The sequence below is a fragment of the Poromitra crassiceps genome (assembly GCF_964638095.1).
Source record: "Poromitra crassiceps genome assembly, chromosome: 19".
Lineage (NCBI taxonomy): Eukaryota > Metazoa > Chordata > Actinopteri > Beryciformes > Melamphaidae > Poromitra > Poromitra crassiceps.
Window position 1 is genome coordinate 26,362,667 of NC_139646.1, and position 72,089 is coordinate 26,434,755.

At 44.2% G+C, this 72,089-nt stretch overlaps 1 protein-coding gene across 1 annotated transcript; it reads left to right on the forward strand.

Annotated features, from left to right (window-relative positions):
* The first annotated feature begins 30,982 nt into the window (after positions 1–30,982).
* Positions 30,983–58,801, forward strand: LOC310793798 (kelch-like protein 9). Its single transcript, XM_083655686.1, has 11 exons — positions 30,983–31,050; positions 34,883–34,936; positions 36,358–36,500; positions 41,685–41,836; positions 43,561–43,693; positions 46,520–46,716; positions 47,925–48,000; positions 49,760–50,317; positions 50,964–51,143; positions 52,297–52,410; positions 57,357–58,801. Exons 2-11 carry the CDS (start codon positions 34,932–34,934, stop codon positions 57,842–57,844), a joined length of 2,046 nt encoding a protein of 681 aa, XP_083511812.1. The 5' UTR covers positions 30,983–31,050; positions 34,883–34,931; the 3' UTR covers positions 57,845–58,801.
* The last annotated feature ends 13,288 nt before the right edge of the window (positions 58,802–72,089 follow it).

Here is a 72,089-nt window from a genome sequence, read left to right on the forward strand (position 1 = left end):
GAGGAGGGTTCTTAAAAAGGCTCAGGGTGTCCTGCGTGACCCTCAGCACCCTCTTTACCCTGAGTTTTCCCTCCTTCCTTCTGGGCGCAGGTATAGGATGCCCCGCTGTTGCAGGAACAGATACAGATACAGCCATTCTTTTGTTCCTGAGGCTATTCGCTGTCTGAATTGTTGAATTCAATAGCAGCCTACTTCATGCCCCCTTTTCTGTTTTAATTTACATGGTTTCGTGTCCTTTTAAATGTACTATGTTTTAAGACATCCCTACTTTTTACTGTTTCATGTCTGTATGTTTTTAAATTACATTTTTTTATGCTGCATATGAATTGCCCCAAGGGGGATAAATAAAGATTCTCTACTACTCTACTCTACTCCTGCGGTGCCATGGCACTAGTCCGATACCTCATGATAGATTTCTCTCCTCAGATCTATGGTTTTTTGATTAAACATTTCCCCATAGGTCCAGTTTGGACTCAACAGAAGGCGGATACTCCAGAATGGCGGCCCAACATGCTGATATGAAGCATATGCATTTGTTAATTCAAATATATCTTTAATTATGTTTTAAATGTTCTGTTCTAGGTCTCGGAGGAGCTGCTGTGAGTTTGTGTTTAGATAAACTTTCTCCCTTTCTCACAGGGGGACAAAAGGCCATGGAGAGGGAGGTCTAAAGGACTCAAGCGTAATGATCCAACTGCACCAGGATGTCAGTTAATGAGTTCAACAGATGGTTAAATGGTTCTTGTTATCTAAGGATGGTCTGTTAACCTTTAATGGATATATGGTCTCTCTTCAGTCACTTTGGGATAGGACTGGGAAACAACATAGAGTTTATGGCGTTTCTCTAAGATAAATGGTTACAAGAGCATTAGGGGAACATTCCACAGGATGCCTCAGTAGGCAGAAGCTATCTGGAAAGGAAATCAACACTATGCATTTAACAATCTAAATGAATGATGGTTTTCTCTCATGCTTGACTGTTGTTGCTTATTATTCAATATATATCCTACTGATTGACTGAGTGGTTTTGATATCTGATATGAAATAAAGTTTAAGAGCATACATTAGATGCGCTGATTTTTCCACAGAGAAAAGAAGACATGCTCAAGTTCACAGCACCAATGAGAGGAACCATGATTCGAATCTCAGACGGCTCGGCGTTGGTCTTTGGGAATATTGGATGCTCAGCAGAATATATATTGGTTATCTTATGAGAATAGAGTGTGTTTAGATCAGTCTGATGTTGTATTTCTGTGTTTTGAATAACTTCAATTTGTCCCACTTGCTGCACGATAGGAGAGTGCTATCATATTTAGATAAATAATAGCCTATGGTTATTATTGTAAGCAAATGGAAAATAAAGGTATAGTCGAATTAGTGGATAAGTGGTAATTGATAAGAGTTTCTCATCCAGGTTAAACAGGGTGAGTTTTTCTCTGTTTTGTTGAATTTAACTTTTGAAACTATCTCTTCTCTTTTTACACTCATAGAGTGGTTTTAGACTAAAGAGATAGTAAGTCTGAACTGTAAGATGTTTAAATCCAGTTTAGACTGGGATTAGCCCAAATATAGCTGAATTTGATTCATATCCAGAATATAGTTTAAGTTTATTTAGTCTAACAATAACCTTACATAATGTTCTAAACCATAGGACTTTAATAGGTAAATAGCTAAATTAGCTGACCCAAATATAAGTTGAAAATAGGAATTTAAAGTAAATATATTAACAGATGCTTTGGTAGATAGGAACCAATAGATAACTATTTCAAGGAGAAGGTTAGTGTGTGACCTCCAGTGGAAGCCAGGTCACAGGATGTGGACAAGAGGGGGAGAAAAACACGCCGGCCAAATAGGAGTGACAGGAGGGAGAGATCATATGACCAACCAATACCAGCACAGCAGTGAAGGATGACACTAGATGGAGGAGGAACCATACCGGAAGACAGACGCCCCCAAAGGAAATGTAGTTTAAAAGGACAGGCAAAAGATAAGGGAGGGGTCGGTTTGCAGGGGTCTTCTTTTGACCTGCTACATATTTTGCTGTGAGGGAAAGACCACTGGAAAATCCACCTCAGAGATCTCTGATGGGGTAATATAAATACTTGACCTGTCTTTGTACTGAATATGCTAAATCCTCTATATAAAATAATGTTCTAAATATCAGAATTGCTTGTTGTATTGATTTTTCATATATCTGGAATGATTGGACACACTGGAAAGGTATTAACATATGTCACACCTTCTGATTGGAGTGAGCTGTTTTTAATTAGGTTGAACGAGGTACAGACAAACCTTTCCATCAAATGGCGACCGCGACGTGATTAGAATCCAGAGAAAAAAGCAAGCATTCTGATCAAGCATTTCAGGAAAACAGTGGCTTAACATCCCGGGAAAATATCAATAAAGGGTTTACGGATTACCTTTTTCATAAAAATATCTGCATTGGCTATTCTAAATTATTGTTACACTAACTGGATTCCACAAATGCTGTAATTTATCAATCAAATTTAGTAACCGTACAAAGCTGGTCAGACACGTGTTTTGATATTTTGGAAAGATTTGTAAAGTGACCGAGCGCGTGTGAGGGTCGTAATTAACCCCAAGACCATTGCCCATGACCGAGCACGTGTGAGAGAAGTGATTAATCTCAAGACCATTGTCAGACCGAATGCATGTGAGGCGAATAGTACATTATTATTATGATAATACTAATTTTCCAAGACCATAGCAAAATGTGTTATTTATACAGAACCGGCGTGTTCTGGGGGAGTCCGTTTTGTACAGAGAGCATTAATGCTCAGGTTTTTGCATTTTATTGTAATATATCTTGAAGGTTTTGGTATAATATGAATTGTGAAAAAATCAGCTAACTAAGATCATAAAAGATTATATAAAATGGGGAAGAAATAACACTGAATTGTCTAATAATAGTAATATTAATATCCATATTTTGAGTTGAATTTTAGATTCTTCCAATTTATGTTGCTATGTAAATTAGACACAAAGGTTTATGCTATAAATTCAAACAACAAGGTGAATTTAATGCAAGATTAGGTCACGTTGGGTTAGTATTCCTTTGTATTTTTGTGTTATACTGCTTTATGATCCATAACTTTGCTGTAAGTTTGAGAAGAAGAGAATGAATGTAAATGATTTTTAAATTCACTGTGCAGGGACGCCTGTCACAGTGGAACGGTAATATGTAAGAGTATAGTATATAAATAGAATCAACAGTATTTTGACGCTTATGAAAAAACTGTTTGTGGAAAATACACCACAAGTTGATGCGCGCAGCTTCTAACCAAGGGTCCGGGTGCAGGCAAATGGCCACGGCTGTGATGGTGCTGGCACTTTTACTGTCTGAGTGGGCTCTGGAATGTGGCAGGAGAAGTCTGTGAGGAAACGCCGCCCCGTCTGGCAGGCGGAGAATTGTAGATAGCCTAATATTGTTAATAAATGGCAAATTTGGTCATGGAATGTGACCTCCAAATTATTCAATTTATTGGAGAACAATTCGAGTATTAAGCGATGTTTGGCTATTTCACTGAGCATTAGGCTTGCCGTTACCAAATAGCCTATTAGATTATTGATTATATTTGGCTGCATGCGCGGGAACACTGAGGTAATGTTATTTTAAAATAAGAGCCTTTGGCAAGCAAATTCTGAGGAATCGATATTTGATCAAACTGCGTGAATAACATGTTTTTTGGCCAAAACGTGGGATCTTTTCCCTCGGTCTGGCCTACGCCCTGCACCCTAAATTTGCGGCTAGGCCGTCCTGCAACACGGGCGTCAGTAGGCCGTCGTGAAGTCAGCTCACACTTACAGTAAAACGACCATGGAGCCGGGATTAATATTGCATGAAATAAGTCACGCTATGCACAAAAGCGAGTCTGAAAATCAACACCGCAGTATTGTAGTAATTATAGTAAACGATTGACTGTTAAATCAAAACAGACATCGACAACCTTTATTTAGTTTTTGTCTGCCTGTTAGTCTGTCTGTCTGTCTGTTTGTTTGTCTTTTATCTGTTGGTCGCAAGCAAAGCAAACTTCGCATCTCGATGGGCAGTGTGTGCCCTCAGTCTGGATTTGAGTGTGTGTGTGTTTGCTCATGTGTGGCGCTTCCATGTAGACAGATGATCAGGATCGCATCACACTTTTCGCATTTTTCTGAGTTTTGCCTCTCCTCCGTCCGTCTATGTGTTAACTCTGTAAAGCAGTAGCAGGCAGAATCGATTCACTTGTAGATTGGCTGAGCAGCATCACGTGTGATGAGATACAGTGTATGCATTGGTCTGTGAGCTTCCTGACAGATAAATCTGTAGTACCGTAAAGGCTAGAAAAGCCTGTGCCGGTTAGAATGAAGACGCTCCGTGAAAATGTAACTAATGATTTGTTGGTTATAGGGCTCGGTCCGGATGGAACGGCGTCTAGGTCTGGATGTGGACCGCTTGGAAAAACGCTGTGTTTGTTGTTCTTGGGAGGGGGGTTTGAGGCGCTGTGTTGTTTGAGGTGAATGTGTGTGTCTGTATGCCTGTGCTGATAGGAGAATGGAGAGTGTGTGTGTGTGTGTGTGCGCGAAAAGGGGAGAGCATGTATGTACCGTATGTATGTTTGTGATTGAGTGTGTCTCGCGTTACTTTGGTAATGTACAGTTTGATCCAAGGGGGAACTTGTAACACCAAACTGTCTGTTTTGCTGCTTGTTTAGTCCAGGACCTTGTTTCCTGGATCTGTTGAGAGGTGGAGGGGGGCTGCTCCGTGCGAGCTCCGTTCTGTTCAAGGTCTATATGATAAGTGAAGTGACCATGCGCAAAGACTGGGCGTGTCTAAAAACACACCATGTCCAAGAATGTTGTCCCTTGAGAAGGTCAAAGAGGGCAGCCCTTTCCTAAGGGTGGGGCTGCACGAGTGGGGTAGGCTCTTGAGCAAGGCATTACATCAGGGCAGCGTTGCTGTAAGTGGCTGATTATGTAGGCTATAAGTTCCATGTTTGAGTTGATTTGAGTGTGATAATATGAGATAGATAGGATTTTATGTTACTGCATGAGTGATGGGTAGATGCCGGTAGTAAAATTTGATGTTGTGAATGCATTTAGTGGTGTAAGGAGACAGATAGGATTTAAGTGGGTTGGTATGAGTGATGAAGTTTGTGTAATGTGGGATTTTATGTGGATTGGGAATACAATGCTGATAGTATGGGGCGTGAACGTTCATTGTTTCTATGGAGAATGAAAGCACTGATTATAATATTTAGATTGGCGAAATGGTGCTGTGTTTTGTCGGTGTGGCTGTGATATGGGAAGTGATGTCTGTTACTCGTTTGAGGTGTCAATTGATCTAATGATTATTGATAGTTGTTTGATTAATTCAGACCAAAGGGGGGTCCCCATACATTGTGGAATGCATGGTGAATGAATGCATAGAATATAGAATGGACCCAGATGGAGGGTTAAATCTCAGCAAAACACACTGACGACGTGTCAGATATAATGAGTTATGAAAAATAGATTGGAATGGGAAAGTACAGCAGTGGGGAACACTGAATACTGCACATCATTATATAGTAATACTCACTGAATAGGAAGTTTGCAGTGACACATAAAAGAACAATAGTTATATGATGAGTTTGTTTAGTTGACAACTTTGCATAAATGAAGGGTTTGTTGATTAACTTGAAAATTCTCTTTGTCGTCCCTATAGAAGAACTAGCTCAAACCCAGGTAAGATACACTATCATTTTTCCGTTTGAGAAAAGCTACACATAGTTAAATTTATACTAAAAGTACGCTGGAGAGGTTTTTAAAAGTATTTATAAATAAGTCAATGCCCTCGGAGGACAGACAGTCTTGAGTTTGCGTTTGGAGTATTTATGAACAATGTTGGCCCTCACTGTTTTACCTAGTGGGGTTATGCCATCCCCAAAATTACTCAAGTGAACTGCCAGGGGTCTAGCCCGCCCCTCCCCCACTCACAGCACCTTCTGGGGTTACCCTCCGCCCCATTGTTTATTGCCACAAGTCTACAAGGTCGGTACATTGTCACTCTGTAAGCTATGAATGTTCACTCAGGAGTCATCTTGTTTATGAGGATGCATTGCAATCAAATTATAAAAGTAAACAATTGGATATATACTCACAGAGTATCTCAAACATTATCTGCCGTACGTGCGTACTTGTTGTACTAATAAAAATAGAAGAAATTATTTTGTCTAAAATACAGGCACATTGTGAAATCAAATGTTTGCAGCACAGGTCCAATCTTGAGTATGTGGGTTTCATTTTTGCATAGTGCGATCTAAGCAAATAGTCTTATGCACTTATATGGGTGCAAATTGGGACAAGGGGGCAACCAAATTATGACAAATTAGGAAAATGAATACATGCACTAATGGTTAAGTTGTGTTTGTGCTGAGGTTTAATATTGTCTATGTGTTTACCCAGGAAGTGGGTTCCAGGAGAGCTATGGGAACAGTTATGTTACTGAATGAACTGAATGTTGTCGTTAGGGGGGTTTCAATGGGGCTTATGTTAGATTCAGTACCAAGCCAAGTTGAAGAGCCAAGTTGAAGAATATGTTTAAAATAACTCAAATCATAGTGCTAATATAATATGCTATGTTTCAGGAAAATATGTAATTGGACCGTCCGATGCTGCCATGGGACGAGATCAATAAGTAGGTGGTTTTACACCTCTATTGGAGGTGTAAAAAGGGGGATTGATAGATTTCTCTCCTCAGATCTATGGTTTTTTGATTAAACATTTCCCCATAGGTCCAGTTTGGACTCAACAGAAGGCGGATACTCCAGAATGGCGGCCCAACATGCTGATATGAAGCATATGCATTTGTTAATTCAAATATATCTTTAATTATGTTTTAAATGTTCTGTTCTAGGTCTCGGAGGAGCTGCTGTGAGTTTGTGTTTAGATAAACTTTCTCCCTTTCTCACAGGGGGACAAAAGGCCATGGAGAGGGAGGTCTAAAGGACTCAAGCGTAATGATCCAACTGCACCAGGATGTCAGTTAATGAGTTCAACAGATGGTTAAATGGTTCTTGTTATCTAAGGATGGTCTGTTAACCTTTAATGGATATATGGTCTCTCTTCAGTCACTTTGGGATAGGACTGGGAAACAACATAGAGTTTATGGCGTTTCTCTAAGATAAATGGTTACAAGAGCATTAGGGGAACATTCCACAGGATGCCTCAGTAGGCAGAAGCTATCTGGAAAGGAAATCAACACTATGCATTTAACAATCTAAATGAATGATGGTTTTCTCTCATGCTTGACTGTTGTTGCTTATTATTCAATATATATCCTACTGATTGACTGAGTGGTTTTGATATCTGATATGAAATAAAGTTTAAGAGCATACATTAGATGCGCTGATTTTTCCACAGAGAAAAGAAGACATGCTCAAGTTCACAGCACCAATGAGAGGAACCATGATTCGAATCTCAGACGGCTCGGCGTTGGTCTTTGGGAATATTGGATGCTCAGCAGAATATATATTGGTTATCTTATGAGAATAGAGTGTGTTTAGATCAGTCTGATGTTGTATTTCTGTGTTTTGAATAACTTCAATTTGTCCCACTTGCTGCACGATAGGAGAGTGCTATCATATTTAGATAAATAATAGCCTATGGTTATTATTGTAAGCAAATGGAAAATAAAGGTATAGTCGAATTAGTGGATAAGTGGTAATTGATAAGAGTTTCTCATCCAGGTTAAACAGGGTGAGTTTTTCTCTGTTTTGTTGAATTTAACTTTTGAAACTATCTCTTCTCTTTTTACACTCATAGAGTGGTTTTAGACTAAAGAGATAGTAAGTCTGAACTGTAAGATGTTTAAATCCAGTTTAGACTGGGATTAGCCCAAATATAGCTGAATTTGATTCATATCCAGAATATAGTTTAAGTTTATTTAGTCTAACAATAACCTTACATAATGTTCTAAACCATAGGACTTTAATAGGTAAATAGCTAAATTAGCTGACCCAAATATAAGTTGAAAATAGGAATTTAAAGTAAATATATTAACAGATGCTTTGGTAGATAGGAACCAATAGATAACTATTTCAAGGAGAAGGTTAGTGTGTGACCTCCAGTGGAAGCCAGGTCACAGGATGTGGACAAGAGGGGGAGAAAAACACGCCGGCCAAATAGGAGTGACAGGAGGGAGAGATCATATGACCAACCAATACCAGCACAGCAGTGAAGGATGACACTAGATGGAGGAGGAACCATACCGGAAGACAGACGCCCCCAAAGGAAATGTAGTTTAAAAGGACAGGCAAAAGATAAGGGAGGGGTCGGTTTGCAGGGGTCTTCTTTTGACCTGCTACATATTTTGCTGTGAGGGAAAGACCACTGGAAAATCCACCTCAGAGATCTCTGATGGGGTAATATAAATACTTGACCTGTCTTTGTACTGAATATGCTAAATCCTCTATATAAAATAATGTTCTAAATATCAGAATTGCTTGTTGTATTGATTTTTCATATATCTGGAATGATTGGACACACTGGAAAGGTATTAACATATGTCACACCTTCTGATTGGAGTGAGCTGTTTTTAATTAGGTTGAACGAGGTACAGAGAAATCCTTTCCATCACTCACGAGTCCGACACCTCACGAGTCCGAAAAAAGAGGCATTGGACAGGGGATCATGTCTATGTTCCCCGGGTTCTATATTCCCCGTTTTTCACTAACCCTAAACCTAACCTCCCCCAGACCCTAACCCAAAACCTAACCTCTCCCACCCCCACGCCTAAACCTAACCTCCCCCAGACCCTAACCCAAAACCATGAGGTGTCGGTCTTGTGAGGTGTCGGACTAGGGGGCAGTCCCCACTCCGGCATGCTCAAATCCAACCAATGGTCAATGCAAATCACCACATGAAGTTACAACGCATATAAACGAGCCTGATTATCAATTTAAAAGAAAATGAGAGTGGCAACATGTTGCTGGCTGCGGTGAATGCAGTGAGCGCAACAGACAAGAGGAAAAAAGGTAATAAAACTGGTCAGATTTAGAGATGGAGGGGAAAAAAGGCTGATTTGGTGCAATAATCAGAATGCCGTGTATTATAATTATAACATTGCACCTGAAACATGTATTACTCACTGTATTCAGTCAGCAGCACCGGTGTGTGCCCTCATCTCGCCGCTGTGCAAATGCGCGCACACACACAGGCAGCCTGTCACCATGGACCGATTTCTGCCATTAAAAATTCTCTATCTCCCCCGGCTCCGCTTTTGCACAACACTCGTCTTTCTGCTAGGTAGCGTTGCTTCAAAGTTTTCCACTTGCTGCGGAGGTTTTGCCGCGGCTTATCGAACCCTTTCTCCTTCATTTTCCTTTTATTTTCCGCTCCTTTTCCAAAGGAGAAGATGGGTCACCTGACGTGCAAATGCGGAAAATGTGTTTCCATTACACTTTTGCGATAAACTGTTATATCGACACGTCTGAAAAACCACCTCATGAGAGCGCAAAAACTTTTTGCGATATTTGGGAAATTTACGTGTTTCCATTACCCGATTTTTATTGCGATATTTAGATTTTGCACATTTCTGAGGGTAATGGAAACACAGCTACCGTCAGCGAAAAATTAAACAGGCCAAGGACAAGAACAAGAAAAGTGGCAGGGGTAGGGCAACATGTCCTTTTGATAAAGAAATGGATGCAGTGCTGGGTGATCGGCCATCGTTTTGTCCAGGTGAAGGGGACGTTCACTGTGCATTTGAGCTTAACAATAACCTTTATTTCCCTGTGCATGTATGCAAACATGCATGCACACGTTCAGGGGGCACGCCCGTGATGACGTTCGAGCTGGAGAGCAATCGGATTGCAATCTGTTCACCCAAAACGCATGTTAGTAATAGTGCCAGGTGTAAATGAAATCAGGCTGAAGTGATAAAATACAATCTGATTGTAATCTGATGGCAGAAAACACATGTTACAGTTTTTCACAATTGTTTAAACACATTAATGGGCTATATGCACAACTCCACTACTTCCTGAAATTAGTACAGCTTCTTTATTTCCTGTCATCACTATTGGATGAACTGATTAATGTCAGGTGTGCTGGAGTCACAACAATGATCAGGCACACCTATAATAATAATAATAATAATGATTGGATTTATATAGCGCCTTTCCAAGTGCTCAAAGCGCTTCACAGAATCATTATTCGTTCACACCATTCGTACCGGTGGTTCGAAAGCGTGGCAGCCACACATCGGCGCTCAACGGCCCCTCCGACCACCATCATTCATGTCTACATTCATACCAATCATACGAGGCAAGGAGGGTTAAGTGTCTTGCCCAAGGACACAACGACAGCAGCTGGGAGGGAGCGGGGATCGAGCCGCCAACCCTTGCGTCATTGGCCGACCCGCTCTACCTCCTGAGCTAAAGCCGCACCTGATTAATCAGTTCATCCAATAGTGTAGGACAGGAAATAAAGAAGCTGTACTAATTTCAGGAAGTAAAAAAGTTGTGCATGTAGCCTATAGGAACATCAGACACAATGTGCACAACCTGAAAGTCATGTACCAACTGCCAAACCAATTCTGCTGAACTCAAGCACATTTTCTGCTTTAGAATCAGATTCCCATTCCAAACCACACATTTTTCACAACACTACACACAATTCTCTATATGTTGCACACTCTTCCTGAATTCCCTCTCTTGGTGTTCACACAGAACACACTGCCAATCACATTTCTTAACTCCAAAGGCTGTTGTGCAATTAGCAATCAGCAATTTGCTATAGAAGGGTCACAGATTAGCTCCTGCTTTGTTTTCATCCTGTTTGCTGTGATTTACAGTAGACTGCACATTTTGGGTACAAATAAAATATTACAGTTTTTCACAATTGTTTAAACACATTTCCTGATAGACTACCTCACTTTCTCAAAACCCTAAACACAAAATCTCAAAACTCACACACAAAATGCAAAATCCTACACTTGCCTTGCAAAAGCACACTTTGCCCTCAAAACAGTGTTAACTGTTCACTAAATGGTATTTTCTTTTCAAATGACAAACACATACATCATATGAGTAGACATTTCTAAGCACCCATTGAACACTGGTGTGCAGAATGGAAAACACTATAGTATGAATGGAAAACACTATATGAATGCTTTATCGTAGTAGAATTATGCCTTTGCATGTTCAGTGTTACACTTTCACCTGTTGGATGTAAAATATTACCATATAATGTTTTTACGTATACTCAAATAGAAAACACACAATAATTTAACAACAAATAATATTTTATTTGTACCCAAAATGTGCAGTCTACTGTAAATCACAGCAAACAGGATGAAAACAGGATCAAATTAAAGAGATAACAGAAAATAGGCAATACACAAAACAACTAGGCTGCATCCTGCCTTCGGTCCCTGGCTGGCCACATGACCTCATCCACGTCGCAGGCGATGTTCTCCCTGGCCAAGCAGCGGAGGAAGAATCGCCTACAATGGCGCATGAAGCCTTGACAGGCCTCAGCAGTGACATCGCCACATGCGTCCTCCATGGCTTGCAGCAGTGGGATCCGTGTCTGCGGATTCCTCTCGTACACCTTCCATCTCCAGGCAGAGAAAAACTCCTCAGTTGGATTGAGGAAGGGAGAGTATGGAGGGAGATGCAGGACGGACATTTCAGGATGGCCCCTGAACCAGTCACGGACCAGAGCAGCCCGGTGGAAACTGACGTTGTCCCAGACAACAACAAACCTGATCACCTCTGTGTCATCCATCTGGTCTGGTTGAACAACGATGTTGTAGAGTGTGTCCAGGAATGCTATGAGAAGGGCAGTGTTGTAGGAGCCCAGGTTGGCATGGTGATGGAGGACGCCGTGGTGGTTGATGGCAGCACACATTGGTATGTTCCCTCTGCGCTGGCCAGGGACTTCAGTGATAGCACGCTGGCCAGGGACTTCAGTGATAGCACGCTGGCCAGGGACTTCAGTGATAGCACGCTGGCCAGGGACTTCAGTGATAGCACGCTGGCCAGGGACTTCAGTGATAGCACGCTGACCAGGGACTTCAGTGATAGCACGTTGGCCAGGGACTTCAGTGATAGCACGCTGGCCAGGGACTTCAGTGATAGCACGCTGGCCAGGGACTTCAGTGATAGCACGCTGGCCAGGGACTTCAGTGATAGCACGCTGGCCAGGGACTTCAGTGATAGCACGCTGGCCAGGGACTTCAGTGATAGCACGCTGGCCAGGGACTTCAGTGATAGCACGCTGGCCAGGGACTTCAGTGATAGCACGCTGGCCAGGGACTTCAGTGATAGCACGCTGGCCAGGGACTTCAGTGATAGCACGCTGGCCAGGGACTTCAGTGATAGCACGCTGGCCAGGGGCTTCAGTGATAGCACGCTGGCCGGTTACATTTCTCCCCCGGCGCCTTTTTTTTAACAAGTTGAATCCCGCTTCATCAATGAATATAAATTCATGCAGGTCTTCTTCTGCATCTAGGTCAAGAAATCTCTGAAACAGGCAACATGACAATATTATACACCAGACAATTGGACTCGAGTCATAGGGACTCGGACTCGAGTCGACTCGAGTCGCAAATTTGACGACTTCCGACTCGACTCGGACTTGGAAGGTAAATACTTGAAACTCGACTCGGACTTGGAAGAAAATGACTCGAAACTCGACTCGGACTTGTGACAAGATCAGCCGAGTGCACCAGCTGGGCGTACGCCTAGGTTTACACGCTACGTCCGATGTAGAACTCAAAGTTACGACTAACTTAATTTTATGACTAGTGCACCCTGTATGCGCTGCGTCTGTGTATGGAGCAGGCGTAAAAGTTACACCCAAATGCGTAGCTACTCACTGACAGCTGTCTCATCTTGATCTGCGCGTGATGCGGCCGGAATGTTCTCCAAAAATATCGATCGATATGTGCTGTAATATATGGGCGCAGGACCTCCGCTCGTCGGCGGGTTTTAAGCTGATGCGTCGGAAGATCTTTCAATTTCTTCCTGACTTCGTCAACTGCCCGCAGTGCGCAGTCTGCCATCGCATTCAGTACTGATTGCACTTGTGATCAAACTGCTTGTGTTGGCGCTGTTAAATTGAGCTGTGAGAACGTTTCTATGCTTTGAATACAACTCTATAAGTTTGAGCTGAGTTGGATCTGTCTGTCAGCTGTCTCGAGCTCGTCTGAGAGAAGTGTGTTGCTTGGCAACAAGCACGTATTAACGTGAACGCGCACGTCCGCAGCCTAAATAATCTCTGCCTTGTCATTTTTTCTAACCTGTGACTCGACTTGACATAACCTGTGACTCGACTCGAGACTTGACTTGAAATAACATTGTGACTTGACTTGACTTGACGACAAAAGGAAAGACTTGGGACTTGCTTGAGACTCAGGACCAATTGACTTGAGACTCGCTTGGGACTCGGATCAGAGGGACTTGGACAATTGTCTGTTATACACCAAGAGTGGTCAATAAAGTATAGGCTATTGTGAAACATTGTAAAAAGGACAACATGTGTCAGTGCTGATAGGACACAGTTGTGGAATGTATAGGACTTACTTGTCCATAGTCATGGCGAATCTCCTTGATTCGGTCAGTGTTCCTTTCAAAAGGATTAAATCAAAAACAGCACTCACAGATGTCTATAAAGTTTAAACTTTTAATGCGCACAGCAGCAGTGATACAACGGACGCGTTTCAGCCTCACAGGCTTTCCTCAGCGTTTCCTCAGCTTTCAAAAGGAACCCTGTACACCTGCTTCATCCTCATGGAATTGCATTGGAGAACACGGTCCAGTGTGGATAAGCTCACTGTTGCTATATTTTGGAATAAGTGTTGATCTGCAATGATTGCATCTTGGATTTGTCGGAGGGTTATGACATTGTTCGCCAGCACCATATTGACTACTGCAGTCTCCTGCTCATCTGTGAGGAGTCTTCCTCTCCCACCACGTTGTGGTAATCTTGCAGTTCTGCAAAAGATACAAATACAGCAAGGTCCTTGCAACACCCAATGAATACTGTATTGATATGCAGTACTACAGTAAGACGAGTAGGTTTCTTACCTATGCTCATTTCTGAAAGTCCGAATTATTCAGGCAACCGAGAAGCGACTCAAGTTGGGTTGGACCCTCTGGCCAGCCTCCCTCATGGGCAAACCATGGTTGACCACATGATCAATGACCGTGGCCCTAATCTCATCAGAGATTATGGTTCTTCTCCTTTCTGCTCCTCCTCGTCCTCCTCCTCCTTGTCCTCTTCGTCCTCTTCGTCAGAACACTGAAAATGGAGCACAGCCTCCAGTCAAGCAGGCAGCTGATGCCCACCCTTGTCCCTTGAGGGCGTGACCGCAACTGCTAGGTCCTCTGTGATTTTGCGCCCCTCTTTATCAGACAACAGCAGAAGGTGTGCCCGACATTTCTCTGCAGGGACGACAGATAAATTGACCATCCATCCCCCGTCCACAAATGCCAGCTGCACCCCGTGAACGTGGTTCCACTCCCTCACCACGTCATCTGAATACTCAGTCAAGCGTAGGTGTTTCTTTAATGTAGGCCACTGCCTACGGGCACCATGCTTCTGTCTAGTATCAGGCAGGTACATGTAGTGGAGCCGTGATTTGAGGGAGTAAAAATTACTCACCTCGATCACAGCCCCATCTACATCAAAATCCAGGGAAAGGTCAGTTGGAGTGGGGTGGCATGTTGGGTGCAGGGGGACAAAGACATCCTCTGCCCTTAAAAATGCCTCAACATCTCCCCCAGATTCAGAGAAGGCGTTGATAAGGGCCTGAGAGTTTGCCTGAGCTGTTTTTGCAAACTCCATTGCCGGACAGGCAGCTACGCTACAGCTACAGGCAGCTACGCTAAGATAACAGACAGACAGGCAACAAAACAAGCTATAAAACAACTATATACAAACAAAAGCAATGAAATAAACAATACAAACAGGCACAGGGTATGGGGGAATCGGATTGATGAGCAAGCGTATCAAGCACAGCGAATACGGTGTTGTTAGCACGAAGGACAGCAGCACAATGAGAGAAAACGCCAGTTTCCTATTTATACTATTCCAAATATAAGTTAACTTAATTATTAAATAAGTTAAAAGTAATTATTTTAGGACTCAAAACAACTTATTCTGATGTAAAATTTGACGAGGAATCGAATGGTAACAATGGCGAGTGTGTCAGAGCACCGGAAGTGGTCGAAATCGACCAAGGAAGTTGGAAGTTTGGTTTGGCAGTTTTTTGCAAATAGCGCCCCCATCGTTGATTTCGGGACTTCAACGCACCTTCTACTAGACGTAAAATTCGACGAGCTTTCCAACGGCGTCAGTCCCGTGTCTGTAGCTCCTTCCGTTCCCGAGATATGGCCAAAAAACGTCAGAAGAAAAGTTCGGTTTTGGCACATTGTTGCTAATAGCGCCCCCATCATTGATTGCAGGAACTTCAACGCACCTTCTACTAGATGTAAAATTTGACGAGCTTTCGAATGCCGTCAGTCCCGTGTCTGTAGCTCATTCCGTTCCCGAGATATCAGGCGTTTTTCGACATGGTGAGGACGCAGCGAAAATCGTTTTTCGCGAATATCTCAGAAACGAAGCCCCGTACAGCAAAGGTCACCTGCAGGGAAAACTAACTAGATGTAAAATTCGACGAGCTTTGCAACGGCGTCAGTCCCGTGTCTGTAGCTCCTTCTGTTCCCGAGATATGCCCAAAAACCGGCCACATTTTTTTTTTGCTCCAAATTGCACCAATTTTAAACGGCAGTATATATGGGAGCGTACCTATGTTCCCCGGGTCCTATATTCCCCGGGTCCTATGTTCCCCGTTTTTGTGGGACCGGGGAACATAGAACCCTTCCTAACCTCCCCCAGACCCTAACCCAAAACCTAACCTCTCCCACCCCTCACGCCTAAACCTAAGGTCGGCATTGCGGGTGGTCGGCATAGCGGATAGACACCCCAAATGTTACGGAGAGTGTTAAAAACGGGGAACATAGGACCCGGGGAACATAGGACCCGGGGAACATAGGGATGACCCCGTATATATGTCGGGAGATGTCCTCACGCACCAAGTTTCATGCAGTTTAAGGCATTTTCCTAGGAGTTATGACCATCTGATGTTGTAACTAGTTGTAAACAGAGTACATTGCTCAGCGCCCCCAACGTTGATTCCCGAACTTCAACGCACCATCTACTAGATGTAAAATTTGACGAGCTTTCCAACGGTGTCAGTTGTGCTTGGGACTGGAGGGCTAATTGGTTGGTGAAACAGAGCCAGGTATAAATCAAGACCTCCTGCCAAGCCTTGCCCAATGCACATGGCTATAATATAATATGGCATGTGACCTGTGGGAATGATGTGGCATGACACAAAAACTAAATTGAAATCCATTCATTCATTTGAAGAATAAAAATATAATAAATCACCGTCCGATGCATCCTCGTCTGGCAAATAAACTTCTGGGATCTTTCCTACGTCCTCTCTTCTTCTGTCTCTCTTCTGTTTTGAATGTATTAATAATATAATGTATGTATGTTTTGGCTGTTAGATATCACAACAAAAGGGAGGAGGACACGACGGCAGCAGAATGGCGATGGAGAAAGACCCTGTGGCACCAAAATGGATGGATGTCCGGCAGTCTTAACCCTGAATCTGTTTTTTTACAGTATTTCTCAAAGATCTCCAGAAAGGATGGAGAGAAAGAGAGAGAGAGGAGGATGGAGAGAGAGAGAGAGGAGGATGGAGAGAGAGAGAGGAGGATGGAGAGAGAGAGAGAGGAGGATGGAGAGAGAGAGAGAGAGAGAGAGAGAGAGGACATGTGGCACGTTGACAGGAAAGCTCTCATGTTGTCAGTACCTGTAGATGCTTGCCTTCAATCTCCCCTTCACAAAGACAGCCTGAGCCCACACAATGACTGTTTTGACATGAGCCCGGCACTGATCCAGTCACACTGAGCCCGCCCACTGAGAGAACTCTGTCCAAGGTTGTGAGAGAGCGACAGAGAGAGAATGAGGGGAATGAGGGAGAGAGACGTGAGGGCAGATGTCCACCATGTTGGAGACACTCAGCAGTTGCTCTCATTAGCAAAACAAAGCACATACTGAATGTGCTCACACACACACACACACACACACACACAAGCAAGGTTGTCTTTATAGTCACACAACACACCACAACACTTGCATGCAGCGACCCGACCCGACACACACAAACACAGAGGCTGTTAACAGTGCTGCTCGGTGACATTGACAGCCCAAACACACCAGGGGCCGGTTGCACCAACTGGTCTTAACTATGCCTGGTCGTAACTCCTACGTCGGTCTTAGTTAAGACCATGGACTTACGCCTGTTGCACCAACACGGCTTACTCTGGTCTTAACTACGCTGGTCATAGCAATGCGCGTTCATGTGAATTGTCGGGGAATGCCCTCTGATTGGCCCACATGTGCCTCGCGCCGTCACCCACTACTGTATGTGCGTCACTACACCCTCCCTCCTCCCACCCCCCTCCTCCTGTGGAAGCCCCGGGGGAAAATGGCGGCGGCGATTAGTGTCAGGGAGTCTGAATGAAATTGAATGTAACGTTCCCAATTCTATGTATTAAATTCTAAAAGAATTAACACCAACATTTGGGAAGGCTAAGCCACACAAGTAGTTAGTTATAATCTAACGTTGTGCTTTCAAAGACGGCGAACTGGCGGTGTTACGACGATGACGGTCAAAAAGGTCTCCGCGGAGATCTCTGTTACAGGCAGGCTCTACGCCTCCTCCTGACGAGGCGTAGGAGTTACGCCTGGTCTTAGTGAAAATAAGGCTTAAGTCGTCTTGGTGCAACCGGCGTAGCTGTAGGTCGTAAAGTTACGACCAACTTAGCTTAAGACCAGTGTAAGACCAGTTGGTGCAACCGGCCCCAGATGCGTAGCCGACGCTGAAGGAGGCAGTTTCATAACAGGGGGAAGACCGCTGACACCGGCCGCAGCGCATTGCCTCGCCTCGCGACACGTGTGCAGCGACACGACACATGTGCAGCGAGAGTTTTGGCGTCGGGTCTATTTTTGCCGCGAGCAGCCAGGCATGAAGTCAATACAAGTTGTGACCTGCGCGGGGCGAAACAGCGAGGTGTGGCGCAAAACAGAGTGCATCATGGTCTGAATGGCATGGCTTCTGAGATGCTTCTGGTGTGAACCAAGCTTTAGTCTGGCTGCCCCTCTTCCTCCAGGCGCAACCAGGAGCAATGGGCAGCATATAGCACCGGGGAACCAACATCAGCCATCGTTGCTGGTCAGGAGATGATCTTCTGCATGTTGAGGTGCTCACATGTAGGAAACCTCATCGAAGCCAGAACCTTCTTGCCGTGAGGCGACAGCGTTACCACTGCGCCACCGTGATACGCACGTGCGCACGCACACACACACGCACGCGCACACGCACAAACACACACACACGCACACACACACGCACGCGCACACCCACACACACACACACACACACACACACATCTTGCTGACTTTGTGTCGCATTGCTTGCTGGTTGCAGAATCTATGGTGTCATCTATTCAAGTATTCAAGTACAGTACTGAAGTATCTTAACTACAAGCCATATCAAGCAGACAACCGTATATTAATGTAAATGACTAAATTAATAAAAATGCGCCGTTAACCGAGTTAATAATAATAATTACTATTATTATTATTATATTTTGTCAACATACTGTATTCACTGTTCCTTCATCCTTCCCTTTTTCAAGCAATAAAGATGCTCCAAGAAATGCCAAAAAATCTGATTACCAATACTTTCCTGTAAATCTGTGTAATGGAATGATGAAAACATTCCAAATACAGAAAATTAATTAAACATCCCATACATGGAGGGAGATAATTACAGATTTGAACCCCAGAAAGAAATATACAAAACCCCTAAATGATTATTTTAGGCCTTCAAAGTGCGGACAGCCAACTGCTGTGCCTGGCAGTCCTTCACATATTTCTTGGGTGTCCACCCGCTATGCCGACAGCCCGCAATGCCAACGTTAGGTTTAGGCGTGGGGGGTTGGAGGGGTTAGGGTCTGTGGGAGGTTAGGTTTAGGCATTGGGGGTGGGAGAGGTGGGTCATAGTCTTCCGTCCGACCTCTCAATAGTTCGACCACTCATGAGTTAGACTACCCAAAGATCCGCCCTATTATTTTAATCTCAAAAATCCGACCACAGTAAATTAGACAGTTGCGTGGGACTCCAGAGAGAGAGAGAGAGAGAGACGTCTCTCTCTCTCTCTCTCACTCACACACACACACACACACACCCTAACCCGAGCCAGAGCGCACAGAGAAATGCACAGACTGCTTCTGTTGGAAGTGCTGTATATAGGCGGATTTACGCGAGGTCGAACTACTGGGTATGAAATCCGACAGTCGGAATAATGGCGTTAAAATGGTCGGATTAATGGAGGGTCGACATTATGAGACTACAATGATAAAACTCGCCGTAGACATCAATGGTCGGATTAGCGGGTGGTCGGAGTTATGTGTAGTCTGACCTATGGGGTGTCGTACTAACGCGTGGACCCCGGGAGAGGTTAGGGTCTGTGGGAGGTTAGGTTTAGGCGTGGGGGGTGGGAGAGGTTAGGGTCTGCGGGAGGTTAGGTTTAGGCATTGGGGGTGGGGGTGGGAGAGGTTAGGTTTAGGCATGGGGCTGGGAGAGTTTAGCTCCAGCCGGTCCCCCGACACGCTGCACACCGCCTCGCTCAGCTGGTTCTGCTTGTGGGCTATCGGCATTGCGGACTGTCGGCACTGTGGTCTGTCGACACATAGGCGCGGCACTATTTCTTGTAGGCCACCCGTAATGTCCCCTCCGTCCGGATTAGGGACAGCTCCAGTGGCGACCAGCGAGTGCTGGTTGACGCAGGCAGCATTATGCTCCTACTCACCCCTGGCCTGCTAAGCTCTGGGTCTTCCACCACCTGGACGTTGTCATCCTCAGGTCGCTCCTGCTCCTCATGCGCCTGGCGGTCAGCGTCCTCGGGTTTGGGGCCTTCTCGACATCCACCACCTTGTAGTGGATGCTCTGGTGGAGCTGCCAGATGGGCTCCCCAGCAATGACATCCAACGTGAAGTGGGAGAGGATCTTGACTTCCTTTTTGCGTGTACAACATTTTCCTGCGGAGCTCTTTGAGCTTTGTATGGAGAGCCAAAGTTGCTTTCTCCCTGTACCAGCGCCAGTGTTGCCAGATGGCAAATGTTGAATTATCGTACCAGAGGGTCAAAATGATCGTTTTTGGAGTGAAACTATCGTACGCCCCCTCCCCAGCGCGGCGCGGGGGGATTTTGGGATCATTGATCGTACATCGTACAGAGGTCGAAATTATCGTACACATACGATAATTATCGTACGTCTGGCAACGCTGACCAGCGCTGCGAAAAATATGAATGGCGGTGGACGGAGAATAAGGTTACTTTTTTTTATCCTGTTTTAATTGTGCCACGGGGTGCCAACGCTAATTTTGTCAATTTAAAACATAACTTTGCATGTCAAGAAAGTCGCAGTTTGTGCCCCTACTGAAAGGATCAGGGAGGCATGGCAGGAGGAACTTGATGTTGACTTGTCTGAAATGATATGGGACAGGAGTCTATCTATAGTCCAGCTCTGTTCAGTTAACAGCAGACACCAACTGATCCAATTTAAGGTCACTCATCGTCTTCATTATTCAAAGTCCAGGTTGCACAAGATCTACCCTTCTGTCTCACCACTATGTGATAGGTGTCGGGTGTCAGAGGGTACATTGTCCCATGCTTTTTGGTTTTGTTCTTCACTGTCTGGATTCTGGGCCAAAATATTTGACTGGTACTCTAAGGCTTATAAAGTGACCCTTCAGCCGGAGGTGGAGCTCGCCATCTTCGGCTGCTCAGAGTCCTCTCTGCTCCTCCCTACGGCTATACAACAGTCTCTGACGCAGGGGACGACTATCGCCAAGAGACTCATTTTGAAGGAGTTGAAGTCACCCTCTCCACCTTCTTTTCAGCTGTGGCTGACAGACATGGTCTCAGTTCTACATATGGAGAGACTCTGGTTCCTGAGGACCAATTCATGTAGGAAATTCACAATCATCTGGGAGCCATTTCTAGCCTACTTAGATGAGGTTAAGAACGACAAGTAACTTGCTCGGCTGACTTCTCATGGACCCCTTGCATGGGATTCCACGCACATTTCTTACAAGCACATGGGAACTTGATGCGGCTGGTAGCGCTATTTTGTAATATTAATGTTGGTATATGTATGTTTTGTTTGTTGTCTGAGCCTGTTTTTGTTTTCTATGTTCTGAAAAATATAAAATAAAATATGAAAAAAAAAGTCGCAGTTTGTCACCAAACTGTTGCACTAGAAGTTATAAATCAGATAGACTACATATCTGTCGCCTAAGTGACGTCTCTTTCTCTACCGGCAAAGCTGAAGACCGGTGACATGCCACAAGCTTTCACAAGCTATGTAGTTTTTATACGAAACTAGCCCCTACGTTTCAGTTTGACGACCAACTGTGACTTTCTTGACATGCAAGTTATGTTTTAAATTGACAAAATTAGCGTTGGCACCCCGTGGCACAATTCAAACGGGATCAAAAAAGTAACCTTATTCTCCGTCCACCACCATTCATATTTTTCACAGCGCTGGTACAGGGAGAAAGCAGGAAGTGACGTTTCACTTTGGCTCTCTATAGTCCACATAGGTCTTGTTCATAAGACACCCAATGGCCGACACAAAGGTGAGCAGGTTAGTTCTCTTCTCGGGGTCCCTGAAGGGGGGAAGCCCCGGAAGCCTCCGCAGCACCTCAGCCAGCCATGGCATCCCATGATCCATGTACCAGGGCATTCCATGTACCATGTACCAGGGCATTCCATGATCCATGTACCATGGATTCCATGATCCATGTACCAGGGCATTCCATGTACCATGTACCAGGGCATCCCATGATCCATGTACCATGGATTCCATGATCCATGTACCAGGGCATTCCATGTACCATGTACCAGGGCATCCCATGATCCATGTACCATGGATTCCATGATCCATGTACCATGGATTCCATGATCCATGTACCAGGGCATCCCATGATCCATGTACCATGGATTCCATGATCCATGTACCAGGGCATTCCATGATCCATGTACCATGGATCATGGAATCCATGATCCATGTACCAGGGCATTCCATGATCCATGTACCAGGGCATCCCATGATCCATGTAGCGCTCCAGGTTCCTCTCAAAAGAGAGGCCCCACCTCACCATCTCCCGGCACACCACATCCACTGTGGATGGACGGGGCCACGTGGCTTCTTGACCCCCTCAAGTCCCTGTACTTTATCATTCATTTAGGGGTTTGATTCAGCTAAATAGTCATATACTGTATGCTGAGCTCCATGCAGGCTACTCATCATTTACAAAGGATAAATCACTCTCGACTACTCTCTCTTTTCGCTCTCTCTCTCTCTCTAGCAGGTGTGATAAATGTCTCTCTCTCTTCTCTCTTTTCGCTCTCTCTAGCAGGTGTGATGAATGTCTCTCTCTCTTCTCTCTCTCTCTCTCAGGTGTGATAAATCTCTCTTTTCTCTCTCTCTCAGGTGTGATAAATCTCTCTCTCTCTCTCTCTTTTCTCTCTCTCTCTCTCAGGTGTGATGAATGTCTCTCTCTCTTTTCTGTTCTCTCTCTCTCAGGTGTGATAAATCTCTCTCTCTCTCTCTCTTCGCTCTCTAGCAGGTGTGATGAATGCACAAACTAATTAAGTCGACGAGGAGCGAGTTGAGGTGAAGTGAAATAACAAGGGATCAAGTAAACGAGCATCTCGTCCAAACGAGCGCGCGCACGAGTGTGTGTGCGTGTGCGTGTGGTTTAGTTATTTATTTATTTTGACTTGTGCGTGTTTTATGTATGACTTAATGTGCTTATTTGTTTTTAATGGACAGGTGCATAAGGATGTGCACGCAGAACTTTTCAGGAGTTGGCACTTTTCTCTCCAGGAAAACATTCCCTCCGGTCCCTTGCACACCCACACAGCCAAATCTGGGGCAGAGAGAAAAACAGCCAACTCTAATGTTATTATAATGTGATGAGCATTGAGTGGTAAAGACCCCATGAAGTGAAAAATGATTTGTGGAGGTGCTAAGCGATGCAGCTCGCCATACGCTTCTCCAAGGAGATGATACAGACGGAAAGTTTCCCAATAAAGTTTACCTGTTATAAATGTACACTGAAAAGTCGTTTTCTTCACCCGCTAGTAAATGTAGTGTGAAGTTTTGATGCCACGTGCTGCGCTAACCTTAAACTGTACTGTGAAGTTTTGATGCCACGTGCTGCGCTAACCTTAAACTGTACTGTGAAGTTTTGATGCCACGTGCTGCGCTAACCTTAAACTGTACTGTGAAGTTTTGATGCCACGTGCTGCGCTAACCTTAAACTGTACTGTGAAGTTTTGATGCCACGTGCTGCGCTAACCTTAAACTGTACTGTGACGTTTTGATGCCACGTGCTGCGCTAACCTTAAACTGTACTGTGACGTTTTGATGCCACGTGCTGCGCTAACCTTAAACTGTACTGTGAAGTTTTGATGCCACGTGCTGCGCTAACCTTAAACTGTACTGTGAAGTTTTGATGCCACGTGCTGCGCTAACCTTAAACTGTACTGTGAAGTTTTGATGCCACGTGCTGCGCTAACCTTAAACTGTACTGTGAAGTTTTGATGCCACGTGCTGCGCTAACCTTAAACTGTACTGTGAAGTTTTGATGCCACGTGCTGCGCTAACCTTAAACTGTACTGTGACGTTTTGATGCCACGTGCTGCGCTAATAACCTTAAACTGTACTGTGACGTTTTGATGCCACGTGCTGCGCTAACCTTAAACTGTACTGTGAAGTTTTGATGCCACGTGCTGCGCTAACCTTAAACTGTACTGTGACGTTTTGATGCCACGTGCTGCGCTAACCTTAAACTGTACTGTGACGTTTTGATGCCACGTGCTGCGCTACCCTTAAACTGTACTGTGAAGTTTTGATGCCACGTGCTGCGCTAACCTTAAACTGTACTGTGAAGTTTTGATGCCACGTGCTGCGCTACCCTTAAACTGGCAAAACTCCTGCCCATTTTTATTTATTTTTATCAGGGCCACTTGTCATAAAGTGAGCATTCATCTCTATTTCATGGGTTCTTTAACAAGGCACATTGTTTTGAATTCTTCTCAAGCCATTGGAAAGTATTCTTTTTTATTCATCTGTTCTCAATTTCACTCGATCTCTAGGTACCTTGAATGCGCTTCATGTGTTCAGATAGATAAGTTCATGCATAATAAGGAATGATATCCTGCTCAATTCACAGATCAAATTTACACACAGACAATGTTCCCATTTCAGACGCCTTTATCCAAAGCACACAACAGCTAACCGACCATAGTGGATCTAAACTGGCTAATATCACTAACCTACCAAATACTATAAATTCACAATACTTTAACATTTACACTAAAATAATCTATGCTAACAGCACAATTTAGCTATAACCACTCGATTAAATCACAGACGTTATGCTCAACTGACTGTACGTTGCACTCTATGGACCTTTTTCGCCGCAACTGTTTAGAGGTGGTAAATCAGGAAGTTGAAGCAACATCAAGGCAGCTGCTGTGAAAAGGGCCTATGAATGAATGAAACTCCTCTCCTCACTTTGTCAACTCCAGAGCGGTTGCTCGGGGGGTTCTTGGTGACGTAGAATGAACCGAGATGGGCCGTTGGCAGATTAAAAGAAACTCAACCGAAAAAGTATGTTTCGACCACTCGAGGGCACTCTCGCTGCATGAAAATGATAAAGTATGTAGCACTCAGACACTTTTCTCTCAAATGAGCAGAGTTGAGCTGGATACTGATCTGTTGTTGTACAGAGGGGACTGGCTGGGATGACAAGCAGCTCAGACACACATTGAATGAGGAAACGGTGCTGGAAACTGATTGACAGATGGTACAAATCCTGCCTCCCACACAGAAATTATGCAAATGTGTATTATTTTAGTGGCTGGAATTCAAGTTGGGTCTGTTTCAAGCTCAGAGCAGTTATTTCAGCAAATCCAACTGATCAACTGATGGTTGATTGCATGCAGTTGTGCCAAATCTCCAACCAAGGAAAGTACCTATTGGCTGTTCAAACATCACTAGAAGACGTCAAATGCTAATTTGCATATCGATATATTTGCTACTAATAGCAGAATAATGATGATAATAATAATAATAATAACTTTATTTATATGGCACTTTTCAAAACAACCGTTACAAAGTGGGGGAGACACTCTGATTAAACCTCTTGGATTAGATTGGTGCAAAGCAGCATCAGCTGTACACATTTGCAGCTTTACATTAATATTAATATTTATATACATTAATATAACTAGTGCAGTGCCCGTTCACCCCACTGCTCCACAGAGCACTGTTCACCCCCCCCCCCCCCCCCCCCCAAGTTAATTAATATTCAACGCGTCACGTGTCCAAATTGCACTAAATCGGACACTGCACGTCCTTGGGCACCCCAGCAATACACCTTATTTAAGGCTCTAGTCTGCCTACCCCTTTCTGCTTCCTCTTGCAACCCGCCTCCACCCCAACTCCTCACATGCTGTGTCTGACTTAAACACAATGTCATTTCTCTTGTCATTGTTGCTTGGGTTAGGGTTAGGGTTAGGGTTAGGGATAACCCTAACCCTAACCCTAACCCATTGTTGCTTGCGCTGTTCTGTACCTGGGGCGTCTTTACTGCTGCTCTCAGAAGAGAGCACAGAATATAACTATTGCATATGGCAGTAAAAGTTTGATTTTGACTATAGTTGTCCGAATTGAAATGTATGATTCCTCCTACAATACTTCAACAACATAGAGCACTTGGGCATAATTAAAGCATAATTTTATTTATATTATTTATATTATTTTTGTGCTTGAAGTGGGCCGGTACTCACCAGTACGCAATACTGGCACTTCTACATTTTACTCTTTGGCTTCCCGTGAGTGCTGTTCTCAAATGCTGCCGGTATTCACCACTGTTGCCAAGAGACTCATTCTGAAGGAGTGGAAGTCCTCCTCTCCACCCTCTTTTCGGGTATGGCTGATGGACATGATTTCTGTTATACAGATGGAGAGACTCAGTTCCCTGAGAACCAACTCGCTTAGGAGGTTCTCAACTATCTGGGAACCGTTTCTGGCCTACTTTGACGAGGTTAAGAATGACAGGTGACTGAGGTTGGCTTGCCCCTTGTGTGAGATCCCAAGCACTTTATCTATTACATACTGTACATAAGTGTTACCAGCCTCAGAATTGGTAGCTGAGGACGGCTGAGAACAAGAACGTGGCGTCAGACACTGTTTAACGAGTTTATGTTCTCTTTTATTCACACTCTTTCTTTTATCTCTTTTTATAGTGCAATACACTATTATTTTCATCTTCACATAACATAAGAATGTCCAAACTGTAATATTCCATATTCAAATTAATATTCAACATTCAAATTAAACATTTCCTTCATTAACCATTAACCTTCAGCATCTGCCTATTATGACTGATGACAGTGACATTCAAAATAAACATCAATAAACATTACATTGGGAGTGCCTTTACTTTATATTACCAAACTTCAAACTAAAAACAAAGGAAAGCCTGTAACAATGCAAATTGGGGGCGGACACAAGCGCATGCCTGTGATAATTGTACTGGGCATTGGTTGCCACATACCAAAACAGGCGTTTCAGCGCTAAAATGTGGGATAGATGGCATTACCCTATCGTCAGCAGCGCGCAATCACTTTGCGCTAAGAGCTTTGAAAAGGACCTCTTACGCGCAAATACCTCCCTGCACTGGGAGCGCACCCGTAATCTCCGTGCAGCGCAGCGCAGTGCAAAGTAGAATTCCTTTTGGAGATGTCATTACGCACAGCCTAGACATCAAATTATGCTGCTAAAATTGGGTATTAGCAGATAATTCAGTGAGGCAATCAACTATAACTCACTGAGAAACTTTTATCACATCGCAAAGAGGGAAATGAATTGAGAAAACATGTTGGACAATGGACATAGGCTATTTACCTTCATAGCCCGAAGGGTCGTTGGCACCACAGACGATCTGTCAATAAGCTCTCTCTGTCCTCGCAGGAGTGAGTACACTCTATTACGCATGGAGAGAATTACAGCATATTGCATGCCTCGCGCAAACAGCCATTGCGAGACGGGAATCTGATTGGTTTTGATTGACGTAATGCCCAGCCTTGCCTGGCCACGCCTGTGAATAATCCTGGTAGTTAAGACCACCCAAATCCCATTTGCGCAGGCATTTGGGGACGCAGATGATTTTGGTACGGCTCTAATTTGCGTCTGCGACTCGTGCCGTGAACGTTTCCGCATGCCCGCCGAGAATTGCATCCCCAACATATTTCGTGGCTTTTTTAACTTAGAAATCAGGGAGGTCACGTCTACCAGACAATTATATCACTTTTAAACAGTTACATTTCTGTATAAATCATTATAATATGCTCCCGTGAGGTGGGGATGCTGCCAGCGCTGGGGTGCGAAACTTGGCAAAACACCTGGCGGACGGCGCAAGGCGGACTGCTATCTTCCCTGCCTTAAGGCACGCGCAAACAGGTGCGCAAGCGCTATTAGGGGATAGCGCCTGTCAGAAGATAGGGCCCCACTGTCATTCCCGTGTACCAGTTGTTTGGCCCCGCCTCCTCCCCTGCCACCACCAACGTCATGGTTCCCGAGGGATTCCCCCATGGCGGGATTTTTATTCTACGCATTGTTGACAGCCTCCCCTCATCATCGCAGGAGGAGCGTCATCATGGAGCCATACGCCAAACTTTAATCTTGTTTGTTGTATCAATAAATGTTTTTTTGCACCTTTATTGAAGTCCAGTTACATGGAAGTGAATAGGAAAATGACCTCAGTAAACACTTTCCTAATGAGTTGATGGTCTCAATCGCTAGTTTCAAGTCTTCTTCAATACAGCGTGATGTTCATTTTGTCAATTAGGGTCCAATTGTGAATCAAATAGACAAAGACTGTTTTGGGGCGTGATTGACTGTCGCCTGTCAGGGGTCGCCTGTCCAGTGATCATCACGCAGCTCGCCCATCACAGACCAATTGGCGGCGAGAGAGAGAGAGAATGGAATGGCTTATCGCCGGTTGGTACTTGTCACCATTACATTACATTACGTCATTTGGCAGACGCTTTTATCCAAAGCAACTTACAATAACACATTTTTGTCGGCAATAGAGCAATCAACTATGGAGCACAGTCTATGACAACTACAACTTCTGAAGGAAGAAGGAACAGTTTAGTTTAAGTTAGTAGTTTTTTGTTTTTGTTTTTTTGTTTTTTTAGAAAGAGAGAGAAAGAAGTTAGTTCAAGAAGGGCCCAGATGTAGCCTGAAAAGGTGTGTCTTTAGTATTTTCCGAAAGATCGGCAGTGATTCAGCTGTCCTGACCGAAGGTGGAAGCTCGTTCCACCAAGCTCGTTCACCATCAAGCTTGATGTCACTTTCGTGACACCGGCAGATCGCTACCATGCCACCTCTGCCCCACACACATTCACAAACACATACAGCCCCCCCCCCCCCCACACACACACACACAGACAGCCCCGCACACACACATACACACAGACACCCCACACCCACCCCACCCCCAAAAAAACACAGACACCCCCCACATCAATATCGGTATCCATATCCATACCGATATCAAACCTTCCAAACACAACAACACAAGGGGCCAGAATGAGTCCCTGCAAACAAGATCTGAAGGCTACAATCATCCTATATAAAAGATCTGAAGGCTACAATCATCCTATATAAAAGATCTGAAGGCTACAATCATCCTATATAAAAGATCTGAAGGCTACAATCATCCTATATAAAAGATCTACAATCATCCTATATACAAGAGAGTAAGTGGGTTCTGTTTTCTGTTTCAAGCCTTCAAAAACCTCTGTGTTTTTGTGGCATTTAGCTCATCACAAGTGTGATCACAAGTGTGACACTTTGATGCAGATGCAACATGCAGAAAGAGAAGTAACACAGGAAGTGGATGCAGAGAAGATAGCGACCAAGGCACGAACATTAAAAAGACTTTATTTGTATGGCTAATGCAGTGGGTCTCCAACGATCTCTCATGCTCCCCTTTGGAGGAGGAAACATGTTTATGCCCCGCACCCCAACAAAATAACATGTTTATGCCCCGCACCCCAACAAAATAACATGTTTATGCCCCGCACCCCAACAAAATAACATGTTTATGCCCCGCACCCCAACAAAATAACACGTTTATGCCCCACACCCCAACAAAATAACATGTTTATGCCCCGCACCCCAACAAAATAACATGTTTATGCCCCGCACCCCAACAAAATAACATGTTTATGCCCCGCACCCCAACAAAATAACACGTTTATGCCCCGCACCCCAACAAAATAACACGTTTATGCCCCGCACCCCAACAAAATAACACGTTTATGCCCCGCACCCCAACAAAATAACATGTTTATGCCCCGCACCCCAACAAAATAACATGTTCATGCCCCGCACCCCAACAAAATAACATGTTTATGCCCCGCACCCCAACAAAATAACACGTTTATGCCCCGCACCCCAACAAAATAACATGTTTATGCCCCGCACCCCAACATAATAACATGTTTATGCCCCGCACCCCAACAAAATAACATGTTTATGCCCCGCACCCCAACAAAATAACATGTTTATGCCCCGCACCCCAACAAAATAACATGTTTATGCCCCGCACCCCAACAAAATAACATGTTTATGCCCCGCACCCCAACAGAATAACATGTTTATGCCCCGTACCCCAACAAAATAACATGTTTATGCCCCACACATGTTTATGCTAACAAAATGGTAAGAAGTGAGCCAAGTTGAACTCTATTGAGATCACATCAAGATCGTAACCATTCCTTTCACCTTTCTTTCAGTCATTTATCTTGTGCAATTGTAAATAAAGAAGCAACTTCCACTTCAATTTTATCAAACCACTTTTTGTGAGATTGTTCCATCAATCTGTGTGCTCTTTCAAAGATAAGGAAAAATCTAATGAACCAATTTGCAATCACTTTGCTAGAACAATAACAATAAAGCTCAATCTGTGCGAGATAAAAACACAAATTTAAGAATTTGACAAGAAAGATGGTATATATAGGTATATATATATTATTTTTTTTATTCTTCTTTTTCTGATTTTCTTTACTTTACTTTACTTTATTGTTTATTTGGACAATGCACATTAAAAGACAGTTAGACGCGTACAGAATCATCCATACGGGACAACGGTAAAAGTGCCGGGGTTAGCCGAAGCTAATTTTCACCCACAGTCCTCGGGACATAAACAACTAAAAACTACAAGATAAATACAGAAAACAGGAATAAAAAAGCAATATAATAAAAATGCACCAGGGATAAAAAATACATACACAAGGGATAACAATACATACACGGAACAAAAGCAATACACACAAACAGATAAGATAATAAAATAAAATAAAATAAAATAATAAAAATTTCCCCAAAATGTTCTCCCCAATTGTACTTGGCCAAGTTCCCCCTGCTGCCCCGTCGCCGCCCGATCTGGGGAGAGCCATCCACTAACACAATGCTTCCTCCGATACATGTGCAGTTGCCAGCCGCTTCTTTTCACCTGTTAGCGGGGAGCTTCACCAGCGGGGGGGGGGGGGGGGGGGGGGGAATGCACCTATGCATTCTGGCACACAGGCCTTCATCAGGGTGACTAACCAGTAATGAGAAACAGACAAGACACATATAGGAAATGACACAGAAGACAGGAAGTGGCCGAGGTCTTGGTTAAGGCAGTGAAACGGTGATGCTCACCCAGACGCTGTGACTCTCCTCCCAGCTGGTGTACTGCAGCAGACGCTGTTTACTCCGCGGCCTGGCTGCTTAGGTGAGCAGGCAGGGGGGAACCCTCAGATACAATCTGCTGAAGAGGATCTCTTCCAGGTAGGACCAGGCTTCACTCTGCTCCTGGTTTACATTCGGGTACATGTCATGCACCTGTAAGTGTAGCAAACAATAAGTTACTGTTTTACTGTTCTCTATCTACTGTTGTCTATGGTTCTTATCATTCCAGATGTAGGAGAGAATTACAGTTTAGTCTAGTTCTTTAAACAAAGCTGATGTGAGAGAGATGGGAAGATTTTGACAAAGATAAAGGAAACTGGGAAGAGAAACCATCTTAGCTGAGTTTATACGGACAATCATGGAGAGGGGCAGGATTTTCCAGTTTTCTATACACTGTTTGAGTCTTGAAACAAAATCCGCAAAGTTCAACTTAAATATTAGGTAAATATAAATACCTAAATAAATATATAAATATATGGTCATGCCAAGATAGGTGAGGCGGTCCTTTGCTAGTTTGAATGGGAGATTTTCCAGGAAACCGGGGGTGACGACATCAGTGAGAGGCATAAAGTTACTCTTTTTCCAGTTAATTGTGTATCCGGAGAGCTTACCGAAAGAGGTGTGCTAGGAGGGGAGGGGGGGGGTCGATTTTTTGGAATTATGTAGGTATAATATTACTTTGTCGGCGTACAAACTGATGTTTCGTCTCAATACCTCCGACCTCCAGCCCTGCAAGGCTCGGGTGACTACGTACTTTTAGGGCAAGGGGTTCGCGCGCAACGGCAAAGAGGGCCGGCGAGAGAGGGCATCCCTGCTGGACCGAGCGAAGTCATGGAAACCTGGTTGACTTATCACCGTTGGTTATAACTGAACATGTTGGACTAGTATATATGAGCTTTATCCAGGATATAAATGAATCGCCAAACCTGAATCTGTGCAGTGACTCGAACATATGAGGCCACTCAACCTGATCGAACGCCTTCTGTGCGTCAAGTGATCAAATAGCTGCACTGATGGTCTTACTGTGATCTGTGTAGATGGTGTTGAGGAGACATCTGATGGTCTTACTGTGATCTGTGTAGATGGTGTTGAGGAGACATCTGATGGTCTTACTGTGATCTGTGTAGATGGTGTTGAGGAGACATCTGATGGTCTTACTGTGATCTGTGTAGATGGTGTTGAGGAGACATCTGATGGTCTTACTGTGATCTGTGTAGATGGTGTTGAGGAGACATCTGATGGTCTTACTGTGATCTGTGTAGATGGTGTTGAGGAGACATCTGATGGTCTTACTGTGATCTGTGTAGATGGTGTTGAGGAGACATCTGATGGTCTTACTGTGATCTGTGTAGATGGTGTTGAGGAGACACTGATGGTCTTACTGTGATCTGTGTAGATGGTGTTGAGGAGACATCTGATGGTCTTACTGTGATCTGTGTAGATGGTGTTGAGGAGACATCTGATGGTCTTACTGTGATCTGTGTAGATGGTGTTGAGGAGACACTGATGGTCTTACTGTGATCTGTGTAGATGGTGTTGAGGAGACATCTGATGGTCTTACTGTGATCTGTGTAGATGGTGTTGAGGAGACACTGATGGTCTTACTGTGATCTGTGTAGATGGTGTTGAGGAGACACTGATGGTCTTACTGTGATCTGTGTAGATGGTGTTGAGGAGACATCTGATGGTCTTACTGTGATCTGTGTAGATGGTGTTGAGGAGACATCTGATGGTCTTACTGTGATCTGTGTAGATGGTGTTGAGGAGACACTGATGGTCTTACTGTGATCTGTGTAGATGGTGTTGAGGAGACATCTGATGGTCTTACTGTGATCTGTGTAGATGGTGTTGAGGAGACATCTGATGGTCTTACTGTGATCTGTGTAGATGGTGTTGAGGAGACATCTGATGGTCTTACTGTGATCTGTGTAGATGGTGTTGAGGAGACATCTGATGGTCTTACTGTGATCTGTGTAGATGGTGTTGAGGAGACACTGATGGTCTTACTGTGATCTGTGTAGATGGTGTTGAGGAGACACTGATGGTCTTACTGTAATCTGTGTAGATGGTGTTGAGGAGACATCTGACATTGGAGAAAGAGAACCTATTCGGGATGAACCGTCTGGTCAGGATGAATGATGGATGATCAATGTTTATTTAGCCGGGTGGCCAGCATTTGAGTGATTACTTTTCTGTCAAAATTGTCAAAATCTACTTCCTCCTTCCCCTTTTTTTTAAATGAGGGAGATGTTAGCTTCGTCCTTCTTAGGCCATGTTCAGACTAGGAGACCATATCTGATTTGTGAACTTTAATGACCTCTTAATGATTCTATCCAGATTGGTTTTATGAGTCTCTGGACGCTCCAAGTCTGATTTGGGTCACTTGTCCCAAACCACATAGGTCTGGACACGCAGATCCGACTTGAACACTTGCCCAAATCAGATTTGTGGCAGTGCGGACACACTCCCAAATCAGATTTGTGGCAGTGCGGACACACTCCCAAATCAGATTTGGGAAACCAATCAAGATAATGATGATTAATGACTTTATCAGCAAATCTGATTTGCCTGTAATGTGAACATGGCCTTAGAGCTAGATGTCATGTCGCAAAATGTCTTGTAAAATTCAACACTGAATCCATCCGGCCCAGCTGCTTTGCCTGATGGGAATGCTTTAATGGCAGAAGTTATTTCTTCCAATCTGAAATCATAACATGACTATGTTTGACTCTGATGAAGACATTGTGAGCGTTGAAACGTTGGTCTTTGCACTTTTTATTAAAATAATTTTTCCAGTGATTCGAGTGCTCCAGAATCCTGTTTGGGTTTACCCCATTGACTTTTGTTGCTATTCCTCTCGACTCCTGCTTTAAAAGGAGAGTGTTTATTTGACCACCCAGGATGCAGTTATAAATTCATATTTTAGCTTCAATATCTTACCGCAGGTTGATTGACATCATACACACAGGCCTGTGATGGCAGCCTTTCCTGCTTTCTTCCCAGTTATTGGATAAAAGCCAGATTCTAGAAAAGCATCAGTCCAGCAGTGGTTTGACTTTTGAAAACTAGAGCCAATCAAAATGCGGGACATTGTCTCAATATGTGGGACGCAGGACAAGGGGTAAAAATGCTGTGGAGTCCCGGATAAAGCGGGACACCTGGTCACCCTATATGCAAGACATATGCAAGAGATGAGTTGAAGATTGGTGGCCTACCCTCCATTAGCACATATCAGACGCATTCCCTTCTAAACCAATTCATATGTGCCAAGTTAAATGCCCACTCCTATCTCTCTTTTTAAATTAGAACAAATAATCCATTGATTTTAGCTACTGCTGTATGTTATGAAAGTGTATAATAATGCTAAGATGCTAAGATGATGTGGTCTTACATTACTTTTCAGGTTCCTTTGAGTGTCATGCAAGTCTTTAATCTCATATCCTTCTAAACACATAGAAGCAGCATGTTGTGTAACTTGTGTAATTGTATGCTGCTTTTCTTGGCCAGGTCCCTCTTGAAAAAGAGATTCTTAATCTCAATGAGGCTAACCTGGATAAATAAAGGTTAAATAAAATAAAATAAAAAATGTTGAAGACTTCACAGAGTTCGGTCATAAAAGTAGTAGAACATTAGCAGTGAGTGATGAGAGTTACTGCAGATTTATTGTTTAACCTTCCAGTCTATCAGACTGTCATCAGGGAATCTAAATCACTAACATCAGGGCATTAAGATATAAGACTGTACAGCTATAGGTGCCATGTCAAAGCAAGATAAGATCAAGATAACCAGATGATGTGCAGCAGAGGGGGTCTACTTGTGGGTCTGATAATACGATACAGTCATAATGGGTCACAAGGCCACATAACAAACCATCTGGTTCGTCCACAGTCTATTTTTGCTATAAAGAAAAAATATTCTTGTCTGCATTTAGGAAATCTTCACAGAGTAACAACAGTCCACATCCCTGAGAGGCCTTTCAGATGGGGTAAGGTGGTTTGGGATTCATTGTTTCATTGCTGATTCTTCACATTTCAAGAATGTTACATTACAAGAGTTTTCCCATAAAAAACACTCCAGATTTTCACGGGGAAATCAAATGACTGTAGCGGGCTCAGTTTTAAAGCCAGAGTGAAGTTCCTGCTATCATCATGAAAGTGATGACCTAAGCATACATTGGTACCAACCAGGTCATCCTAGCTTGTCGGGAAGGGGGCTAAACAACGCTCCAAAGTTAGGCTAAATTCTGGCGAGGGAAAACCATTTTCAAAGGGGTGCCTTGACGTCTCATTTTAAGAAAAATGAAAATGGGTTCTGCGGGTACCCATGACTCTCCCAATACGTCAGATCGGCAATACGTCATTTTGTAGGCGCCACATGTTCCCTCCCCCTTTTAGGTGGAGAACACAAGCCTGACTTCAATGTAAAATAGCACAACAACAAAATATAGAAAAATAACAGAATATATCTTGTTTATTAATTACCCCAAAACACCATGACATGACAATATATTACAACTCGCCTGGCCATAGAATGGGCAAGATCCATCAGAAATATTGCTTTGACCCATCTAAAATCATCTAACTCATGACCCGTCTCTGACCTACTCACCGTGTCGGGGTTCACCCGCTATGCCGACCACCCGCAGTGGCGACAGCCCGCAATGCCGACGTCAGGTTTAGGCGTGGGGGTTGGGAGAGGTTAGGTTTAGGTGTGATTTTAGATGGTTCAAAGTAATATTTCCAATGTATTTTGTCCATTCTACGGCCAGGCGAGTTGTAAATGATTGTCATGTCATGGTATTTTGGGGTCATTAATAAACGAGATTGATTCTGTTATTTTTCTATAATTCTTTTGGGTAGTGCTATTTTACATCGAAGTCAATGGGGAGAGGCAAGTGTTTTCGCCCTAAAAGGGGGCGGGGCCTAATTGCCGATCTGATGTATTTCAGATAAATTGGCATTTTTCGACAAGGCAGCAAAGGGGTGCATTTGACACCCCATGACTGTCCATGGAGACATTTAACCCATTGATACCTGATGCAGCATTTGTGTGTGTATCCCTTTAAGACCGCGAACCGTGTCACGCGGTTCGCGGTCTTAAAGGGATACACACACAAATGAGGGATATACATGCAAATGCTGCATCAGGTATCAATGGGTTAAATAGCATTAACAGCTTGTGGATTGATTTGTTCCTGTTGTTGCTCATCGCAGTTTGTCTCAAACTAACGGAGTTCATCAGCTTGGACTTAGTGTTACAGTAACCCAGTGGGGATGCAAGATGGCACAGTAACCCAGTGGGGATGCAAGATGGCACAGTAACCCAGTGGGGATGCAACCCAGTGCCATCTTAACAGTAAAGCAGAGTCCATTCTCTTAAACTACGCCATCGCTTCCTGGTTTCCAGGGGAAGGGGAGATGACAGCAAGCCAGGCAAGCTGAGCTGGAGACTGTCCCGTCTGGGGAGCAGGCGTCAGTCCAGAGAGCCTCCAAGACCTCCGGCCCAGCCAGACAGACCTGCTGCTCCGCCCGAAAGAGTCGCTCAACAAGGTTTCCACTCTCTGCACCTTTCACTTTTTACAATGCAATATTTTACACATGAAGAGCTGACAAATTATGACGATGACATCGAGTCCAAAGTACTAATGGATGGAATGAGTAGTAGGCTAGAATAGATGAGATTATTACTAGCAGGGTGACAGTGACAGTGCCATAGGGATTAGGTCAGGGATGGGCAAAAAAAGTAAAGTCCAGAGGGCCATAATGAGTTAGATAAAGTAAGCGCCACACATTTCAATAGAATTGAAACATGAAATACATAGTACTGAAATGCGTTCAGTGTCAATCTGGTGTATTCTTAGGTTACAAAGATTTATTAACATAATGCTGCCTTTTTTGGGTTTCCTTTGAGGATATTGAGGGCCGGATTGAGATGGTCCACGGGCCGGTTCCGGCCCTCGCGTCATATTTTGCACATGTGTGGATTAGGTAGATAATCCTTCATCCACCCTGCTGAAGTAGTAATTAAAAGCATCACAAAAAAGATAAAAGAATAGAGTATCTCCCATCTGACAGCAAAAACTATCCTCCATCGGTATTTCCATTACATTACATTTCTTCATTTGGCAGACGCTTTTATCCAATGCGACTTACAATAACACATTTTTGTCAACAATAGAGCAATCAACTATGCACCACACTACAGTCTATGACAACTACAACTTCTGAAGGAATAGTGGTAAAGTTTAGTTAGTAATTATTTATTTTTTTACACATTTTTAAATAAAGATAATGACAGCACTCCAAGTTAAAAGAATTTATTGCTACACGGACGTTTCGGGGCAGCCGCCCTTCTTCAGCGTGTAAAGGCAAAAAAACACACAGGTGATTCACCTTCACCCTAATTAAGGAGTCCAGAGTCAGCAGGGGGAGTCAACAATGTAGATATACAGAACCCACACACATGAGAATGCTTTGTGTACGTCAAAGTTGAAAGTAAATGGATATACTTTAGAAAAAATATATATACTTTACAAAAAGATAAGAAAATTAGTATGCTTTACAAAAAACAAGTAAATGATATCTCCTCATTCAATCCATTAGGAATGAGGGTATGGAGGGAATGGATCCAATAAGTTTCCCTCTGAAGGAGGATTTTGTCTCTATTGCCCCCTCTCTGTGGCATATTAACTGTTTCTATGCCCATGTAGTGCAAGTCACTCAAACTGTGTTTTAAGCTGTTAAAATGTCTAGCAACTGATGACTTCTCATCATGGTTGCGTATAGAACATTTATGTTTTGTTTTACCAACATAGTATAGATTACATGGACATTTTAACAAATACACCACATATCTCGTGTTACATGTGATCCTGCCTCTCACCTTAATGTCAGCACCAGACTTAGGATGAGTGAAATGATTTCCCTTGAGCATGGCATAACAATTTACACAATTATGACAAGCAAAATTTCCACTAGACAAGTTAGAAAGAGAAAGAAATGTGGTCGATGCAGCTAAGAATTATACATAGATTGCAAATATCACCCAGCCTTCGTCATAAAATGAATGTTAGCCTGTCTCCCCTCTGCCTTAAGTGTAAGATAGAGGTGGGAGATTACACTCACTGCATATGGTCATGTCCTAAGATAGAATGATACTGGTCAGATATAGTGCAGCAGTTGAGTGTCATCTTTGGTGTGGAGTTGGACCCAGACCCTGTCAGCCTTATTCTTGGTCTTCCCCATAAGAAACTCGTTTATAAACATCACAAACGGCTATTTAATTTATTAACTTTTGCTGCTAGAAAAAATATTCTTTTATTTTGGATTAAAGACAAACCTCCAACAAAGAGGAACTGGCACAAGATAATTATGCAGCTTATGCCTCTGGAGTTCATGACACGTATGCTACACTCAACAACCGATGTCTTTTATAAAGTGTGGGAGCCCTACCTGAAATATATCGACCCTAACCTAGCAGAGACACTGACTATTGGATACCTCAACCGAAGTGATACTGCCACCTGAGTACTGCCTTTTGCCTTGTACTGTACATCTAATTTAATTTATTTTATCGTATTCTCATTCATCTGTCCATCCTTTTCTTGATTGTTGTCCACATCTATGTCTTTGTGAAGTGTTTAAGCTGCCCTGTCTTTTTGTTTTTGTTTTCTGTCTTTGTCGTTGTCTTTTGTTGTTGACAAAATTTGAAAATTAAATAAAATTATTATTGAAAAAAAAAAAAAAAAGAGAAAGAAAATGACTTTTACTTTTGCGCAGATCTGACTTAACTAAAAAATCCCGTAAATTGGAAGACCTCTTATAGAAAAATCTAGGTGGAGTTTGAAAAGCATTGGTGATATGAAAGTCACTTTCCAATATGTGCCAATATCTACTCACTACGTCTTTGACTGACTTAGATATAGGACTATAGGTACTGTAGACACAAATGCTAAACTCTGAGAAGAGGTGTCTCTGGACCTGGGTTGAAGTAAATCAGACCGCCGAACTTGGCGTACTTTATTCAGATGATTATCCAGTAATGAATCCTCATACCCCCTCTCTTTAAAACAAACACAAAGATTGTTAGCATGTAACTCAAAGGAATAATCAGAATCACAAATACGTTTAATCCTCAGTAATTGACTATAAGGTAAACTTCTTTTGAGGGCTGGGGAATGGAAACTCTTGAATTGTAAAAAAGTATTTCGATCGGTTTCCTTTTCATACACTTCGGTGTGTAAACCCGATTCAAGTTTTTGCACCAAAACATCCAGAAAAGAAATTTGTTTCAAATCATAACACATTGTAAATTTAATGGATTCCATTCTTGAATTCATAAGAGCATGAAATTCATTCAATTCGTCTACAGTACCACTCCAAATAAAGAATAGATCGTCTATATATCTGCGATAACTTTTAATAAACCTAGAATAGGGATTGTTGTTGTAAACAAAATCCAACTCAAATTTGCCCATAAATAAATTGGCATAATTCTGAGCCACCGGTGAGCCCATGGCTGAGCCCCGATGTTGAAGGTAATACTTATCCTGAAACTTAAAATAATTTTTTGTCAATACTTCATTGGTTAAAGAAAACAAAAACTCTGTGGAAGGATGCAGATCAATTCTTTGATTCAAAAAATAATTCAATGCTTCTAAACCATCTTTATGAGGAATGCTAGGATACAAACTGGAGACATCCATCGTACATAAAAAATCATTAGAGTCTACACAACAGTCCTTCAACTTGTTCAAAAAGTCTGTAGTGTCATTGAGATATGACGGCAGTGCATAAACCAAGTCTTTAATGTGGGAGTCAACAAATTGGGAAAGTGGCTCTGTGAGAGAACCGTTTCCTGATATGATTGGTCGACCAGGAGGATGAGACAAATTCTTGTGGATTTTAGGAAGAGTGTAAATCACTGCTCTTATTGGATTGTCTTGAACCATATATTTATATTCATTTTCAGAGATTTGTTCGTCCCGTAAAGCTTGTTTCAAGACCGTCTTAATTTCATTACCAAACCTCAAAGTAGGATCTGATTGTAAAGGAATGTACACATCTTTGTCGCTTAATTGTCTTTCAATTTCTTTAATGTAGACAGCTTTATCCTGGACCACAATCGCTCCGCCTTTGTCTGCATGTTTAATGACAATGTTGTCATTGGTCATCAGCTCTGACAGAGCTTTCCTCTCAGACTGATCAAGAAGATGATGAGGCAAAACCTTCTGTTGACTCTGTGCACACAAGTCCATGACATCTCGTTCCACTAACCGACAGAAAGTTTCCACTGATGGATTATTTACCTGTGGTGTAAATTTACTTTTAGGTTTAAAGACTTTTTCCCCCGTGGGGACAGGTTGAGGCTGAACCGTGCTGTGGTAAGACACAGCATTACTGACAATGTCCTTCATATAGAAAGCCTTCAATCTTATGGCTCGGAAAAACTGAAATAATTCCACTCTGGTAGTGAATGAATCCACTTTCTTAGAGGGAACAAAAGACAGCCCTCGTGATAATAACCTGCATTGCTCGTTACTCGTTACAGTTGTGCGGATGCTGAGTGCTGCTCGTCTTGGATGGAGAATGGCGCGGGGTCACCTGCGACTCGAGAGCTTCCGCGATTGTCTCCACGTCGGCAAAACAAGCAAACTAGTAAAGTTCTGTGTTAGCTGAACAGTGGTTACGGTATAAGTCCATTCATTCACTGTACTAATGAAAGGCACGCGGTTGCTAAAACGAGCTAGTCTGTGTTAGCTTAGCTAAACAGCGGCTAAACAAGTTAACAAGCTAATTATAGGCTACACACAAACGGCATCAACGTCGAGTAGAAATGTCCTCGGGAGCTGTCAACATGTAGCATGGATGTCCTTCTCTGCAGGTTATCGAGTTGACAATGAAAAAAACTAACTACTCCTCCTGTATGAATGTCAAAACTTCTTGCTCATTCACTCAAATGGACAATAAACTCCATCTCCATATCTCCTGACCTCTCTTCAGACACGCCTCTCTCTCCTGTCCTAACCTCGCGTCACCAGGCTCTTCTCGGCAGTCGGCACTCCTGTCCTACTAGAAAGCTCTTGATTGGATATGTTGATCACATTGGACTCTACGGGGGAATCCCCTGGGCGGGGCCTTTTCTTCCCCCTCCTCGTCTTCCGCCTCGTCCTCCTCTTTGTAGTGGAGGTGGCGATTTCGGGATGGGTATTCTTCCCGAGCGTAAAAAAACGCACATTGGAGGGCTCCGTGTCGGTCCTGAAACCCTCAGATGACGCACTTGTGTCAGGCGTCCTCCTCATTCCGCCTGACAGCCACGGATACACTCTGTGATCTCTATAATCCAAAGCATCACGACGATATTTCGCCATCTTCTGTTGTTCCAGTTCCCGTTTATACGTTTCAATCTTTTTATCACAGTCTTGCACAATGCGTTGCAGATCATCAGATGACATTTTTTCAGACATTTCTTGGCTTAGAGTGGTCATCTCCATGCGAGTTTTCTCTAGCTTGTCATTCTCGTTCTCTATCACCAAAAGCATTAAGTCCAGTGAGCATTTATTTAATATTGCACACACCACTTTTTGCAAAAATCAGCATTCTCTCGTCCAAGAGTGGGTTCCTTGTTTATTCGTAGGCCCCGTGGGATTCTGCTATTGCGCCAGTATTGTGATAACACCGTACCGTGTAGTAGAGACCTTGTTTACACATTTTTACACATTTCCTTTCCTCCAGCTCCAGTTCCATCTCCAGTGTCAAAGCCTCGAGCTCCTCCACCTGTGGAAACACCTAAATGTCCAGATCATGGGGCCGAGAAGCCGAGGCTCCACCTCCCGCCTCTGTCTAGGGTGTTCAGCACCAGTGAACACGGAGCAGCTCTCTTGCAGGTACAAGCAGCACAGTGAAAGCTCTGCTGGATTTATGGTCTGAATCATTTGAGATATCAATTGATCATTGATTGCTTATGAGCTCATTTTGAGGCACAAAAATAAAAGCAGCATCGATCGTCAGTCAAAAGTTTCTCTTTGTGAAGCGATCCAGCAGATTTCCCTCCAGATCCACCAGGTGGCAATAGAGTACAGGTTTTTGCAATTGCCAAAAATCGTGATCGCCAGAAAATGCAAAATCGTAAAAATGTGTGTTCATTTGTGACGATTGTCTTGCTGAACACAAAGGTATCAGTTTCATAAACATCTGTTAACCACAGATCTTATGTCAGGAATCGAACCAAAATCCCCATAGAAAAATCCCATTGACTTCGAGACGAGAGAACCAGGCGATGCTAACTTCCAGGTTTTAGGACTCATTCGTCACTCTCTTAGTGTCAAATGCATAGTGGAATCTGGTAGAGGCTGACAATCTTCTCAGCAATGCTTGAAGAGTAATATGGTAATGATTTATTGATGTTAAAATGCTACATGTAACAACATCTTAGTGTAGCCTTGCTGCTGACGCCAAACTATTAACTCATTGAGTGCCAAGGACGGACATGTTCGTCATTTCAAATAGTAACGTAGAGTGCCAAGGACGGACATGTTCGTCAATTGCGTTTTTTGACGGTGGGGCGTCGATCAAAGCCTTCTGCCTCTGATGTACAAATATTATAGCTATTGGATGTGTCTAACCTATTTTACAGAACCCTTAGGTGGCGACAGTGCTCTCCACATAACAGAAAGGCAAGGAAAAAACAAAGAAGAAGTCGTTATGGAAACGGAAATCGCATCGCATCCGTATGCATCGATATGCTGAAGCACGTTACTGCAGCTGTGCCTGCAGCAGCCAATCTGCTCCCACAATTGAGCCGGACAGCACATCCGCACATCCACACCGTGGAGTTGTCAACTGGAAGCATCGTTGCCGGTGACAAACACACGCGGAACGCTGTAAAAAAGCAGGATGTCGATGTCCCTTCACTGTGCGCACAGCAAACTCAGCAGAGAGCCACCACAGACAGGAGGAGGAGTGTGCAGTTGAGGCGAGGCGAGGCGGGGCGGGGCGGGGGGGGGGGGGGGGGGGGCACGCAGAGCAGCGCGCAACACCCAGACAGACCCAGGCAGCAGGACAGGATTGACAAACGCAAGCCAGAATATCCGATGCCCACCAGCAGCAAATCAAGACCAGCAAGAAGCTGCAACCAGCAGCGCACGCAGGGGCCAGCGCTGCTGGTTGTAGCTAAAAAATATTATTCTGCCAAACAGAATTCCCTGGCCTTCACTGTTTTATTGAAGGAAATTATTTTTGAGGTGTGACTACATTAGAAAAGATTAGCTTCAGAGTCAGTGATGTGCTTGAAATGTTTAATTTCACAAAAGGCCAATTATCTCAGCTTCTAGAAAAAAATTGCTATTTTTGGATGAATCAAGCTATCTTCTCCGGCTCATAACTAAAGAACGGAAAATGGGATCAATAAACTTTTTTTTGCAGATGATAGAATAGAGTCTCATCGTTCTTTGTGCGTGTTCACTGTTTACATAGTAATATCACACAATATTCTGTGGGCCTCGAGAAATCACTGAAAACGCTCTGAAACTCTGGCACTGGGAGCATCCGTTCTCCAAAAGTGGCTGGCACTCAATGAGTTAACACCAAATACTGTTGATTTTTTGCAAAGGGCTTTGAGATTTTCCGGGGAGACGAGACTCTGTGTGACGTCCTCCTGCTTCCTGGGGACAGTGCCGACACCTTCCCCGTCCACAGGGTCATCATGGCTTCAGCCAGTGACTACTTCAAGGCCATGTTCATTGGTGAGTGACCCTCTCTCTGTAGGTTGAGGTGGACTTTTACCTTCAAGTCATGGTGAAATAAACCATCTCAAACCCTGACCCGGCACAAGTGTGAGCTTAGGCCATGTTCAGACTAGGAGGCCAAATCTGATTTGTGAACTTTAGTGACCTATTCATTATTCTATCCAGATTGGTTTTAAGAGACGCTCCAAGTCTGATTTGTGTCACTTGTCCCAAACCACATATGGAGGTAGTTTCCAATCTGCTTTCGACTGATGTGACTTCAGTGTGGACGGACGCGCTGATCACCCAAATCAGATTTGAGAGTGTCTTTTGCAGGGGGCGGGGACTTGAAGAGCAGAGAGCAGACATGCAAACACTGCCAGAAACATTGTATGTTGGCTCATTGGCTCATTGTATCTGGACACACAGAACCCGACTTGAACACTTGCCCAAATCAGATTTGTGGCAGTGCGGACACACTCCCAAATCAGATTTGGGAAACCAATCAAGATAACGATGATTAATGACTTTAGCAGCAAATCGGATTTGCCTGTAATGTGAACATGGCCTTAGAGTTATGACACATACTGTATGTCAACAGGCACTCATATAATAGATTCATGCAACTAACTCAGCTTTGACGGAGGTCATACCAAGGTCAGGAAACAAAGGAGGGACTGGAGCACACTGATAGATTTGGAGCTTTTATTAGTGCAAACAGGTGACTAACGTTTTGACACTACTGTGTCTTCATCAGAATCCAAATTTGCAAAGACATGAAGCAACTGGTTATATAATCAACCTAAACCAGTAGCCTGTACTACGAAGCTAGTTTAATGCCTTATCCGAGTAAGTTTGAGTTTAAACCTGGTTTAGCCGTACTACAAAGCAAGTTAACTTTCAATCACCATGGCAACTGACGCTGCAAAGCTAACCTGGTCGCGACCAGGTTAGCTTCAGAGGATAAGATCAAAATCCATGACAGACCCATATAATCGGCTCTCTGGAGTCACTCACCGTTCATATAAGATCGCCATATGAAAAATAGATTGCAGTCAACTGAGAATATAACAAGAAAAACATTTGTGGCTCTGTAGGCTACATAATTAAATTAAGCCTACTTACCACTTTATGTCTTAACAGCTCAACTATGCGTGGAGAAATATGATCACTATTAATCACCGCAGCGCATATCATAGGCTAAACGGAGCCTCAAATGGAGTGAGGGTGATATTCTCCTACATGCCAGAAAAGCCTATACATATAATATAGATGGGATAAATATGGGATAGCCCCAATACTAAATATGCAGGCTTCTTGCATGTTTCAGCTGGAACTGTGTCCTGTAGGCTGTATGCCAATATATGAGCAAAAATAGGCTAGTTTTTATCAATGAAAAGTATGCCCGCATCGTCTCAATTCAGTCCAGCAGTTTTCTCTGTTATATTAGGATATCATTATTATAGCCTATATATGAATTATTCGATCAGTGCAACCACACACACATAATGAGTGATAGAGATCATTATTCATTGAGCATGCTTTCTAAATCTATGGTCTAAATAGGCTTACAGATTGTGGAAATTTATAGACTGAGATTACACATTTAATGTACATTTACACTCGCACAAAGCTGTAGGAGACAGAAATCGCTGATCAAAGTAAATCAAATGACTGATGTGAATACAAGCGGCAGCTTTAGACAGTCCTTCCCCCAACTATATCCAACGCGGATTTTCATTCTGCCATAGGTTACATTAAATATCCGCTAAAATCTCTGATCCCACTGTGGCTGCACTTTTTCATTCAATGAGGAAATGGGTGTGGAAATGGGTGTGGGCGTGGATCAACTCAGCTGTTCATAATGTGATTGGCTAGCGCACCTCTTTCGCGTGGACACGCGCCTGTGCACGAGCGAAAAACGTGCGCGTGCACAGGCAGATCCCAGGTCCACTTACCTAGTAGAAAACCAGCGTCGTAGTATCAGTTAACTAGATAGCTTTGATCCTGTTCAGTCAAACCAGATCAAAGGGACTTATCGCGGATCTGTTAAACTAGCTTCGTAGTACAGGCTCCAGGTGTGTGAAGTCCTTAGAGAAGCGAGCTTGTGACCGGAAGGTCGTCGGTTCAATCCCCGGCACCGGCAGGATAAATCTGGGTGGGAAAAGTGAAAAGGCAGCACTTGCCCCTCCCTCATTACCACCACTGAGGTGCCCTTGAGCAAGGCCCTTAACCCCAACCGCTCCAGTGCAGCTGCTCAGTGGGCAGCAGATCAGACTGTGGTGGTACTGGGCAGCTTCCAGGTATGAATGTGTGTGTGAATGTGAACAGGGCGCTTCTGAAAAAGAGAGCATTGCTCTCAGTGACACTCCCCCTGTATAAATAAAGGTTCAATAAAATAAATCAATAGAACTTGCGCTGTAGATCGTCTAAATTAGGGCCCCAAGATGTAAACAACAGATGGTGAAAATGCGTACTCTCTCCTTTGTGGTTTGTTTTGAATGCAATGATTGAATGGAGAAGGTTGTTGTAAGGTACCAGTGTGTTCAGTGCCACTTCTTTTACTTTCACTCAGATAGAAGAAACAAGGAAGTTATTTCGAGACAACTACATATTGGCCATTTGACTTAGTTCTGCATTAAACTTCCTCCCTTCCTGGGTTCCAATTTCACAGAAAACATTTGCACTTCATACATAATCAGTATTACCCTGCCTAACGAAATTGCAAGCTATATATTTGAACTCTTTGGCTTTTTGTCTTGCTGACTGTGTAGAAGACAAGTCTCCTGGAAGAATGCTAAACCTTCAGTCTTTGTCTCTTTCCACTTGTGTTCTTACACTCAGGGGGCATGAGGGAGCAGGAGATGACAGAGATCAAGCTGCACGGCGTCACTAAGACAGGTTTGAAGAACATCATAGACTTCATCTACACGTCCAGGGTCAGCCTCAACATGGCCAACCTGCAGGACACTTTGGAGGCTGCCAACTTCCTGCAGGTCCATCCGGTCCTGGGCTTCTGTAACCAGCTGCTGAGCAGCGAGGTGAGCGGGTCAAGGTTCTTATCAATTAGTTCACTAAACATTTAAACTAAGTGTGATAACCAAAACAAAACAAAACAAAAAGCTAGACTTTAGAAAAAAAAGAGCACTAAATGAAATTATGTTGTGTACTTACAAAACTAGCTAAACTAGAATACAAATATACAGAAAATGCGCATCATCCACAAATTCAACCTGGACTTCCATTGCTATGCCGACAATACCCAGATCTACATCAGCACAAAGTCCATTCAGAACCCACTCCTCACCCACATCGAAACCTGCATATCTGCAATAAAAATCTGGCCGACCCACAACTTCCTCAAACTTAACAGTGACTTCGTCTCATTGGCACCAAATCCACACTAAGCAAAACTGGACCCATCACACTCACCATCGATGATTCAACCATCACCCCCCTCCCCCCTGGCTCGCAACCTTGGCTTCATCCTGGAGCCGCACCCTCTCCTTCCATCTCCATGTCAGCTCCATCATCAAGACCTCTTACTTCCATCTCCACAACATTGCTCAAATCAGACACTGTCTCTCCCCCCCTGCTGCTGAATCCATCATCCACGCCTTCATCTCCTCCCATCTGGACTATTGCAACTCCCTCTTCACCGGCATCACCTCCCGCTCCCTCCATAGACTCCAGATGGTTCAGAACTCAGCTGCCCGCCTGCTCACTCATACCCGGTCCCACGATCACATCACTCCTGTCCACCACTCTCTCCACTGGCTCCCCGTCAAAGAACGCATCAACTTCAAATGACTCCTCCTCACCTTCAAAGCCCTCCACAGCCCCCCCCCCTTATCTGACTGACCTCCTCCTCCCCCATTGCCCCTCCCCTCCCCTCGGATCCTCCTCCACTGTCAGCGAAACTCGGAAAAGTCAGAAAAAACATAATATATTACAATGTAATGCAGACTGTAATCAAACTATAGTTTACCACAAAACATTGAGTGAGTGAGTGAGTGAGTGAGTGAGTGAGTGAGTGAGTGAGTGAGTGAGTGAGTGAGTGTGTGAGTGAGTGAGTGAGTGAGTGAGTGAGTGAGTGAGTGAGTGAGTGAGTGAGTGAATGAGTGAGTGAGTGAGTGAGTGAGTCATGCATGTGAATGCTAATACAGGAACAAAATAGACACACAGAGAAAAGCGGATGGTTTTTTTAATGACACTAATGTATCCCTCCACTTTCTCTTGTGTGATGCAGATCACTGTTGAGAACTGTGTGGAGGTGGAGCGCATTGCTGCAGACCTTCTTCTGGAGGATGTCCAGGTGACCATAGGTGAGTAAGGTGAAACTAATCTGGGAACGGCATAACTAAATAATGCATTTTATTACATCTATATTTAAACAGATGATACGTGTAATCAGCATGGAGACTCTGCACCAGAGTTATTTCAACCCTTTCAGCTAGATAAGAAATATGTGTTTCCTCAACCCAATATTGGGTAGCCTGGGAAACCATCCTGATCATGTGATCAGTCTGGCCTTCAGCCCGCCCCCAGTGATTTCCAGAAGTGCATGAGCCAATCACGGTCCTGCATCGTAGTTGTACGGGTTGCTCTCTGCTCACACAATGCAGTCAAGGGCAGATAAGCAGTCATCATCCTATTGGGATGTCATAGCACTTCCTCATATGTCATCCTCCTGCACCAATCAGCAGACTGTGGCGTCCTTCGCTAGCTAGTGAGACCTCAGCACGCATGCATGTGGTATGTGGCTGGCTCCTTTTATTCACATCTGATGGGCTGGTTTCCCTACCCCTTTCTAGTTTGAGCCAATCACAAACTTTCATGGCCCTACATGGTATACACTGGCAACCAATAGACTATCACTCCCTCATATGTCATCCTTCTGCACCAAGCAGCAGACTGTGTGATAACATTCCTTTATAGGTGTGTGTGTGTGTGTGTGTGTGTGTGTGTGTGTGTGTGTGTGTGTGTGTGTGTGTGTGTGTGTGTGTGTGTGTGTGTGTGTGTGTGTGTGTGTGTGTTCGTGTTCTGTTGGGTTACTCGAGGTCACTGTGATAAGTGTGTCCCTCCACAAGCTTAGTGTATGTAGTCAAGTGCCAATAGGGATGCAGTATAAGGAGACAGGCAGGATTAACATCCCAATAAGGATTAACCCATGACATCCCAATAAGGATTAACCCATGATATCCCAATAAGGATTAACCCATGATATCCCAATAGACTTGTAGGCAGGATAATTGGTGCAGGATGATGTCTGCATTGTAATGGCAAATTTAACGCTGGACCAACGTAACCGGCCAATCTGGGACACCGCTGGCAAAACAGTATGGCGGCTCCCACAGCAGCAAGCATTAACGTGAATGTTAGTAGAGAAAACACAGCCGTAAGTGCAGTTCAGTCAGGGCCACTTTAGTCAAAACACAACACCACTTTAGATCAATTTAAAGCTTTTATTTGCATAAGTTAAATTTGGCGGCATGGCTCTGTTCTGGAGGCTTGCAGAGCAAGCAACAATGACAACATAATTTACATTGTTTAAGTCAGATATAGCATGAAGGAGGAGCTGGGGAGGATGTGGGTTGCAAACAGGGTTGCAGAGGAAGCAGCAATGACAGGCAGAGTAAAGCAGGTTTAAATATAAACCGGGCGCCCCTGTATGAGTTGAGCCAATGGCATCAGCTGAGCCGATGTGGGCTGGGTTTGAGATCAGCTCCTAATCAGCTGTGGGCTGGGTTTAAGCTGGGCTTGACATCCGTGGCCTGCCTGAACTACCGCCTTGCTCAATTTATTGCAGAAATAGACTCAATAACAACAATTAAACAAGAACAAGGAGTAGGCCTATGCACCAGCGGCGTTTCTTTAGGGAAAATAAGTTTTTGCCATTCTTCCGAGTGGATTTGGATTGGATTTGGGGACACTGATTGGCTGAACGAGTAGTCTGTCAAAGCAAGTACACCCACTCACTGAAACTGATCATGATGTTTTTTACCACGTGACATTTTGGCTCCAAAACCATGAAAAAAATCTGGTTAATCTTAGAACTGTCATTGTTTTTTTTCTTAAACCTAGGTGAGTTTGTGAGCCACAACCTGTCATCGTTGGTGCAGGGCGATCGCTACTTGCAGCTGTCAGAGACCAGCCTGGCCAGCGCTCTGGCCAGCAACTCCCTGAAGGGCTTCTCTGAGCTGGAGCTGTACCACCTGGCCAGAGCCTGGCTGGACCACGACGCCCCCAAACGCTGCTCCTCCGTCTACGCCCTGATGCGTCACATCCGCTTCCCGCTGATGAGCCCCACCGAGCTGATACAGATCTCCCAGGATGACGAGCAGAGAGACGAGCCTATGATGCGCTCCCAGACGGCCTGCGTGAACCTCCTGCTGGAGGCCAGCAACTACCAGATGATGCCGTTCCTGCAGCCGGCGCTGCAGAGCGAGCGGACTCAGATCCGCTCTGACACCACGCGCATGCTGGCTCTGGGCGGGGTGATGAGGCAGCAGCTGGTGGTGAGCCGGGAGCTGAGCATGCATGACGAGGAGAGCGACCAATGGTGGGCCCTCAGTCCCATGGAGGTGCCACGATACCAGCACTGCGTGGCTCTGCTGGGCGGGTTTCTCTTCATTGTTGGAGGTCAGAACATACCATCTAGACTGTACACACTCACTCCATCCAGCATGTTTGTAGCACTCCTTTAGTTCAGTTTAATTGGGCGGGGATATCATGCAGCCACATGCCTTTGAATCCAAACCAGTGGTGCAGACCAATCAGCATCCAAGAAAGGAGGAGGCGGTCATGTGTTCAGTTCAATTCAGTTTTATTGTTTTATAGCAACATCAGCCCAAGCGGTTGAAATATATGTATGCACACACACACACACACATGCATATCACACAAACGATTGCACAGATATACCCACATAGACAACAATGGACAACATGAATACAGTATAAACAGACACATTCAGCAGAAAAAATCAAATAAAAACCAAGTTGTAGCAATGATGAATTACGTGTTAATTAATTAATTAAGTATTTTTTTTAAAGCACCTGCGCTTTTCCAAACAGTTTCCAAGGACGAGTGCCGAGATGGTTCTGTGTAACCATCGGGTGCGTCAGGTTAATAAAGAGCGGGTGTTTTAAAGAAAAAAGAACCTATATGAATTATTTTCTGATTATACAGGTTATCTCTGCTCATTATTTCTGTAAAATGCTCACCAACTGGAGGTCAGTTTACTGTCCTTTGTATTGACCAGTTCATCTCCTTCCTCATCTCTCAGGCCAGAGCATGTATGACGTAAAGGGTAAGACGGCCATAGATAGCGTCTACAGGTACGACCCGCGCTTCGACAGGTGGCTTCAGATCGCCTCGCTCAACGAGAAGAGAACCTTCTTCCACCTCAGCGCTCTGAAGGGGAAGCTGTATGCAGTCGGGGGCAGGAACGCCTCAGGAGAGATCGGTGAGCACAATGCTACGCTATTGACCTTTTTCACAGCAGCCATTTTGTGTCTAAGAGGCAGGAAGTAGCACAGGTGCATGCAAACATCAATGAGGCCATTTACACCTGGCGTTAACATGCATTTTCTGCAATCTGATTGCAATCAGATTGCAGAAATGGTTGTCCTCTCAATCCGCATGAAGTTGCTGTATCCAGATTGAGAGGACACATTGCATTTACACTTGTGTTCAATGTGTGTACACAATGCATCCCTGACCACGTCCGGAGGTGGTTTGGCCGATCAGATTGCAATCCTTCTTCAATGCGTTTTGGGGTGTTTACACCTGGCATTTCAAGTGATAAAACACAATCTGATTGCAATCTGATCACAGAAAATGCATGTTAACTCCAGGTGTAAATGGCCTCAATGAGGGTTTCCAACTTACAATCCATTTTGGTGTTCCAGTGTTGGAGCCCTCGTCAATGTTTTGGTTGCACCTGTGTTACTTACTGCCTTTGAGCCTGCTGTAAAAAGGCAAATACAAATACGTTATGGTTTGGGGTGGGGGGGGGGATTGGTGTAATAAAACAATGTAAACAAATGAATAATCATTTAATATACCATAAATTCCGCACTATAAGCCGCACCGGAGTATAAGCCGCACCTGCAAAGTTGACTGTTTTTTTTACATATATAAGCCGCACCGGACTATAAGCCGCGGGTGTTTTAATGTTTTTTTTTTTTTTTTTTTTTTTTTTTTTTTTTTTTGTGTTTTAATGTTTAATTACCATATGTAAGGGTTCATGCACAGAGGGGATTGTCGGGAAAGAGATGGCTGTTTGAGGAAGCTCCCATTTATTAACATTTCAACAAAACAACATAACACAACACCACCTGTGTTGTTTTTTACAGTGCACACAGTGTCCGCGGTGTGGTGAAAAGAGGGCAAGAGAGGAAATTAAAACAGAAGTGGATTTATAGTTAGAAAGAGTGCTAAAAAAGAGAGATTTTTTTTTTTTTTTTTTTTTTTTTTTTGAAAAAATCCATAGATAAGCCGCACCGTTATATAAGCCGCAGGGGGCAAAAAAGCCCAAAAAACGGGAAAAAAGCCGCGGCTTATAGTCCGGAATTTACGGTACCTTTGTAAGATAGCCTCTTTGTAACTTTTTTCAGACACGATGGAGTGCTACAGCCTGAAGAAGAATGAGTGGACATTTGGGACTCACATGTTGGAGCAACGTTACGGGCTTGCTGGGACAGTGCATGGGGACCTCATGTATGTCTCAGGTAATGGAACATCATTCACACAGACTGGAGTTATGATTGAAATTGACGAACTCGGATTGAATTTGTCTCAGGATTGTCTTCTTGTCAGGTTGGAAAAAATGTACAGCATGCCACAAACACTAGCAGGGTTAGGACTTTGATGCACTCACAGCCAGACTTGTTTTGGTACATTTTGATATGGGGGCGGTCCACTCAGTGGTGGAGCCACAATTCAAATTGAAATTCATTCCATAAATAATTCCATAATTAATGCTCAGTAAGTTTATTCAGATGCAAACACATGCGCCTATAACAAGCCGGCACAGCTGGCAAATCATCTCACACACATGCAACCATTTTATCACAACATATGACTCCATTAGTGTCAGATAAATTATATCTTAATTAATCTTAATAAATATATATTAATATTTTATTTGCTTTTCCCCCAGCAATGACTGGGTCCACCAGTTGTAATTTTCACCGGCGTACACCGAAACTGGCCCGGTTAGGCGGAATCACTTGATCTCAAAATAGGCTGCAGCGCTAACGCGTCAAATTCTCACTGAAAAATAGGGAACGTAACTGACATTACTTACATCAAATGAGTGGAATGAGTGTTTCACTTGAAGTTGCATATATGTGGGGCCAGGAAGCCAGGAAACACAAAACCCTGTGGTTCTAGTGGGTCTGAGTCAAACCCACAGCTCTTAGAAGCGGTATTGTGTTAGTTTCATATTCGTGTGTGTCGACATGCTACACGCTCAACTTGCTGTCGCCAACATTGAAAAAAACGACACCAGAATATAACACATAGGCCTATAAGACACCAGAATAAAATGACATGTAGGCCTATAAGACACCAGAATAAAATGACATGTAGGCCTAAAAGACACCAGAATAAAATGACATGTAGGCCTATAAGACACCAGAATAAAATGACATGTAGGCCTAAAAGACACCAGAATAAAATGACATGTAGGCCTATAAGACACCAGAATAAAATGACATGTAGGCCTATAAGACACCAGAATAAAATGACATGTAGGCCTATGAGACACCAGAATAAAATGACATGTAGGCCTATAAGACACCAGAATAAAATGACATGTAGGCCTATAAGACACCAGAATAAAATGACATGTAGGCCTGTAAGACACCAGAATAAAATGACATGTAGGCCTATAAGACACCAGAATAAAATGACATGTAGGCCTATAAGACACCAGAATAAAATGACATGTAGGCCTATGTATAAAGACACAAGAATATTATAATGATAATAGGGAGGGATGGAATCAAATGTCCACAGGTTATGATGTGATCTTATCAGAATCAGAATCAGAATCACTTTTATTGCCACAGTAGGCAAGTTACATACGAGGAATTTGTCTTATGCTGCCTACACACTAGAGGATTTTAAAATCTTAACCGATTTTAAAAACATGAGAGACCACAGACATGAGGACAATTTCATCAGATTTTAACATTAAAATCGCCTGAACACACACACTAGACGATTCGGCCAGACTGCGAGACCACACACCAGCCGTTTGAAGTACCGACTCACAGCGATTCCAGCAACTAGACTGTAGGCTGTTTATATCCCACAGAACCGCAATTTTTTCCCACAGACAACGGCGGATGGCTCTCCAAACATGCGCCGAGCGGCGGGTCCGCTACAAGCGGGCGGACACCCTCGCAAAATAAGCTAAAACAACGTCCTGTCTGAGAGCTCATATTGCAGCATGTCCGCTCCCTTGGGGCGGGCCGCTCCGCTCGGCGCATGTTTGGAGAGCCCTCCGCCGCTGTCCACCCTGTTTTAAGCTGCTGTGAGGATGCTGGGGAGAGGAGCTACATGGCTCTGCTGTTGCCATGGCTGTTGCTCGTTTGTTGTGAGCGCTGCATTAACATCCGGGTATGACGCGTCGACGAGTCCCGGTCTGCTTGCTCTCATTGGCTATTGCGGGTTCCGTCGGGAGACAGCCATCGTAAATATCAAACATGTTTGATATGCCCGATTCGAGATCGGGCAGGCTCCGATTCAATCAATAATTTATTGACACCAGACACTTGACAATTATTTTGACAAAAAATCGGTTGAGACTAGCCTCGAATCGGGCCACGCCCCCCCGAGGGGAATCGGGCATTAAATCGGGCATTTTATCCTCTAGTGTGTGGGAGGCATTAGTGTCTGTATGCAGCGTAGCGGTTACATCAAGAGCGGGGCAGTGGCGGTCTTGTTGAAGCCATTCTGTGTGTGAAATGATAAGACTGATTTTCCTATAGGTCAAGTCTGTGGCGTGCGTGACGCGAAGAAGAAACGCATGTCTCTCATATACTCCATAGTGGAGGCAGCTGTGGACACCTCCAGACCAGTAGTTCTGTTTAAACTAGTTTCTGGAGTCCGCATGGACTTAGACTCTAAGTCTTAGAGGATGCGCGGAGCGAGAGAGGATGAGCAAGGGAGAGAGAGGAGCAAACTAACGTTAAGTATCCTAATAACTAGCTAGAGCTTAAAGTCGAGCTGAACCCAAAAATGACTTTTAGTAGTCAAATACCTGGGTATGCAGTGCACCTATTTAATAATGTATGCAAACAAAATCACAAAAATCTAATTTCTTTAGTTTTTCACACTTTTTCACATCAAAAGTTCATTCTTCAAGATTTCATTGATAACACTAATCTACAGTTTGCTGACGTCACCTAGTACTATCAAATTTCTACCCCATTTCAACCAATCATATCACGACATGCAGCTGTCAATCAAATCTTCATTTCAGGATAATTTTCTCTTCCAAATGAAGAATGCAAAGAAATGTAACTGGCTCGTTAAAACGCGCATTCCAGGAATATCGTATTTACAGAAATAGCGTAAAAAGGCGCGCGCCTGAGAGCGTGGTTGTCAGGGGTTGCCCCTCGGAGATTCCAGGCCGACGTGCTGCACTCTCCGCTCGGCAACACGAAGGCAGCTGGCTGCCTGCGGCTCGCTGAGCTCCACTCAGGCACTAGCCTCGCTCTTCCCGAGGGGAGCGCCACAACACGCTGAATCCCACTCGATTTGGAGGCGGAACACGCCAGGATTGGCCAAAGCCCAATCCAGTCCCCAGAAGTGTCAAATAAAATCATCGACATGATACTATGACCCGCCTCTCAACCTGTCATCTCAGACAAATTATGTTTTCAGTCTGAAACGGACTCACACGCACGTGACGAACGGGTTCAGTTCGACTTTAAGGCATTACATACATTTATACATATGTTGTTATAATTACAAATATACAAAATATTTAAATCCCTACATGCATTTTTGGCTACGGCCACTAGCGGGTTCAGTGAACCCCCTGAACCAACGAAAACTTCGCCCATGACACTGTTTATTTTTGCTATTAGCTATTCAGCTAGCTAGCAAGGCTAATGAACTACCAACCAGGCTAACACAAACCAATGATGCTGGATCGCTTCTTGGCAAATGTCATGGATAAATTGGAACATAATGTTATGGCTATATACAGTACATAATGTTATCTACACAATGTCACTGTGGGAAATACTTGTTACCTAAGTAAGAAAAGCACAATGGTGAAAGACAGCAGGTGGGTGGGTTGGGTTTGAAAGGAAGTTGGGCGTTAATGGTCGCAGCTCCCTTCAGTTAACAGCACCAGACCACTTCCTTCCTCCTCAACTGCAAAACGCACGTGTCTCTCAGAAGGCAGAGTGAAGCTTTGTGCAGGAGGAGGAGGGTGTCTGACCAGACCACGACTATACACACATTTCCTCTGCAGAACCTACGTCTTTACAGTTTTGTGCAGGAGGAGGAGGGTGTCTGACCAGACCACGACTATACACACATTTCCTCTGCAGAACCTTCGTCTTTACAGTCGACTTACGTACCACAGAGTTGGTCAAATGTATATAGCCTATACCTTCGCCATAAAGGCCCCGCCCACACATGATCCGTGCTAAAAGCAGTCTGTTTCATGGGGACAGCGGTGCTGCGCGGCACTGCTCCCCTCGGCGTCACACTTTGTGCTCAAAGTTCACATGACTTCAACGTTGACTAGTTATTATCGCCGACCTTTCACGAGTGCAACCAATGAGATAACAGCTGTAGCCGGCTCAGTGTCGCCTAGCAACAGCTCCTCCTCCTCCTGAGCACTCTCTAATGGCGGATGCCTGCGCTGCTATCTGCACTGTGCCCTTTGCTCTAGCTTGCGGTAAGCAAAGAGCAGATCTCTTATCATGTGGAGGCAGCTTAACATACAGTGTGTAGTATATATATATATGTAGTATAGTATAGTATAGTATATATATGTAGTATATATACTGTCAAATTAAATAAAAAGATACAGAAATACCCATTCATTGGGTTACATCAATAAACTACTGTAATGTGTCTTACAGTTATTTTGATCGAAAATGAATTTTTGATGGCAGAGGGGTTTTCTGGTGTAAAAACACTTTTTCTTTCAGTGTAACTGGTTGAAAACTGCTGCGCTTAATATTGTTTGGCCTGCGACTCCTTATACCCGTGGTATATACTATATTATACAACAAGGGTTCTCAAAGTCTGTGGCTGTGGGCCTCCCCCCACTAGTTTCGCTAAATTCCTGGATGCCTACGGGATCACGATTGTTATTTTATCCCAACAATTGAGACAAGATAGCTTCAGACTAGAAAAAAGGTCTGTAAAACCAGTCAACCAATTACTCAAAACACTCTTTAACCAAAGCACACACATTTAGGCGATTTGATGAGATCTTCTTTTGATAACTAATGTTTAAAAAAAAAAATCACTTCCATTCACTGAGCCTCCCCTGAAACTGTTTGGAGCCGCCCAGGGGAGGCCTGCCTCCCACTTTGAAAACCTCTGCTATATAACAAATGACAGATTAGACACCACCGTTGTGAGCTGTTACGCCAGATATTTCTGACATCACCTGTTGGCATTTCCTTCTGTCACACAGGTGGCATCACCACGGACACATTCCAGACAGAGCTATGGTGCTACGACCCGGTCTGCCGCACGTGGAGCCGCCGGGCGGACATGACGGAGCCGCGCGGCCTGCACTGCATGTGCGGCGTGGGGGACCACCTCTACGTCATGGGGGGCAATCACTTCCGCGGGGGCACCAGCGAGGAGGACGTCCTGGGCGTCGAGTACTACAGCACCACGACGGGCCAGTGGACGGTGGTGGCGCCCATGGCGCGCGGCCAGAGCGACGTGGGGGTGACCGTGCGTGACGGGCAGGTCTACGTGGTGGGAGGCTACTCCTGGAACAGCAGGTACATGGTGGACGTGGTGCAGCGGTACGATCCGGAGCGCGACGTGTGGGACAGGGCTTTCAGCGTGCCGGAGCCCCTGGGAGGCATCCGTGCCTGTACGATGAAAATCCACCTGCCCGAGTGCACGGTGGACGAGGCTCAGATCAGAGATGGGGACTTGGACTTGTGAATTGGACTCGGGTCGGACTTCATTCCCAAGACACAGTGACTTGAGACTCGTCCTCAAAAGACTTGAGACTTGACTTGGCTGAGGGGCCAGTCTTGATGTTGGGACACTGAGAACTTTTATGGATTCACAGTAAATGACGATACAAAGAAATCCCAGGTGATGGTGGCCAAAGACGAGCAGGATAACATGTCAGAATGTGAGACACAGCAGTCACCTTGTTCCTCTGCTCTTCTCTTTTCAAAAGTGAAATGTGGTGAAACCCATGAGGAGATGTACGAGATCTTTTAAAAAGATGATGTAGTTTTCTCTCGAATGAGCTTGAGTAGCATGAGGTGGCCTGGTTGCTACAGTACATGACGCACGCAAGTTGCCCTTTTTTGTCTTGAGGAGGCTTTTTAGCTTTAGCAGCTCAGAGCTAATCTATGCTTTTTTTAAATCATTAGTTTAGACACTTTTATCATGTCCAAATTCCCTGCATGTCTATCCACTCCACGCTCAGTGCTTCATTACCAAAAGATACCAAGTCAATGAAACTCCCTCATACCACATTTTCACTGCTACCTTGCAGGCAGATTCTCACAGAATGCAACACACACACACACGCACACTCACACACACGCACACACACACGCACACACACACACACGCACACACACATACACACACACACACACACACACGCACACACACACACACACGCACACACACTCACACACACACACACACACTCACACACACACACACACACACACACACACACAAGCACCGGAGGTGGGTCCTGTCACCACAAAATGCTCAGGAAATTGTTGTCTTTACTTACCGGAAATAATGAAAGCCTGGCTACTGGCTTTAACTCAATGTTTGTCATTTGTCATTGTTGCTTGTAGCCTTCCTGCTATTGTAGCAGCCTACTGTTCAGTTAGCAAAGCGAGCTAACCTTAGCAAAATAGTGAAAAGATGAGGAGGGAGGCAGGCTAGTTTTTATTGGTAAAAAATATACTTTAGCTAGAATAAAGAATGGTCTATTTTTTGGCGGACGATCTCTTGGTGTTTGCTTATGTTTGCTCCCCCAGACAACATGGACATAACAAGGATTGTGTTTCGAGGAAAGTAAGTCATCATCACAGGTATAGGGTACTACTCCATTAACTTCAGCTCACCTTAAAGGGATAGTTCACGTTTTTTTTAAATCTAGCCCTATTTGCTACTTACCAATGATGGTGTTGATTGGCAGAGTTCTTTCTCAGCACGATCCATCCTGTTCCTCACAGTAGCTCTGCAAAGTTGGACAAAAACAAATGCAAGGTCACTGGGGTCACGCTCCTGTCTGTGCAAGCTGACTGAAGTGTGTGTGTGTGTGTGTGTGTGTGTGTGTGTGTGTGTGTGTGTGTGTGTGTGTGTGTGTGTGTGTGTGTGCGTGCGTGCGTGCGTGCGTGCGTGCGTGCGTGCGTGCGTGTGTGTGCACACTGTGGATGACATTTTAGTGACCCCATTAACCTTGCATTCATTTTTGCACAACTTTCTACAGCTTCTATGAAGAACAGCTTCGATTGTGCTGATAAAGAAATCACCCTCCTGTCCCTCTGCTGTTCTGCTGTCTGTCCTGTCCCTCTGCTGTTCTGCTGTCTGTCCTGTCCCTCTGCTGTTCTGCTGTCTGTCCTGTCCCTCTGCTGTTCTGCTGTCTGTCCTGTCCCTCTGCTGTTCTGCTGTTCTGCTGTCCCTCTGCTGTCTGTCCTGTCCCTCTGCTGTTCTGCTGTCTGTCCTGTCCCTCTGCTGTTCTGCTGTCTGTCCTGTCCCTCTGCTGTTCTGCTGTTCTGCTGTCCCTCTGCTGTTCTGCTGTCTGTCCTGTCCCTCTGCTGTTCTGCTGTCCCTCTGCTGTTCTGCTGTCCCTCTTGTCCCTCTGCTGTTCTGCTGTCCCTCCTGTCCCTCTGCTGTTCTGCTGTCCCTCTTGTCCCTCTGCTGTTCTGCTGTCCCTCTGCTGTTCTGCTGTCTGTCCTGTCCCTCTGCTGTCTGTCCTGTCCCTCTGCTGTTCTGCTGTCCCTCTGCTGTTCTGCTGTCTGTCCTGTCCCTCTGCTGTTCTGCTGTCCCTCTTGTCCCTCTGCTGTTCTGCTGTTCTGCTGTCTGTCCTGTCCCTCTGCTGTCTGTCCTGTCCCTCTGCTGTTCTGCTGTCCCTCCTGTCCCTCTGCTGTTCTGCTGTCTGTCCTGTCCCTCTGCTGTTCTGCTGTCCCTCTGCTGTTCTGCTGTCCCTCCTGTCCCTCTGCTGTTCTGCTGTCCCTCTGCTGTTCTGCTGTCCCTCTTGTCCCTCTGCTGTTCTGCTGTCCCTCCTGTCCCTCTGCTGTTCTGCTGTCCCTCTTGTCCCTCTTGTCCCTCTGCTGTTCTGCTGTCCGTCCTGTCCCTCTGCTGTTCTGCTGTCCCTCTGCTGTCTGTCCTGTCCCTCTGCTGTCCCCCTGCTGTCCCTCCTGTCTCTCTGCTGTTCTGCTGTCCGTCTTGTCCCTCCTGTCCCTCTGCTGTTCTGCTGTCCCTCTTGTCCCTCTGCTGTTCTGCTGTCCCCCTGCTGTCCCTCTGCTGTTCTGCTGTCCCTCCTGTCTGTCCTGTCCCTCTGCTGTTCTGCTGTCCCCCTGCTGTCCCTCTGCTGTTCTGCTGTCCGTCCTGTCCCTCTTGTCCCTCCTGTCTCTCTGCTGTTCTGCTGTCTGTCCTGTCCCTCTGCTGTTCTGCTGTCCCTCCTGTCCCTCTGCTGTTCTGCTGTCTGTCCTGTCCCTCTGCTGTTCTGCTGTCCCTCTGCTGTTCTGCTGTCCCTCCTGTCCCTCTGCTGTTCTGCTGTCCCTCCTGTCCCTCTGCTGTTCTGCTGTCCCTCTTGTCCCTCTGCTGTTCTGCTGTCCCTGTCCCTCTGCTGTTCTGCTGTCCCTCTTGTCCCTCTTGTCCCTCTGCTGTTCTGCTGTCCGTCCTGTCCCTCTGCTGTTCTGCTGTCCCTCTGCTGTCTGTCCTGTCCCTCTGCTGTCCCCCTGCTGTCCCTCCTGTCTCTCTGCTGTTCTGCTGTCCGTCTTGTCCCTCCTGTCCCTCTGCTGTTCTGCTGTCCCTCTGCTGTTCTGCTGTCCCCTGCTGTCCCTCTGCTGTTCTGCTGTCCCTCCTGTCTGTCCTGTCCCTCTGCTGTTCTGCTGTCCCCCTGCTGTCCCTCTGCTGTTCTGCTGTCCGTCCTGTCCCTCTTGTCCCTCCTGTCTCTCTGCTGTTCTGCTGCTTCAGGAAGCTGCTGTGCTGCTGTGTTCCTGCGCCTCAACACAACAGCACCATTAGCATTTTGTGGAAGCAGGCATGTGGGCTTTGTGCATAATAATATACAGTGCTTCTATTTTTACATGCTGCTTATTATGAGCCTGAGGACCTACACTGTGTGTGTGTGTGTGTGTGTGTGTGTGTGTGTGTGTGTGTGTGTGTGTGTGTGTGTGTGTGTGTGTGTGAGGTTTAATGATGTAGGGAGGAAAAGGGTGGAAGAAAGACAGAAGAACAGAAGGACAGAAGGACACCAATCTCTCCTGTCTCCTCCTCTTCTGTTCCCTTCCTTACTGTGCGCAGGCTGTTCTCATTCACTACTTAGTATAAAGCATGAAGGTGCAGTAACCCACCAGCAGGGGGAGTGATGCACTGGATGCCTTAAATAAACGGTCGGGGGAGGGGGGGGGGGGTAAGCACTGTCTTTACCATCTGTTCTTTTTCCTCTTGATTGACACAGGTTCCAGTTTGACATGAGCTCGTTCGTATCTTCTCTTTCTCATTCTCTAGTCCAGTGACATCACTGATGACATCATCAGTGCGTCTCAAACTTTGTCACATCAACGAGCCGTAAACTGACACAAATTAGATCACGGAGCCCCACCTGATAAGATTTTTGTTTTCAGTACACAAAGTGTATGAAACCCATGACCAAAACAGTCCTACATTCTGTCATTGTGTTACTTATGGATGGAATTATACTGAAAATGAATGATTCCCTTTCTTGCTGGGGACCGCCCCCCCCTGGAACCCCCGGGTGTTCCCGGACCCCACTTTGAAAACCACTGGTATAAACACCTCTTTAAGTTGCCTTCCTTTTCTGCCATGTAGGCTACTACAGAAGGAGAGAGAGCCACAAATGCCCCAGATCCGTTTATGTCTTTTAGGCTAAACACACCGTCTGGTTTTGGGTGAATGTCTATACTTCTCTGATAAGGGGCTCTTGATGCAGCATTTCAGAGATAACTGGCAGATGATTGCTTTCTTACAGTTTACACACACACACACAGTCACACACACACACACACACACACACACACACACACACACACACACACACACACACACAGACACACGCACACACACACACACACACACACACACACAGACACACACACACACACACACACACACACAGTCACACACACAGTGATGATCCTTGTATAACCTCAAGGTAGGAAAGCAGAAAAGCTGGCTGAGCTGAACATAAATCAACAAGACAAGCAGTTGTCGATGTGCTGTGCTGATAAAAAGTATCCACCACCTTTGACTTTTTGCAAATTTTCTTAGCGTACAAAATAAGCAGGAAAATGAAGGTAGGGATTTTTGGTCTATACAAAGTACTCCTTTTGGTCATCCAAATAGAATGGAAATCTGAGAAAGTTTGTGAAAATATAAAAACTTCTCTTTAAGTCTCAAACTTTTTTTCTTATACAGTGCACCTATTTAACAATGTATGCACACGAGCATGCTAATTTCTTTAGCTTTTCACATTTTTTCCACATCAAAAGTTTTGTCAAGAGTTGATTCATAAGTTTGCTGACATCAGGTAGCACTATCAAATTTCGACCCCATTTCAACCAATCATATCATGACATGACAGCTGTCAATCAATCTTCATTGCGAGGAGAAGATTCTGAGCAGGCAAGATGGCTGCCTAGTGCCTACATGGGCAGACTTTTCTAGCACATAAATGTTCATATATTTGGTCAATAAGTATGTAACATACAAAATAAAATTAACGGCAATGTCTTCATTTCATGTAGAATGGAAAGGACATGTAACTGACTCGTTAAACTTCAAGAAATATCTTATTTACTGCTGCTCTACCCCAGCCGACAATCACAGACCCTGAGATCTCATTTCAGCAAAATAGAATGGAAATTCAAGGAATAAGAATGAATGTAAAAGTGTAAAATGTTCTCTTGTAACTGTTGAAGTGCCACCTTTTTTAATTAAAGTGTAAAATGTTATTCCGTTCAAATAAATTTGCTCACTGGCAGAATTTTGTTCAACATTTCCTACAGTATGAATACTTCATCAGATATTTTGAATTAATTTTCATTTAAAATGGTTTAAATAATACCTTTCTTGCCGGGACGTCTCCCCCTTCAATACCAAGGGGCAACCTCCGTCTTGGGGAAATGAAGCAAATGCGGAGGTGCCAAAAACTGCAGTTCCTCAAATGGCCCCTTGAGGCTGGCTCCAAAAGCGAGTCATAGAACCCCATGTTAAAATGTCAACATTTACTGCAGAGATTTTGTAAATGATGGTCCAAAGTAAAATAGGTGATAAAGTTGTCTATGCTATAGACCCTTTTCACGGAGGCCATTTTGTGTCGAAAAGGCAGAATAAACACAGGTGCAAGCAGGGGCGGTTTTAGCATCAGACCTTTGGGTGGGCTCAGCCCACCCAAAGGTCATGGACCGCAGAACCCCTAGGGGGTTCCGGGGGCATGCCCCCCCGGAAGAAAATTTTGTACAGTTTCAAGTAAAAATGGATCAAGCTGGTGCACTTTGAGATCAAAATGAAGAGACTAGATCTATGAAGAACTACACACATCAATATCTTCTTTACCGTTCTGTGGTTTTACAGCAATGAAAAAATAATTGTTTCCCTATATATACTATATATATTCTGCATACAGGTTACTTATGGTAGAATTATGCTTGCATACATAATACCAAAATCACTTCAGGGGAGTTTCAAGTAAAGTAACATTTTGCTTTGTAGGCAAAACAAAAGTAAAATTAAATCAAAAGGGAACTTCCTAACTTATTGGCTGGAATAAAATTCCGACAAGATAATAATATACTGTAAGCACTAAAGCAGGAGTTTGCAGTCAACTAGTTGAAATTAATATGTGGCAGTATTTGTGGGGGTCAAAATCAATATAGGGTGTACCACCACAAATAGATCAGTGTATGGGAAACACTGACTATTAAATTGTGTGACTAGAAAGACACCAATAAATCTGAGAAAATGTACTTTAATTTTGAACAACAGCACTACAACGGTGGCATTACAAATGGTATTATGAAATTATTGTGGGGAAAAACAAGAATGCCACTTTTTTTCATGAACTTTAACTCATTGAGTGCCAAGGACGAGTATAGTCGTCAATTCGAATAGTAACGTAGAGTGCCAAAGACGACTAAAGTCGTCAATTGCGTTTTTTTACGGTGGGACGTGGATCAAAGCCTCGTGCATCTCCTGTAAAAATATTGTAGCTATTGAAGGTGTATAACCTATTTTATGGACCCATTAGGTGGCGACAGTGCTCTCCAGATTAGAGAAAGTTGAGGAAAAAAATCAGAAAAAGCCCCGTGATGAAAGAGAAACCGATGCATGAGCCAGAGCGGCACAGATTGCTCTGGCTGCCTGGAGCCAACGTTAGCTGCGAACAGCAGTCAATCCGCTCCCACAAATGAGCCCCTCTGTCTCTGCTGCATAGTTTCTCCACACGATTAGCCACCAGAAAATAAAACCAAAGCCAAACCATTCTCATGAGAATGGTTTGGCTTTTCAGTGTCGCGCTGGGAGCCGGCGCACAAGGCTGAGCGCTCCGAAAATAGACTGGGTGCAGCGCACTTTGAAACGCGCAGCAGAAAGCCTATAATCGGACGCAGCTTCATCCCAGCTCACAACCGAAACCCCAGAAACGCAGACGAACGCGAGCCCGATCCAGACTCCCCCGACGAGCGGCCGCCATCCCAACGTGGATCCGTAAGGCAGCAGAGCCTGCCATAGCAGGCAGCAGAGACTCGCCTGACACACGCAGCAGCCAGCAGAGCGAGCAGAGCCACCAGAGACACTCCCATAGAGGAGGAGTTTGGAGTTGAGGTGTGTGTGGGTGCTGTTCAGATGTTTCAGGTCAGAAAATATTAGCTTCAGAGTCAGTGAATGTGCTTGAAATGCTTCATTTCACAAAAGGCTGAATATCTCAGCTTCTAATTTGAAACGCCTGTTTTTGCTGAAAACAACCTATCTTCTCCGGCTCATAACTAAAGAACGGAAAATGGTATCAATAAACTTTTTATTGCTGATGATACAGTAGAGTCTCCTCGTTCTTTGTGCGTGTTAGGTGTTTACATAGTAATATCACACAATATTCTGTGGGCCTCGAGAAATCACTGAAAACGCTCTGAAACTCTGGCACTGGGAGCGTCCGTTCTCCAAAAGTGGCTGGCACTCAATGAGTTAAGCAGAAAATTAAAAAATAGTTTTAAAGCAAAAATAAATAATAAATAAAGATAATTTTAACAGAAACTGCTACTAATGACCACCATGGATTTGGATAATTTTTTTGAGACTATTTTTTTTTAGACTATTTTTGGGTGGGCTAAAGCCCACCCAAAAAAGGCCTAGAACCGCCCCTGGGTGCAAGCAAAACACTAATGAGGGTTTCCAAATTCCAATCATAGAAGTTTGAAACCCTCATTAGTGTTTTGCTTGCACCTGTGTTTATTCTGCCTTTTCGACACAAAATGGCCCCCGTGAGAAGGGTCTATTGATGCTGTTGCGGTTGCCTGTCCAGTGATCGTGCAGCTCGCCATTTATGGACTAATAACAGGTGGAGCTGCGGCTCTTCTCCTCCAAGATGGCAACGGATGTCAAAATGCCAAACTTCCAAACGAGAGTCCACAAACCAATGGGTGACATCATGGTGACTACTTCCATTTTCATACACTCTATGTTAAATAAATCCTAATAATAATAATTTGACAGTGATTTTCAGAAGGCTGGAGCACAGTGTGGAACCCCATGTGTCAGTTATGCATGACATCTGATTCCAGTTCCTCGGCTTTCAAGGAAAAAATAAATGACCTTCCATCACCTATATGTGAACTGAGAAAATATATTCAAGACGTCTGCCTATAAATAAAAGATGAAGTATGAATAAAATATGTTGTGAAATGGGAACAAAGTTTTGCCAGTGAGTCAATTTATCACAAGTTAATAAAAGGGGTGAATAAACTAGATTTTTTATTAGAATTTCATACTTTGCCATAATTGTTGAATTTCCATTCAACTTTGACAGAAAAGAGTACTTTGCATAGCATTTAGACCCCACAATTCACAAATACATGGATGTTAAGCAGATTTTGTAGCACACAAAAATCTGAGGCGGGACTTTTTATTTTATTTTAATAGCGGCTGCATTTCATTTGACTTCCCCCCATTTGCCTCTAGCCTATTCACCTTATGTAGCCACGCCCATTTGACCCGGTTCTGTGGCCGTCCTACGACTTCCGGCTAAAAATAATAATAAAATAAAATAAAAAATGGCTGCGCTGCTCCAATATCATCTAACTCTGAATTAACTAATAATTTAGCCAATTGTATGTAACATACCAAATAAAAGCAAACGGCAATGTCTAAGAATGCAACGCCATGTAACTGGCTCGTTAAGTCTCGCATTCCAGGGAATTACGTTAACGTCTGCGGGTCTTTATTGACGTTAATGGCTCGCGCTGCCTCGGAGGAGAGACAACTATCCGAAGCTTTCTTTGTTGGAGTCCAGGTATGTTTTACAAGAAAGTGCTCGTCATTGTCGACGATAACGTTATCTGACCTGGCTAACAGTGGATACTTGCTTGCTTGCTGTGTACCGGCTCAAAGTAGTAGGCTACGTTATTTATTTTACCCTTCACTGTCCGCTCCAAAAACAACTCTCTTATTTTGCGCCGTGACCGCCGGAAGTGTTAAAAAGACCAGGAAGAATTTGGTCCACTGTAAGGTCTGAACATAAGGTGAATAGGCATAACAATGAGCTTGACTCTGTGGCCAATAGACCTTTTTCACAGCAGCCATTTTGTCATAGCAGAGAAAAACACAGGTGTAACGAATAACGTGAATGATGGTTCCCTTCCATTTAGATGTTCCAGTGCCAAGGCCCTGGGCTGCGTTATCACCAGCAGCCATTTTGTGTTTAAAAGGCAGGAAGTAACACAGGTGCAAGCAGAGGGTTTCCAACTTCCAATCGATTCAGGTGTTCCAGTGCCAGGGCACTTAATGTTTTGCTTGCACCTGTGTTACTTCCTGCTTTTTAGGCTAATGTCCCCCCTACGGACTGAGACCTCTCAGGCTTAATTGATGACAGCTGTTAGTGCCTGAGGGCTCCAAAATGCTTTAGGAGGCATGGGACAGCATTTTGTGGGATCACGTGATGCGTTGCCTTGTCCACGTCAGACATTATTATCTCTATTATTATCTTTGCAACTTAGTCTTTGTTTGCGCTTTTGTCTAAACAGCATTATTAAGCTCAAATGAAAGAATTTTTGATGAATAATTTTAAATAGGATGAGGTATATGTTTTTCAACATTGCAAAGTTCATACTGGTTGTATAGTCTTAATTCTACTAGAGGTTAACCTGCACATCATTAGCCTACTGTACAATAAAATGATTTAAAAAAAATACATGAGATAAAAAGAAACGTAGGAGGTACTTTGAAAGCAAATACTTTAATAAAGCTGAATGAGCAGAAATAAGCATGCTACTGTATATATAAGCAGCATGTAAGATCCTTCTTAAAAGTTTAGGAAAACATAACTTTCTTTTAATTAGCTGTTTATTCTGTTTTAATGGTGCATATATCTTGCATGTATAGTTTCACCCTTTCATTCCTGTTTCTAACTTCTATTTCTTTTTTCATTTGTATCGGGTGTATTGGCTATTTTCCACATGTGAATTTTAACATCACAAACTGCAGTTTGTGATGTTAAAAGCAGTTTACAGACTGTAAACTGCTCTTACCGATGTCACAGTGGGACGACCCTGAACCATCGCGGGCTTGTCGGGAACGCAGGCATGGGGATCGGGCCTGTGGCTCTTCATTCCCCTCCCTCCTCGCTCTCCATTTATTCCTGCTCCTCGCTGCATGTGTGCCCCCTCTCTTAAGCTTCTGGCATACTCTTCGCGCACGCGCTGGAGGCGGGGCTCAGAGGAGGGCGCGCGCACTCTGCGCCAAAACAGAACATACTCAGTGCGCAGCTCCAGGCTCCAGGCAGTCTGAATGAAATTGAATGTAACGTTCCCAATTCTATGTATTAAATTATAAAAAACGACCCCTCCACATTTGGGAAGGCTAAGCCACACAACTAGTTCGTTATAATCGAACAGCATGCTTTGAAGGCGACTTTACGACGGTGAGGACTCAATCACAGCAGATATCCGCTGATAGCCTACCACGGAGATCTCAGGCACAGGCAGCAAAACCGACGCGCTGATAGAAAAATCTCCATGGACGCGCCGCGCTGCGCTCAGGCCTCACCCCCCGACACACCCCGTGCGATGTCGTCATAATCGCCGTGCGCCCTATGCGCTTGGCTGGGCGCGAAGAGTATGCCAGAAGCTTTACCCTCCATCATCACTCCATCCCTCTCTCCTTCTTTCACTGTATCGTCTCTCTTTCTCCGTATCTCACTCCCACTGATTCCTTCCCTCTCCCACTCCCCTCTTTCTCAGTTGGTGGTTGATTAGGAAGACAGCAGTCATGCCGGTTGTTGGTCTGAGTATCGCTGGACCACAGAGGGAGATGTGACCACAGTAGAAAGAGAGAGGACATCCTATTGTCCTTCTATGTGTGTGTGTGTGTGTGTGTGTGTGTGTGTGTGCGTGGTGTGTGTGTCTGTGTGTGTCTGTGTCTGTGTGCGTGGTGTGTGTGTGTGTGTGCGCGTGTGAGTACATGTGTCTCTGTGTGTGTGTGTGTGTGTGTGTGTGTGTGTGTGTGTGTGTGTGTGTGTCTGTGTGCATGGTGTGTTTGTGTGTGTGCGTGTGTGTACATGTGTGTCTGTGTGTGTGTGCGTGTGTGTACATGTGTGTCTGTGTGTGCGTGTGCTATCCATCTGTGTGTGTTTGTGCATCATGTGTGGGCAGGTAGCAGCAGGATGAAACGTGTTGATGGTAATGGAGGTGGCAGGGCCAGGGAAGAGGTGGAGAGGAGGTCAAGTAGACCACAATGCAGACGCGCACGCCCGCACACACATGCTCACGCACACACACACATGCACATGCACACGCACACACACACACACACACACACACACACATGCACACACACACGCACACACACACACACACATGCACACACATGCTCACGCACACACACACACACACACACACATGCACACGCACACACATGCACACACACACACACGCACACACACGCACGCACACACACACACACACACACACACACACTTTAAACGCATTACACACGTGTGTGGGAGGTGACTGCAGTGGCTACACCTGTAATCACACCACTTTCTAGGTTCTACTCAGACAATATGTGATGTTCCCTCTGGACGTTGTTGTTATATTTCATTACATCTGATTAGGTTCTGCCAAAGTGATTAAAGATCACATGTGTGGTGCCGGATAGCCTCAGGACCATAGTGGGCAATATACTGTACAAGTGTCAGGGCCACCTTAACCTGCCTGTTCTATGAAAAATTGAACATAAAATATATATGTATTAAAAAAAAATATCCCAACAAATGGTTCCCAAACTTAGGGTCGTGACCCTAAGTGGGTCGCCTGGAATTCAAATAGGGTCGCCTGAATTTTTATTTTTTATTATTATTTTAACACTACACACAATTTAAAACTAGCCAAGATGATTAGGGTCACTTGCAATTTTTCTTTATTTTTTTTTAATTCTGAGTTTAAAGAAAATATTTTTTTAATGTTGTTGTTTTTAAGTTTTGGTCCAATTGAAATATTCTATGGTCTCTCCCAATTCTAAATATAGCTGAACCTGCTGGAAATGGACATGGATGCATATTGTAAATATATAAATAATATAAAACAAACAAACAAACAAACAGGAAACCACTTAGTGTAGGCTACTTTGACATTTGAGTTGTTTCAAACTGAAAAGCTAAGGCCTATATTCAATGTGTTCCTGAACTGAATGTGTGAAGAGGTCTTTTCAGTCAATAAGAATGACCTTGGTGTCTAAAGAAAACCTTTTCTAGTATCCTTGAGCCCATGTTCTTTGTGAACTTACCATGATTTCAGTCTTTCCAAATTACACTTTTGTGCATGAATTACAGCTGTATGGAGAGGAGATCTGTCAGTAACTACTAGGGAAGTACAGTAAATAACAACTATTTGATTTGCATGTTGGATGTAACGCCTATAGTTCTGGACCCAACAGGAGTCCAAAGAAACAAATCCCCAGGGCTCTCAAAACACAGTCTTAAGGAAAACTACAAGTGCACTCAGAGAGAGTGCAGACCTCCACCAAAACTCCAGTCTGCCCCCCCCCCCTCCCCCAGCCACTCCTCCCCCCCCCTCCCCCCCAGCCACTCCCCCCCCCCACTCCTCGAACCCTGACTCTCTGACTTTCCTATCCCTAGCTACGGCCCCTTTTCCGTAGCTCTGCCCTCCCTTGGCCTTGACCCAACCTGGATCGGATTCCGTCCAAAATGTAATGGGTTCTTCCTTGCCCCATGCTACACAACATGCTACACAACCTGCTACACCACATGCTACACAACATGCTACACAACATGCTACACAACATGCTACACAACCTGCTACACAACATGCTACACAACCTGCTACACCACATGCTACACAACATGCTACACAACATGCTACACAACCTGCTACACCACATGCTACACCACATGCTACACAACATGCTACACAACCTGCTACACAACATGCTACACCACATGCTACACAACCTGCTACACCACATGCTACACCACATGCTAGACACCATGCTACACAACATGCTACACAACATGCTACACAACATGCTACACCACATGCTACACAACATGCTACACCACATGCTACACCACATGCTACACAACATGCTACACCACATGCTACACAACATGCTACACCACATGCTACACAACATGCTACACCACATGCTACACAACATGCTACACAACATGCTACACAACATGCTACACAACCTCCTGCACCACATGCTACACAACATGCTACACACCATGCTACACACCATGCTACACAACCTGCTACACCACATGCTACACAACATGCTACACCACATGCTACACAACATGCTACACCACATGCTACTTCCACCAAGCTTCATGAAAACCAGCCCAGTAGTTGTTACGTGATCTTGCTAACAAACAGAGAAACGACAGCGAAAACACCAGCTCCTTGGCAGAGGTAATTAAACATAACAGTTCAATTTGTCAACAATCTAATTTCCACTCAAATGAACGCCTGGTTTACAGACGTGGCCTAATCAGCCAGCCAAATACATGTTCTACCTCATAAAATCATTGCAAATTCACTGACGTTATGAATGTTGTCTTTCTATTTCTGTCTATATCCAATTTTCGAGAGCGAACAACCCTTTTACTATGTTCACAGCAAAACTCATTCCAAACAAACATGAATTTCTTTGAGAAAACCTGTTGTGGCGTGATATTCCCTTCTGTGCTCACTAGCATCCAAAGTATCATAATTAAGTTTAAGTTTTCCGAATTTCCCTATTGAGTACAGTGGGAATTTGAATGGTTCATTTACTATTTGGGTGTTAACTATTAAGGGATTATTTCAGACAAAGTGTGTCTAGCAAAGTGGCCAGAACATCCAAGAAATAAACAAGTGAGCCTTAAAACATCTGAAGAAAGAATGCAGAACCCAAGATGATGGCCCTCATACATACTGTATATATATATATATATATATATATATATATATATATATATATATATATATATATATATATATATATATATATATAACCATTTCTGGGTTTCTTTTTCTGGGCTCTTAGCATCCAAAAAACAGGGACACAGCACAGTGCTGCCACTGAGGGGTCACCAGTCAAATGCCTATTTAAACATCCTTAGTCAGATGTTTAGATGTTTTGCGGGTTCTTCAGTCAATGTCTTATCTATTTGGCACTTCTCAGTCAAATAGCATTACATTTGTCATGTCACATGGCTATCTTTTCAGGGTTCTATTCAGTCAAATTC

Coding starts and splice junctions, on each gene's coding strand:
- LOC310793798 (XM_083655686.1), top strand. Junction 41,837..43,560: donor ACGGAGCAGCTCTCTTGCAG/GTACAAGCAGCA, acceptor TTTTTTGCAAAG/GGCTTTGAGATTTTCCGGGG. Junction 51,144..52,296: donor GAACGCCTCAGGAGAGATCG/GTGAGCACAATG, acceptor AACTTTTTTCAG/ACACGATGGAGTGCTACAGC.